Source organism: Solanum dulcamara, chromosome 4, assembly GCF_947179165.1.
Source record: "Solanum dulcamara chromosome 4, daSolDulc1.2, whole genome shotgun sequence".
In the NCBI taxonomy this organism is placed as follows: Eukaryota; Viridiplantae; Streptophyta; class Magnoliopsida; order Solanales; family Solanaceae; genus Solanum; species Solanum dulcamara.
Window position 1 is genome coordinate 56,861,601 of NC_077240.1, and position 72,089 is coordinate 56,933,689.

The 72,089-nt window shown below is 37.0% G+C and overlaps 1 protein-coding gene and 2 long non-coding RNA genes across 3 annotated transcripts; 1 reads left to right on the forward strand and 2 right to left on the reverse strand.

The window, feature by feature from the left end:
• The first annotated feature begins 29,974 nt into the window (after positions 1-29,974).
• On the forward strand, positions 29,975-33,039 carry LOC129884259 (uncharacterized). The gene is made up of 5 exons (XM_055958589.1): positions 29,975-30,154; positions 30,235-30,713; positions 30,783-30,942; positions 31,050-31,109; positions 32,683-33,039. The coding sequence occupies exons 1-5, from the start codon at positions 29,975-29,977 to the stop codon at positions 33,037-33,039; spliced, it is 1,236 nt and encodes a 411-aa protein (XP_055814564.1).
• A 25,959-nt stretch (positions 33,040-58,998) lies between these two features.
• On the reverse strand, positions 58,999-61,026 carry LOC129887448 (uncharacterized). Its single transcript, XR_008766392.1, has 3 exons — positions 60,838-61,026; positions 59,977-60,100; positions 58,999-59,267 (listed from the first exon to the last, which is right to left on the reverse strand). It is a non-coding gene; the product is annotated as an uncharacterized LOC129887448 (long non-coding RNA).
• A 5,387-nt stretch (positions 61,027-66,413) lies between these two features.
• On the reverse strand, positions 66,414-67,492 carry LOC129887449 (uncharacterized). The gene is made up of 2 exons (XR_008766393.1): positions 67,392-67,492; positions 66,414-66,682 (listed from the first exon to the last, which is right to left on the reverse strand). It is a non-coding gene; the product is annotated as an uncharacterized LOC129887449 (long non-coding RNA).
• Positions 67,493-72,089: the final 4,597 nt, after the last annotated feature.

Genomic DNA, 72,089 nt, shown 5'->3' on the forward strand with positions numbered 1-72,089 from the left:
CATGGAATCTATCTTCAGAGACCCTAAGATAACTATCTATGAAGTAGTGTGGGCCTTTATACCATTAATGCACCCCTTGTAATTTGGAAATCTACTATTGAAGGTTGGTGCGAAGGTGGGTCTCAATCTGCTGACCCTGAGTCTGAACCACCTTTGGGAGACGCTCTATGATCTGGTTCAATAGTGCCCTAGTCTGAGGCTTCTCAGCTACCATGCATCTAAGGAAATCATACAGTATAGTCACCATCATCCCAATACTAACCACAATTGAAGGAGGGTAACTCTCATCCTCGAACTGCTCAGATGCCTCACCAATTGGTGGGGCAGAGAGACTCTTTCTTATGACAGATTAGCTAGAGATAGACCTAGTTTGACAGTTATTAAGACAGTTGCTCGGGATGTCTTGAACTTATAGAGTGGGTTCTCGACATCTTTTATCAAGGTAATATTGGTGGACTTAGTGAGAATGGTGTTCTTATTGAAAAATAGACAAAAAAGAACTTTGTAGTAGAAGCATAACCGCTAAATCAAGAAAAGGAAGGGGAGAGTGGCTTTTTCATTAAGTGTTCGGTCCCACACCTCTATCACTATCATCTAACCCACATTAAAAGCATATTGAGACATGATGTAGACCACCAAAGATGCCTGAGATGGGAGAAAGGTGTTATCATTAATAGTTGGTCTCAACCGAGCATGAACAATGGCCTACCATAATTTAGCCACGAAAGTGAAACACGCTTTTATGATTAGCTATCTTGGGTTAGTCATCAAAGCTGACTCGGCCCCGTCAATAATAATAACCTGCGTAATTCATCTAATAATCTCAGTCTGAAATATGGGATTATCCATCCACTCCTCGTTTGTCGCCAAGAGGGGTCGTTGTTCGTATATACCTAATGGATGTAGAGTATACTCAAGACTATGTAGAAACTAGAGAATTATGGCCTCTAAGATGTCCACCTTAGTACCCCTCAACTGTCCTGCATCTAAAGAAGGTAGCTTTAAGGACAAGGACTTCATTTTCTTCCGTGAGGTCTCATTGGTGATGGAATTAAGAATGGTGGTTGCGTAGGCAAAATAGGACTCCTGGGTGATCTTCTCTCAATAATGCTGCTATGGTCTACTCATCCACTAAAAATGATGGCTATCGAACAAGGCCTTTATCTCAGGCACAAAGGATAGGTTGTTAGTAATGACCTGAATCTCTGAAACTATGGCCTATTTGCATTGGCCGCTGGATTATTTGGTCAGAACTCCTGACACTGACCATCACATTCGTAAGAAGTTTATGATAACTCTTTGTTCGATTGAACCAGACTTCTAAGCGGATACATACCTATCAATAATGTCTCCACTCTCAGCTTCTTCCTCACTGCTTCTGCAACTATTTCCCCTATCTCTGGGCTGCTCACCTCACTATTTTGCTCATTTACCAATCCTGTCAGCTCATTTTTAGACTAGGAGTGTGCAGCTTTGGCCTCGGCGGCAACCATTGGTCTAGTAGTGTGTTATGAGTTAGGTGAGACAGTCGTTTTACATCCAACTTCAAAACTACTAGATATCTCTTCTCCCGATCGTGATCTAAGTTTTCTTCGAATTCTTGGAAAAGTGAGTCACGGAGTCAACACTTGGGTTTTGCATTTTAAGGTCCCATGGTACCTAAAAAGGTGACAAATGGTTAGTCTTGAAACAATAAAGTGCAACAAATTTTAAATGGGTACTCAGAATTCCCCACGATTATACAAGTATAGTAATAACCCTTAAGAAATGACGTCGCTCAATCAATCATAGGGTGTTCATAAGCTAAAAAAATATGTTATCTTTTTGTTAAGTGATTATACATGGATTCTCACTAAGGGCCGTTTATAGTACCATGACCCGTGGAAGGTATCGTGAAGGAGAACCAGTAAGGGGTGCAGAAGGCAAGTTGAGTTTTTTTTCCAAGTGCAGGACCATGATCCACTTTACAGTCCTTGAAGTGATTCATGACTAGTGAACCGTTCTGTGGTCCATCACTTGCAAAATTTTCCCTTTTCCCTAATCCAAAGACAACGGGCACTTACCGCAAACCATTAAGTGCAATACGACTTGTAGAGGTGTTGTCGTCCTAGGAAGGATAGTACATGAGTGGTGTATGTTCCTCATGTCCACTTTCAACACCAATCACACACAATATCATCCAAATAAAATAACCTACAAGCAAATACACTCAATTTCAAGAAAACTCACTCCCTTAAACATTTTATTTCCATTCAAATCAAGAATTTCGACCTACACAATATGATAAATGAGTTTTTATGTATAGAACTTCAATCACATTAGGCATAAACTAAGATAATTACCCCTAGTCCATAACACCATAAGAAACTAGTAAAAGTATGAAAAGGACTTATTTGAAATGTAAATTCGATATGAATAGGCTGGGAACTGACATGAGTGGACTTCTTCACACTAATGAACACTTGAAACACTAAGCAAATTGGAAATCCATGGGTCGAAGTTATTTTTCAGAGTGTGGAAGTTGGAAAGAGAGTAGTTCTTAGTGGGAATGCATAAATTACCCATGTGCTTGGTAAAATTTGGGTAAAAATCCATTTAGGAATTATTAATTTGAGGATGGGTTAGAATTGAGTTGGATCTAACTTGTGTGTTAGCTGACCTGGTTACACAGATCATGAATATAGTTTGTTAAGAGCTCCATAGACCGTGGACAGGTCCGTTGAATTAGCCTTAGAGAGAAATGTGAAGAACTTATCCAAGGGTTCATGGATGGCTAAGTGGTCCATTAAGATTTACATAGACCATAAACTCACTTATAAACCTAGAGCATTATATGCTGTTTCCTTCATGCTTATACATCACGGACCATGGTTTACTATGTGCTTCATGTTGTGACCTGTGGTGAAGTGTCGTGGCTCAATTCTTGACTTTTCTTTTTTCTTGGCTACCTGCACTTATAAAACGCAATGTAAACTATAAAAAATCAAATAACCAAATTTAGCCTATATACTACAATTACAATCCTTGGGTTCCCTCTCAAGTAGCGGTTGATTTAACATCACAATATGACACGGGTCACTCCACTACTCAGACTTCATAAATCTTTTCCCCATGGGTTGCTTCCTATGAAGTACCTAATTTAATGTTGCAGCATGACACAAGTTCCTTGACTACTTAGAATTCATTAAGTTGGAGCTTCTCAATAGTTCTGGCTTCTTCATTTGAACCCAAGTATAGTTTCATGTGCTATATATTTACCTTGAACTTGTACCCATCATATGTTTTGATCTCAAGTGCACCATGAGTAACACTCTTGTTACAATGAAAGGGACAGACCACTTGGACTTCAACTTACCCATAAACAATCTCAGCCTAGAGTTGAACAACAATACTAAATCACCAGGATGTAAATCTCACTTCTCAATGTGCTGGTTGTGATATATCTTCATTCTTTTTATACAGAGTTTCTCTCTTATTCCCCTAGATGGAACTCATACATTTCATTAGTCTGTTCCATTCTCATATTCGTAGCTTTGCTCTAACTCAAATTCAGCTTATTTAGTGCCCATAACGCCTTGTGTTCTATCTCCATAAGCAAATGACATGCCTTTTCAAACACTAACTGATATGGTGACATGCCAATGGGTGTTTTGAGAGCTGTCCGATATACCCATAAGGCATCATCAAGCTTCCTTTACCAGTCCATTTTATTGGTATTCAGAAACTTAGCTAAAATCTCTTTGATCTCCCTATTTTGATAACTCAACCTGGTTACTCAACCGAGGGTGATATAGAGTAACTATCTTGTGCAACTTTACATCGTATTTAGATAATAGAGTGTTAAAGATATTGTTACAGAAATGGAATCCCACATCACTGATAATTGATCCCAGAGTGCCAAATCTGAAGAAGTTATGCTTTTTCAGAAACCCTGCTACACTCTTGCTTTCATTATCTGCCAAAGCCACAACTTCTACCAATTTGGAGACGTAGTCGACTGTAACCAGGATATACTTCATGCCATATGAGCTCATGAATGGTCCCATGAAATTGATACCCCATACATCAAAAAGCTTAATCTTCAAATTGGGAGTCATAGACAACTCATGGATCCTTGATATAGGACATTGCCTTAGGTACTTGTCGCAACTCTTTGCTAGATATTATGCATCTTTTGTAAATAGTGGGCCAATAATATATACATTGAAGCACCTTTTGAGCCGTTCAGGCTCTAGTATGATGTCCTCCCACTGGAGAAAAATAACATGCCTCAAGAATATACAACATCTAATCTTCTGGTACACATCACCTGATCATGTTGTTAGCACATATTCTCAACATGTACGGCTCATCCCAAAAATACCTATTCACATCATGTAAGAACTTCTTCCTCTGTTGGAATATTAGGTCCTCGGGCATCATGTCACTAACCAGATAATTTATAAAGTCAGCATTCCAAGGAATAAGATCAAGAGTAGTGGCTAATAACTGCTCACTGGGGAATGAATCATCATTTTCTAGCTCATCCCCATCTCTCTTTCTAGCTTCTAGCCTAGACAAATGATCTGCTACCTGATTTTCATAACCTTTTCTGTCCTTTACTTCAAAGTCAAATTCTTATTGCAAGAGAACCCATCTTATCAACCTTGGTTTTGCATCTTTTTTCCTATTAAATACCTCAAAGCCGTATGGTTAGGTTGCACCATCACGTTTGTACCCAAAAGGTATGCTTTGAACTTCTCGAACGCATACAAAACTACTAGCAACTCTTGTTCAGTGACAATGTAGTTTTTGGGGCTGTATTAAGTGCTTTTCTTGCATAGTAGATAGGGTGAGAGATCTTCTCATACTTTTTACCTAACACAAACCCCAAAGCCACACTACTTGTATCACACATAATCTCAAACGGTACAGACCAGTGAGTAAAAATCATTAGTACTGAAATCAACTTGGCCTTTAAGCACTCAAACGCCTGTATGCATGCTTCACCAAAATAGAATTTCACCTCCTTCACCAACAACTTACACATTGGATGTGCAATTTTGGAGAAGTTCTTAATGAATCTACTGTAGAACCCATCATGGCCTAAGAAACTGTGGATACCCTTCATAGAGATAGGAGGGGGTAGCTTCTCAATAACCTCAACTTTTGACTTGTCTACCTTCAAACCTTTCTCTGAAAACTTGTGGCCTCACGATACCTTCTTTGACCATGAAGTGACATTTTTTCGAATTTAAAACCATGTTCACCTCTTCACATCTCTGTAATGCCCTGCTAAGATTTAACAAATAGTCATAAAAAGTATCTCCTACCACATAAAAGTCCTCCATGAATACCTCTAAAGTGTCCTTCACCATATCTAAGAATATTGACATCATATACCTCTAGAATCTGGCTAGTACATTACATAGTCCAAAAGGCATATGCTTGAATGCAAATATGCCATAAGTACATGTAAAGGTGGTTTTTTCTTTATCCTCTAGTGCCATAGAGATCGGATTGTAACTGGAGTACCCATCTAGGAAACAGTACCAACCTCTACCCACCAGCCTATCTAGCATCTGATCTATGAATGGAATTGGAAAACGATCTTTTAGGGTCTATTTGTTGAGTTTCCTGTAGTCCATACAGACTCTCCATCATGTCACTGCTTTGAGTGTAACTTTCTTATTCTTTTCATTCACAACAACCATCATACAACCCTTTTTAGGGATACACTATACAGGGCTAACCCAGTTGCTGTCAGAAATCAGGTACATAATACCAGCATCAAGTCAGTTTATGATCTCCTACTTTACCACCTATTGTATAGATGGGTTCAATCTTCATTGATGCTCAATTCTAGGAGTGCAATCCTTCTCTAACTAGATCTTATGAGAGCAAATGAAAGATAATATACTAATGATGTCAACAATGGTCTAACCAATTACTTTCTTGCATCGCTTAAGGATATCAACAAGCGCTTGAACCTGATCTCACTACTGGAAAAATGTTATTTTCACCATGAAATACATACCTCAAGTGACATGGTAGTTCTTTCAATTCCAGCACAAATGGCTCTTTAGTGAATGGCTTGGTAGGAGGAGTTGGTCTATTTTCAGGTCATGATCTAGGTTGTTAGGGGTATAAGGGTGTGATCCCAAGCCCTGCAAAGCATTTACAGTCTCATCAAACTCCTCTAAACAATCACCCTTGATGTTCATGATGACGAAGGCTAGTATTTCAATAGTGAACCTCTCCTGAATAGATGCTTGAATCATTACTTCCTTAGGTATGTCGATCAAGGACATCACAATCATGTCTCTAAGTTGCTTCTTGGCTTTACAAACATTGAATTTTACTTCCTTATTATTAAGCCTGAAGGTGAGTTCGCCGCTCTCCGTGTCTACCAATGCTCTACTCATGGAGAAATATAGTCATTCTAGGATAATTGGTACTTCAAAGTCCACCTCGCAGTCTAAAATGACAAAATCAATTAGGAATATGAACCTGTCAACTATCACCGACACATTATATAGGATCCCTACAGGCTTGTTCATTGATCTGTCAGCCATCAACAACCTCATTGTAGTCATTTTGTGGGCTCTAAGCCCAACTGTCTGTAGATTGCAAGTGGCATCAAGTTGATACTCACTTCAAGTCACATAGATCCACGGTAAAATTGAATACACCAATAGTGCATAGGTTAGTAAATGCTCCTGGATCCTCTTTATTTTCAACTAATAACCTTGTAGCAATAGTGCTACAATGGTGTAGGTTGTCAGCGGAATCGAAGGTGACTTTCCTCTTCGTAGTAACCAGGTCTTTCATGAACTTTGCATGACCTGACATTTTCTCCAACTCTTCTACCAACGAAATGTTCATGGATAACCCTTTCAGCATGGCGATGAATTTTAAGAATTTCCCATCCTCAGCCTTCTTTTTCAACCTATGAGGAAATGAAAGAGGTGATTTATAAATTGGTGGCAATGGTTGTGTTAACTCTGATTGGACTGGCTATTTACCTTTTGCATTTTCTATCATCTGTGGTTCTACTATAATCTCCTCAACCTCATAATCATCATCATTAACTAACACTGCCTCAAGTGACCCACTCTTTTCCTACTCGTTTACATTGGATGCAACATCTTTATCCTGCTCAGTACCTATAGGTGATAGTCCCTGAATCATCTTACCACTTCTGGTTGTCATTTCTATTCATTGGCCATCTTTCACTGGGTTTTGTATAGTATCACTAGGAAGTGTGCTATTCTTAGTTTGATTGAATGTCGCAAATAACTGATCTATTTGGTGCTCTAGATGTTTGATAGTAGTGGAGTGTGAATTTACCAGTTGACCCATAGTGGACATATCTACCACTATTTCTTTCACACCTTCATCAATTGAATCTACCTTTTTCAGGACCTCTGCCAACATGTCTTCCATCGTTGAGTTTCAAGAACCAGTTGTTGCTTGGTCTCTTTTTTGAAGGGGCACATATACACCACTGTGGTCATTCTAGAAAGTGTCTTTTCCTTGCCAGTTTTATTTATTATGGGTACCGAATCTTTCATAATAGCCATCCTTTTGAAAGTTTCGACCTTGATTTCCAGATTTGTAATTTCAGAAACCCCCTGGTTGTTCAAATATTTAGCTTCCTTATCAAAATATATCTCTGGTTCGTCATACCTGTTAGCAGCCCTAACTACATTTACCTTCTCAGTACCTCCAGATAGCAAGCACTTAGTTAGTAATTCCATATGGATTTTGATGTGAGCCATATCTTAATCACGTTCTTGTTCTTTCCTTCTTTGCTTAGCCGACATATCAAATATATAGCCCAAGCATCCAACCTCAGGATCTCTGGTGTGCCAAGCCCTGCTAGTCTTTAAAACCTGATCTAAGATTGCTAAATCTTCTGCAAAATTTTTGGACATGAAAGATTCAAAACAAACTTGATCAACTATTGGCCTAGTCACAAAGTTGCATGATCTGTAAAATAGTTCCATCAAATGCTCATCTATGAGATTATGATTTGGGCATATTTTCAGCTTCTAACTTAATCTCTACCGCAAGTCATGTAGAGCTTCATGAGGGAGCTACATGTGTGCATTGAGCTCATCCTTAATCTGAAACTTCCTAGAAGGTGGGAAGAAACATTAAAGAAATGTATCCTTCAGATCTTTCCAATAAGTGATTGAGTCATGTAGGAGCTCATTTAGAAATTTAATTGTTTCCTAGAAAGAGACGATGGAAATAATCGCAAGAAAATTGTTGTTTATATAACCACAAGAATGTCACAAGTTTTCCAAATAGCAATGAAATTAATCAAAAACTAATGCACCTCATCTCCAACCGTTCCATTAAATAGTCCTTCCAAGTTTAAGAGATGAAGAATGGTGCTATTTATAGTGAACTTTATACCTAATGGTAGCGGAGGAAGAACTATCTCCCTAGTGGCCCTAACTATATCTATGACTGGATCATCATCTTCTAAAGCATAATGAAAGGGCCTCTATTGCGCTCTACCTTAGTACATTAGTGGATTATACTGGGGTGCATATTCCATATCAATTTCATCATCCCCAAGATTGTCATTATTACCACGATTTCCTCTGGATTGAGCTTCCGCAAGCTCTATTAACCTTTGCACCTCGCGCTCTTGTGCATTCATCTTTTGAATTGATTTCTGTGGCTCAGGATTGTAAGGGGGTAGTGGTTCACCCTTACTTTGGGTATTTAGCATGCACTAATATGTACCCTATATAAAAAAATAAGAAAAAAAAGTGACATTTCGAAATAAGACTACAAACCCAACCAAATACTAATAGAGTATTTCAAAGTCGTATTCCCCGACAATGACGCTAAAATTTGATAAGCCCAAACTTACACTTCAATTAAGAAGTATAAAGCGGTCACTATCAAATATAAAACGCAATTAGGTTGGGGTCGAACCCATAGGGAATGTGGAGGAATTAAGTCTAATAGAACTTAAACTCAGTTGTAGTTAATATTTCTAAGTAATTACATACATAAAGTAAATGGGAAAATTTTATTGTTTTGACAATTGAAAGTTGGCAGTAACAAAATTAAAACTCAAGGTCGTTAATAATCTGAGATGGTAACTTTTACTGTGTTTCCCATGACATATAACTTAGTAAACGTTAGGTATTGATGATATTATATCAATGTGTTTCATGCAAAATCTAGCAAGTTATGTATACATAAATGCCTCTCGGCCCTATTAAATGTATTTCACTCATTTCCACATGGTCTCAGTGTGTATTTCTAGCAAACCCTTGCTTTTGATATCAGAAAACTATCCTCTCTCAGGCTCAAGTTCTTAGACGAAGGTTTTGCTTCAAATTTTTATTTTAGTTATCTTTTTCTAATCAGTACCCCTCTCTCGAGTATGTAATGAATACATGTGATTTTTAACGCATGCACTAGTTAAAAGGAAAATAAGATGAAGAAAAAAACAATGTTTTGCTAAACACTTAGAAACAATCACTTATATATTTTCCTACATCATTATTATACCATGGTTCCCACAACTCTATTTATAGGGTTTACCTACTCATAATCGTAAGAGATGGATCAAAAAGTAATGTTGAATTCATTAAACAAGACTTATATTTGTAGAAAAGTAAACTCTAATTGCAAGATGAAAAATGAATCAAGAACAAACACGAAATTAGATTGCACATTTGAATGTTTGAATGTGACCAAGGTATACTTCATAATGTTCACAAAGACTCAAAAATCAGAATAAATTGCATAACATCAAAAATAAGACAAATTCAGGTATTTATATAAGTACAAAACCTAACCCTAAACCAACTATGAAAACTAGGTCGGCGCATGTCACGAAGTCTCTTCACGAGCTGCGAAACTTTTCACGTTTCATGTTGTGCAGTTGTGGTCTTCTCATTTGAAAATAAGCTTCCTTCATATCATCTTCACAACAAACTTTCATGGTCTGTCCAAGACATAACGGCCCGTGAACTAGATCATTGAAATCCCTTTTACTCTTCTTTGACTTATGTGCCTTCTTAATGGGCAACATCCACGGCCTGTGGAACTTTAACTGACCCGTGAATAGGCTCGTGAAGTTCTCCTTGACCAATTCCTGAATACATATCAAACTCATTATTTAAGGACCCTCTACACAGCTCGTACAACACTTCACGTCCTGTAAAGGGTGTCATGGGGATTCACTTCACACAATTCCTTCAACACAGTCTCAAGCATCTTTTTTATGAGGCACTTACACGGGCTTTCATTGTTCCATGATCTGTGAAAGCCCTAGTGAACACACACCTGGCAAATTTCACAGTAAAACCTATCAATCAGCCCAAAAATCATGCACGACTCCATTTTCCTACAAACAACAAATATGCACATCATATCTACAAAAATATGCTTGTAATGCATACTAATTCACCATTTTGAGCACTGTGAGATTCGTAATTATACCACACATCACCCACAGCACACTCTTTTTAAGCTAAATTTCACAAGGGAGCTCGGAATGAGCCTAAAAGCCTCGAGATTTGCATGAAGGTCCTTTTAGAAAAAAATCAACGTTCCAGAGTTAACGGAACAATCAAAATTACATTTTCAGGCCTTCTTCTTGAACTCTTTACCTAAGTCAATTGTTCAAGTTTCAAAATGCTCCGAAATATAGAAAATTGCATAGAATCCAAATGAACGACCAGGTGACCAAATTGTTAGTCCCATCAAGTCATAAAGGACGTCTCTTCAGGAATGCTCTAAACAACGAAAAAAATGCCAAAACATGACCTGGAGGGTCATTACACTATTTTATAAATTAATTAGAGTATTAGTAGTCAAATTTAAACCTTCAAAGTATCAATACTAAAAATAATTTGGTATAATAAATATTTTTGTAATATTTTTCAAGGGGATGCAAAATGCAATTTTGAAAAACAAAGAAAAACGAATGAAGTAATTAAAAACTTCCAATCAATAGTGGAAAAAGATGCAAATTATCACATGCAACAAGGAATACAAGAGCGTATAATGAATTGTTCAAATACCAATAACCTCACCATTACAGTAATTTTCATATCTTCTATTTGTCTAATTATTTCCCCTTCTTACTTTGTTTTCAATATATGGATGATATGCCCAAACTTACACCTCAATTAAGAAGTATAAAGTGTCCATTGTCAAATATATAACTCAACTAGAGTTGAGGTCGATCCCACTAGAAATGTAGTGGAAATACGTCTACTAGCACTTATGTTCAGTTGTTCTCAATATTTCCCAAAAGTAAAAATGCATAAAGTAAACTAGGATTTTCATTAATTCAGAAATTAGTATAGTGTTCACACAAAGCAAAACAAACTTAGAGTTGTGAATGATATGTGGAAGGGGCTAGGATTGCGTTCTTCATGACATCATAACTTAATAGGCATATTGTATTAATGATCCTTCTCAATGCGTAGCATGCAAAATCTAGCAAGTTAATTCCACCTAATTGCCTTCCGACCATATTAGAAGAATTCCATTCATTACCTTTTGGTCTTAGAATGTATTACAAATATTCCATACTTTTGACCTCAGAAGTGTCACATCCCGAACGAAGGGAGGTGTAACTGACACTTGATAACATATACAACCGAGTTAGCCACTGAAACATAATAACTTAATCAATTGTAGGCCAAGAAGGTCAGGCAGTATAATATCTAGAATACTAAGCCTGGACTATTAAGTTCATAACTTGAATAACATCTAGTCAAATAGATGAAGCTACACAAGCCAAAAATAATAAAGTACTAGCTGCTCCACGAGGCCGCAATCGAAGACATATATATATATATATATATATATATATATATTTTATTTTATTTTTATCGAAATTTTCATCTTATATATATAAAAGTAAGCTTACAAGTACAAGGAGGGGGATGTGAAAGGCCTTACATTCGAAAATAAAATGGAAGATATCTAATCAGAGGACTCCTCTAAACTAGGAAGATCAAGTATATGAAACTAGTTCTATTCAACTAAGGTACAGAACCTAGCTAAATTGAAGAAAATCAAGTATACCTAATTTCCTTTGCATGGGTCGAGATCGGTCATATCTTCTGTGATGCTTGACTAACGTTTCCGAGAATCCATTCGGGCTTTAAATTCTTGGATCAATATAATAGCTAACATACAAGTTGTTGAAAGTTGTTAAAATTCGGATTTTGCCAAAGAAGAAGAAACAAAGGGGTTCCATAATAATCGGCTATCTTTTACAAGGTCGCTCGACTAACGTCTCTGATTCTCCGTTCGGGCTGAAATTTCTTGGGCTCTACAATTGTTGGAGTTGCTGTATTCCTGCAAAATTTGGAGCATTTTTTATCATGTATACTGTTGTTCCTCTTGAGAGTTACTGTTCTGCTTGTAACATCGGCTGTCTTTTTCAATGTCGCTCGACTAACGTCTCCGGTTATCCGTTCGAGCTGAAATTTCTTGGGATCAACCATCTTTGGGATACTATTATCCTGCAAAATTTGGAGTATTTTGGATGTTGCATGATGCATGTTGTTAAGGGCTGATGGCTGTTGCTGAGGTGGTGTGCTGTTTCTGGCATATGCTTCTCCTTAGTTTGGAGAACTTGTTGCAAGGAACAGCTCATCTTATTTTTGATCTTGGGATCTTGCTGAATCTGTAGAGCTGCATGTATGCAAGTTGTTCAAATTATCACAGCTGGAGTGTGTTGTGAATCTGTACTGAAAAACAAACAAACACATATGGCTCAAGAGGTGCAATTTCAGGTTGGTAGGAGTTGTTGAGAGGTGATCCTGATGAATGCTTTTGGATTGTTGTAACTGCTGTAATCTTGGAAGAGGTTGGAATGTTGTTCCTACTTTACTTTGTAACCTGCACAGAAGCAAAAACAAAAAGCAAAGTCTGGAAACAATTCTGTAACCCCAAAACAAAGAAGCACTTCCCTTGTGGCTCCTCTTGTTGTTACTGATGTAGAAAAATTCCAAGATGTGTAATGTAGTGTATCTGCACAGACCAGCAAACAAAAACAAAAAACAAGAACTTGAATATGTCCCATGTGTGGTGCAAGGAAACCAGCCTGGGCTTCCAATCAAGATTCCTATACACGTTAAACCAAGAAAGAAGAGAAGACAAAATATAAACTACTCTACTCCTTACCTCTAAAGTTAGACTGGTTATTCTAAGAAAATAATAAAGATAGTAATAAGGAAGGGAGATTTTCCCTTGTACAGGAGTTCTAACTGTGAGATCTTCAAAGTATTTATAGCTATGCATAGATAAAACCATGTTGAAGTTTGAGTTAGAACCAAAATGGAATGAGTTAGGGAGGTTTCTTGATTACATGCCAAGCCTATAGGGTTGGAGACTGGAAGCTGCAGAAAGAAACACAGAATATTATGTCCATAATAGCCTCTAAGAGTTTCATAAGCACTAACCGGGACAAGGCACCGACTATACCCAAGAAATACAATAAAAGTAAATATCCTATGAAAGCTCTAGGAAGTGGTGGAGCTTGCCAACTCAAAGCTGAACCCTGAATCCTAGAGGAGGGGTCGACCAGAATCTCTACCTGAACATGTATGCATGAAACAAAAATGCAGTGTCCCTAGGCATCGGTATATCAGTATAAATAAAAATGTACTAGTATGTACGGTAGAAAGTGAAATCATAAATAGTTACTATAAAAAGGGTAATAGAGATATCACCTGGAATTGAAACTCAAATAACCTCCATGGATGACATCATACATCCTAGTAATCAAATATGCATAGTATGCTTATGTAATCATATGTCATGAATACTTATATATGATTCAAATGTATGACATACCCAACCAAATTCTAGCACTAGCGGTCTCTTTCGGTAGCTAACAGGTATAATATTGCCAACTTGTGGCCATCTGTATAATATATATAGAGAGAGTCTTTTGGGAAACTAGGCCCCGTACATTCGATTATAGCTCGGAGTCCATGCATAATATGTCATATATGATATGAACTTTGAACGCACATAGTAGGCCATAACAAGGATTTAGCCAATCTTGGCTCATTTGTACTCTTATTCTCATAATCTCATAACCACTCTCGTATAACATGCAAATATCTCATAGAACCTCATATGCTTTTAGAATAAACCTAAATAATTATATCAATTTTAGAAAGATAACTTAAACTTGAGGGTGTTCTTAAAGAGCTTAAGGTGCTTTACTTAGCTTTTATATATGTTTCCTTAATAGTTTTAAAAGAAAGTACTTAAAAAAACATGTCCTTTAGTAGTTTAAACATACGAGTTACATATGAGAGTTTTGTAAATTGACTTATTATTTTAAAGTTTTTCCGAAAAACACATTAGCAAGGAAGGAGGACTGATTGCAAATTCTTAATGTTTCTCCATAGTATTTTTAGTCATAACACCCAAAGAAGAATAACAATTTATACACATGGACCTCTACTCAAGGGAATCGAAAACATGATACATAGACGCCGAACACCCTATATAACTGAATTAGTAGAATATCAACATAATGGAGTCACGAGAACACTTCAGCTGTGATCCTAATGTCTTTCACATAAGGTCTTTCTAGCAATTGAATAGTAAAATATTGCATTTGATGATTTAGGAGTTTTCTAAAATTCATGCACAAAATAGGGACAACGCGTATCCTTAACATACCTTCCAACCAAAGCCTAAAATGTGTTTGTATGAAACTCGACCAACCTATCATAACGCAATAATTGGTAGAATCAACAAGACTGTGAGAACGAGCCATAGACCAGTGGTAAGGTGTTAATTTTAAGCTCACAACCATCAAACTCCAAAGAATAAAATAAGGCCTATAACAATAATAAATGGCAGCTATAATAATATGCTAACCACATCTCAAAGAAGTTACAAGTTCTTTAGGTACTATTTCTAGGTGTACTTCACGTCCTTTGATCAAACAACATTCTTATATCACTCAGATAAGAACCAAACAAATATCTAGTACCTCAAACACCTTAACACCATTAATATACAGCAATAATAGTCAAACACAATAAGATAAAGGAGCTGCCCAGAATAACAATAACCAAAACAATACTAGAACATAAAATTATGAAGGAGGATCATAGGAAAATAATTTTCTTGACAAAACCTTTGAATACCAAGCTAAATAATCTTCCTCTTTGAAGTAACAACATCCAAAGTCAAAATCAACAAGAAACTACTTCAAGTAATGGGAAACTTCAACTTTTGGTAACTAGAAGCTTAAAATCTCAATTCAACAAATAGATAAGTGTACAAGATCCTTACCTTGCCAATATATATCCATAGCTAATGTCAAATATTCAATAAATACCTTAAAGCTCGCTATAACAACACCCATGAATATATGATACAAAATCGATGGGGCTAACTATACCAAAATAATGAGCTCACTCTATAGAGCAACTTCTATTAAACTTCCGAGTTGAAAGAATCAGTATCCATGGAGAATTTAGGGAGTTTCTTTCTGATTTTTGGTAAATTTTTGTTGATTTTTATGAATAAAAAAGAAGCCAATATAGCTTATATAAAGATAAACTATCATAGAGGCTAGAGGCCCACCTTGATGTGTCTGATTGTGCATTATTACAAAAACGTGAATATCTCTCTATTCTAAAGGCGCATGGACAAACAGTTTAGTGTGTCAGAAACTAGTCTCATAGACATTTGATTTGATATGTCATGGGAATTATTACTCTTTCTATATTAGGAGAAAGGTACTGAGACATTTAACACAAAATTTCACAGAATTCCTCAACAACATTTACAATAACTTTTGCCGACTTTTATTTTGGAAACTTCCTTGAATTCCACAGTTAACATATGAACTTTTTGCAATTAAAATAACTCATCAAATAACCTTTCTAATATTTTAAGAATACTTAGTCTTATTCCAAAAGTATAAGTTAATTCCAACGTTAAAATGGGTCGGGTGTTAGATGAGGCACTTCTTTAACTAGAACTTGTTTAAGGGCATCCTTGACCTATAAATTTAGTATAATACTTTCATATTACCACCCCTTTTCGACCTTATTCTCCTAATGTGATACCATCATGTACACCTCATGCACTCATGCCATGCAACGTATATTATGCTGCAGAAGTACGGGGTCTCACAAGGAGACTATCCCCTTTTGGGCTGAAGTCCTTCAAGGAAGGTTAGTGTCTTTGAATCTCTTTTGTCACTAAGTTTTCCTAAAAACTACTCCTCTCCCGAGAAAGTATTGAATACAAGTGAGTTCTAACGAATGCACTCTTTAAAATCAACCAAAATGAAAACAACAATAATGTATGCTAATACATTGATCGAGATAGCAAGTTGTGGTGTTTAGTTGTTCATGATAACAAGAATAATATCAAGAATTTTTGTAGAAATCATGTGACTGGTAATTATGATAATTAAATAACCCTTCTCAAAGTAATGGATAAACATTGAATCAAGGAGAGAGTAATAATAATAATCACATCGAAATCCTTAATATATCCTTATCATTGCTCCAAGTCAGCATTTCAGTGTGTATAAAAATTAATAAACCGTAACATAAGCTATTTGTAGACATAAAATGAATCCTAAACAAAATAGAAAAACTTAAGTCAACACTTGTTCACGAAAAACTTTGCCATCCGTATAGATCTTCACGGCCTGTATAAGGGCTCGTGAACTATAACTTTGTGTTGTAGTTGGCTTTTGCATTCTCTATCCATGTGCATCTTCACGTGTCATATAGATTGTCACGACCTGTGATGGGTCTCGTATACATTTCTTCACTATTTCCTTTGCATTCTTTCACAGATAGCACTACGGACTGCTTAAGCTTTCACTATCCGTATAGGGTGTCGTGATATCTACCTTAGTCCTTTTTTCATCTTCTTAGTAGCCCTTTCACGGGACAGTGCATATATTGTAAAGACTTTCACGGTCTGTAGAGAGTCTTTTTGATTGCCATAACTTCAATTTTTTCTACTTTTGTTCTCCCAATGCCTTGACTTACTTTTTATGCACAGTTACACAAAAAAACATCACATCAACTTAAACATGCTCGGGAAATTACAATAATTCTTTGTTTTGAGGGTCGATTGTGCCATAAATTCATGGTACTTCAACACCCTCAATTAGAATCATTGTTTTTCCTCAACAATGAAAATTAAATAAAACCAACAAAGCACAAATAGAAAACATCTTTTAAGATATACATCAACCAGCTTTCACATAATCAAACACATTCACAACCCCTCCCTTTTTTCAAACCAGCCAAGCAAACCCAATCCAATAAATTAATTCACAAGGATCCATGAATGACATTCTACTACCCACAATCAAATATACAAATGCAAACAACAATCTTTTAGTCAAATTAGCAACTAGACAATACAAATATAGTGCCCTCACCAAAGATAAGTCCATCTCATGACATATTTATACAACAAAGGGATTGATACAACTGCACTTACACTCCAAAAGAAGTTCAAATAATGCACATATACAGACCATAGACTTGCCCTTATTTTCTACACCTTAACTTTCAAGTAGTTCAGTTAGGATCACTATAGGAATTTTTTGGCTTGTAACATAGGCATGGGCTAGGGTATGGAATTTTTGGGATATAAGTGACTAACCCTCCTTGGAACCTACCTAATTATGTTCGGTCTTTCAACTTTGCCTAATTTTCCTCTTCTTTTTTCTTCCTTTTTAATCTTTACAACTTGGGTCTGGTGCATCTTTTTATTTCACTAAATTTTTTATTTATATACTTATATTTTACTTATGTGTTATATAAGTTCTTGTACTATTCTCTATGATGTTGCAAATATTAGCACCATTCGACGATAAATGTTCCTAAGGGGGAAGTTTAACGTCCCCTCCCATTTGAACGTTGGAATTAACTTGTACTTTTGGAATAATACTAAGACTTCTTAACATATAAGGAAGGGTATTTTCTAAGTTATTTTAATTGTACAAGGTTCCTATGTTAAGTGTGGAAATCAAGGAAGTTGTGAAATAAAAGTCTGTGAAAGGTATTGTAAATGTCGTTAAGGAATTCTTTAAAATTTTGGGTCAACTGTCTCAGCACTTTTCTCATAATATATGAAAATTTAGAATGTTCATGACCTATGAATCAAAGGTCAACGAGTCTAGTTTCCAAAGAACTAAACCGTTTGTCCATACAACTTCAGAATTAAGAGATATTCACATTTTTGTGAGACTACACAAGAAGGCACCTCAAGTGGGTCCCCAAGCTCTAAGCCGGTTATGCTTTATATATATCCATATCCTTTATTTTTTCCATTAACACTAATCAAAAATCCTGAAAAGTCAGAATACATTCCACTAAAGCCTTCATGGGTGTTGATCTTTCCAACTCGAAAGTTTAACGAAAGTTTCTCGACGTTGCGAGCTTATCATTGTGGTATAATTTTCTTTTTGATTTTGGCTCTGTTTGATATTGCTGAAAGGAGGAATATTTTTAAGCTCCCTATTTCAATAATTTTGGTTGAGTAAATTGTCATCTTACAACCCTCCTTCATAAGTCCATGTCTTAGTATCAATTTTTATAGATTTTTGAGTTGCGTGGTGGTGTCTTTGATGTTGTGGCTGTGGGAATCCCCCTTTTCTTAGTTAGTTTGGCTATTATTGTTGTTTATTGATGGTGTCAAGATGCTGGAGGGAATGGGAGGTTGAATTTATTCTTATTGGAGTCGCATTCGATGGTTGTTGGATTGAATGACATGAAGAATGCCTAGTTATGTTGCCTCGGGATCTTGTCGCTCCTTCTAGATGTTGCTGGAATTTATTCATTGGATTTACTTGATGTTTATTGTTGTTATTGGACTTATTTTATGTGTTGGACTTGGCTGGTGATGAGTTTGAAAAAAGCACTTTATCGATTAGTTGTGGCTTGTTCTTGCACCCTTGTTTATTCTCACATTTTAGCACTGTTTTTGGTTGGCCAAGCTTCATAGCGACATATTTTGGGATTTGGTTGGAAGTTATGTTAAGGATATTTTTTTCTCTTCTAGCATGATCTTGATGGCCTAAACTTTTCATGGACTATTTATAGTCGTTATATGACTAGTACCCTTACCCAATTGAGTTGGCCACCACCGTATGATTAATGTCTATCATCGACACTCTACTCCTTGCCTAGTGGCCTAAAAGAGCATGTTATAATTGTGTTTTGATCAATTATGATTACTAGTTATTGTTGTGATGTTTTATCATTTAGCTGCCTCTTATGAGCTTGTTTTGGCCTCAGCAGACACTGACACTGCAGGGTTCTTGATCATACAGATTAATTGTTATACCAAACCTATGGGCCAGTTAAACTGAGCCTATGGGTTGGGTAAACCTAGCTTATCAGACGAGTAGACCATACCTATAGGACGGGTAGGCTATACCTACTAGGCAGTATATTTATTATACCATGAAGCTTCAGAGTTGCATTGATTAATGGCACATGTACATTTAGACAGTTCTGATTGGATTATCGTTGGGATCCAGGTAATGGGCTAATATAGGTATTTAACAATTGTTTACGCTTGTTAGGACTTATAGTGATTGTGTGTTATTTGACCTACTGGGCTTATGGGGGCCAGGTCATGTTATTAATTGTTATGTGTTATGTTGTCTTGTTATATGGAGATAAGGTATTGTACTTGTGCTTCACCCCTGCGCTTTTCATTTAGTACTTATACTTTAGTTTCAGCTTTCTATTTGCCTTACAAGCTTGGTATATTATTCAATACTGATGCCCCTTGCATGGGGGAACTGCATTCATGCCTGCAAGTTTGAGTGACGATCACATAGACCTGCCGAGTAGCATAGCCAAGCTTTAGAGGGTTGGTTGGCTCCTTTTCTTTTAGGGGTCACCATAGTCTTAGAGGTTTGACTTTTTGCTATTTATAGTTTTTGGGTAGGTTGGGGTCCTGTCCCACCAAGTATTTTATTCATAGAGGCTTGCAGACTAGTCAGTTGGGTTATATAGTTACGATGGTGGCCATTTTGGCCTATAATGTTTACTAGCTGCGTCTTGTTAGCCAGTTTGGCCTTGTTGTTGTGTTGGTCATAGTTACCAGTTTAATGGCCTAGTTTACATTATATACATCCTTTTAGTTGTTATATAGAGGTCACTGTGGACTTGACAGCCCGCATAGCGTTTATGCTTTTCTAGATATCATGGCGGCCTTGATGGTCTAATCAGGTCTTATGTTCTACCTCCTTGTTGCTTTATATGAATTCTTGGGAGTAGTTCTTTTCTTTGAAGAGCTGTTGACATGGGCCTTGTCAACCGAGGGCTTATTTTTATGTCGAGATATACTTGCTTGTTTTCTTGATTGTGTATCGCTGCCATCCACCAGTTGCATGTGGTTCAGCAAGGATGGCTTTGGCCTATGTTTTGGCATTAGGATCCATTTGCGCCCCTTGAATGTGGGGCATGACAAACTTGGTATCTTCAACTCTCTTCTCTTTTTGTCCTCTCATTGTTTTGATGTATCACCACACACCACACCTTGAATACCTTTTCTATTCATATTCCATTATATTCATACCCATTACTTTACTTCAATGTCTTCTGGCCACCCTAAACGTAGGCTTTTGGAATGAGTTATGGCGTTGTGCCCTCGGAGGAACCAAGGATACAACGATGTAGTCAAAGCAACTATGGAATGGTAACCGGGGTAGTCAAAGAAATGTTTAAGGCTCAAACAAGGTTCAACGAACTTATTTTTTTCATTTGGTAGACATTTAGGCTATAGTGGACTATCATAGAAAATGGCTTATGATCCTCTCATAACCAAGCTATTTAATAGTTTCAGTGTGACTAACGGGGAAATTTCTAGCTTATACATGGAAAGTAAGAACTATGGAACTTAACTCACTCACTCACTCGTGGCACCTAATTTACATTATCCAATAGTAGTCAACTAATTCATGTCCTAGCAAAATATGAATATGTAAAATGTCATGCAAGGATCGTACAAAGTCAATTTTCACAACACAATAAATAGTGAGTCTTTAATATTTTATTAATCTGATACATCATTTATTTGGGTCCTTCCCATGAATCTCAAGAGAAGTCATACATAAATTAAGAATAAAAAATTCCTTGAGAGAGATGAAACCATTCTTCCTAAGGAATTTTGAAAATGATACCTTTTTAAAAGGTTCATAGTGAAGAGCATACAACTGAAGAAGAAATTGGAAAAGTTTATAAGGTAACTTATATTTAAATTTATAAATGAATTGTTACAATTCAACACTAAAAGAAATAATCGAAATATAGGTGGAAGAATTAAGATTAAGTTATTCCACGGCCCCTAAAGTGGTTTTACCTGCAAGAGGCACCAAAAAATTTAGAACCCCGTGCACACAAGCGAGATATGCTACTCCACAAAATTAGGCGTTCCAAGCTCAAAGGGATGTCGAACCTTCCATCTGAGGTCATCTCAATAAAAAGTGGATTCCTTAACCAAGCACTATTTTAAGCCAATTTCCACAAGAGGGATCAGAATTAGCCTAGAAGCCTCGAGATCTACACAAAAGGTCATTCTACACCAAACTTGATGCTTTCGAGCTAACAAAACCATCTGAATTTCATTTTGAGGTTGTCTTTTTGAACTTTTGATCGAAGTCAACCTTCAAGTTATGAAGCTCCAAAATGTACAAACTTGCATGAAAACCAAATGAAAGACTAGGTGATTGAACTGTCAGTGCCAATAAGTCATAAATGACTTAGGGTTGTTATCAAAATGATCTAAATTATAAACAGAAGACATTTACACTAAAATGACCTCGAGGGTCAATAGAATATCCACTACTAAAAAGGACCTTTGTCAGCAAAAGTAAGAGACTTAAGAAGTACCTGAAGGTTCAAATAGGCTAAGAAACTACTCCTGCATCTCATGATTGGTATCCCAAGTAACCTCTTCAAATAGACGATACCTTTAACGGTTCTTAACTATTGGAATATCTTGCGAACACAGCTACTGCATATCTTTCATTAGAATGGCAACTGGATCCTTACAAAGGACAAATGATTATTCAACTCAACCATTTTACCGGAGCACATGAGACTCATCTAGAATAAACTAGTGTATATAAAAACTTGAAAATCTGGTGAATAGCTTAAAACTCAAGATGAAAGGCTAACTCATAAGTGACATCACCAATAGTCCAAAGGATCCCGAAAGGCCCAATATACCTAAAGATATGCTTGCCTATCCTCCTAAATAACGCCATGCCCTTCATGGGTGACACATGAAGGAATACCCGATCACCAAATACAAATATCAACAGTTGAAGCCTACGACAAAAATAACTCTGGTATCTACCCTAAGCTGTCCTAAGGCTATCCTAAATCACCCGCACATGATCTAAAGGCTCCTAAAATATGTCTTTACCATGCGGTGGTTCTATAGACTCAAACCAACCAACTGGATGGTGAAAATGCCTTCCATATAAGTCCTCAAATGGGGCCATCCAAATACTAGAGTGGTAGCTATTATTATACGTAAACTCTAACAAGGGAAAACTTGTCCCACTTAAATCAAATGTCAAAATTATAGGACCACAACATGTTCTCTATAACCTAAAAAGTTTGTTCTGACTGACTAGCAGCCTGTGGGTGAAATAATATGCTAAGGTCGACACGAGTGCCCAACTCCTCTAGAACAGTTCTCAAAAAGATGGAAATAAATTAGGAGCCTCCATCTGAGATAATAGATACAAGTACACCATGAAACAAACTACCTCCCAAATATAGATATGAGCCAACCTTTCAGTGCTAAACAAAGACTAAATGGGAAGAAAGTGTGCTAATTTAGTGTGCCTACCTCCTAATGTTGATTGGAAAGAGTTACCTTCCAATTAATCCACGATGACCCATATTCTTTCAACACCCTAGAAGTCTGAGGCGAACCCAGAAAAAAGTCCATGGTGATTTAATCATACTTTCACTCTGGTAGGGGTAACTCTAAAACTCACAACAAGGCCTCAAATGTTTAGCCTTCACCTTTTTGCAACACAGGCAATGACAAGCATAGTCCGTTATATTCCTTCTCATAAATATCCACCAATAATTCTGGCTTAGATGACAATACATCTTTATAGTTCCTATATGGATATAATATTTAGGATCTTGGGCATCATGCAAAATCAATTGAATCAAACCTTTAACTCTCGAAACATAGAAATGGCCAACAAATCTAAACATCCTATTCGAATCTAAGGTAGCCTGAATAACATCATCTCCCAATAGTTAATCTTAAAAGGAAACTATGGTCTTATGCTCAAACTGGTGACCATAGATATGATCTAATAGAGACAACTGAACTTTCACATAGGTCAACATCTAGAATTTAAAACATCCTATTGAATCATCCTATTGACTAAAGTCTGAATCAATAAAGACAAAGATCTCTCCATAGTAGACAAGAAAGGTGGACTACCCATACTCACTACCTTCTGGTTTAAGGCATCTGATAATATATTTGTCATGCTAGAATGGTAGAGAATAGAGAGATCGTAGTCCTTCAGGTGCTCAATCCAATGAGGTTGCCTTGAGTTAAGGTCTCGCTAGCTTATAATGTACTGAAGACTCTCGTGATCGGTAAAGTTGCACTCATGCAACTTAAGTTGCATCAAAACAAAACCCAAACTAATGGGGGATGCATACAGTACACTCTGAAGGCCTTTCCCTCAACTAGAAGAGTCAGTATATGAGTTGTGGTAAGAAAATCCTTGAGCTTGTAAATACTCAACTCACACTCCTCAAACCATTCAAAAGAAATATAGAGGCGAGTTAACCAAGTGAAAGGTGTTGCAATAGTAGAGACACCCTCAACAAAGTATTTGTAGTTACCTGTTTATCCGACAAAACTCTGTATCTGTATAACAGAGTTTGCCTATCCAAATAACGAATAGCCTCAATCTTTGTTGGATTCTCCATAATGCCATCCTTGGACACTACGTGCCACAAGAATACTGCAGACTCAAGCCCAAACTCACCTATTTAGAACTTGGCATACATTTTTTGATCTCTCAAAGTCTAGAACACTATCCTCAAATATTTATCATGCTCTCTCTGTCTCTTTTAGTATAAAAATATATCATTAATGAATACTATAATGAAGGAATCAAGGTATGGCCTGAATAAACACATCATCAAATCTATATAGGAAATAGGGGCATTAGTCAATCGAAAAAACATCACTAAAAACTCATAATTACCATAACGAGTCTTGAATGCGGTATTAGGGATGTCTGCTACCCTAAGCCTCAGCTAATAAGACATTATTAAAAACTCATAATGACAGTGATTAGTCCTGAATGCGGTATCAGGGATGTCCGGTACCCTAATCCTTAGATTATGGCAATAGGATCTCAAAACAATCTTAGAAAATATAACAACACCCTGAAGCTAATCAAATAGGTCATTATTTTAAGGCATAGGATAATGATTCTTCATAGTTACCTTGTAAAGTTGCCTATAGTCAATACGCATTCGCATAATCTCATCCTTCTTCTTCATAAATAGAATAGGGGCACCCCAAGGCGATACACTAGGTCGAATGAACACCTTATGTAGGAGGTCTTAAAGATAAACACTTAGCTCCTTCTGCTCTATGGGGGTATAGGATACAACATGATAGAAATTTGATAGGTGTCTAGCTCTAAATCGATGAACAAGTCAATGTTATGATCTGAGAGAAGTCCAGGTAGGTTAGTAGGTAACACATCCATAAACTCTCGAACAATAGGAACTGAATCAATAGAGGGAACCTCCCTACTCACATACCACACATAAGCCAAATAAGATAATCATATGTTAGCTACTAACCTCCGAGCCTGAATAAAAGATATAACTCTAACCGGTGTGAGGCTAAATAAGACCTACCATACCACTAGCAGAACAACAAACATGGGTAAGATAGCAATCTTAAAATAACAATCAAGACTTCATGGTGAGGGGATAATCATTCCACACCTAGAATAATATCAAATTCTAATATATCAAGCAATATAAGTTTAGTTCGAGTATTCGACCTTTGAAAAGTCACTAATCAATATCTAAATACCTGATCCACTACTAAAGACTCACCCATCGGGGTCAAAATACACAATGAAAATGCCAAGGGCTCAAAACTTATATCCAACCAAGGAGAACAATACACAGATACATATGAAAATGTAGAGCCCAAATAAAGTAAATTCTAGGTTGGTTGCAACATAAAAAATCATACATGTTATAATTTGGTATAATGCCTCAGCTTCTTTCCTTGATAGAGCCACATAGAAGTGTCCCTGTATGCCTGTACCTAGAACATCAACTATACCTACTGACTTTACTCATTGGGGACAACCTTGTGCACCCTGGTGACTATCTCGCCAATCCTAATCTTGGTCTGTACCTCTAGTTGGAGGTACTACTACTTCTGGAGTTGGTCGAGCTGCACGTGGATCTGGTGCAATCATTCGATGTAAGGGGAACTCTCTAGAAAAATGACCAAACTCCCTACAATTATAGAAAACCTTTTAATCTACCTACAACATAGGAATGACCACTACTTCCTGAAGTTCCCGATTGTTACCTATCTCAACCCTGACTCGGACTTATACAAGGACACGTGTCATTGTTAATCACCCTATGAAATATGAAGTGAGGCCTAAATAGGACAGCTAGGATGATCCCATAGAAATTGCTAGTGAGGCCTATCATAAGAGTCCCTAGGTTTAGAACAAGACTCGCTATAGCTACCCTTCTGACTAGGCCTCTTGTCGCTTCCCCCATGGGCCTCATGATGGATATGCTCAATTATACAGGTATGGTAAACTACATCCAAAAAGAACAGGCCATTAAAACTATAGATCAGGTCTGAATCTGAAGTTGCAGTCTTAAACCTCTAAAAAAGTATCAAACACTCTCTTTCTTAGTAAGTAATATCATAGTAGAATAGATCATGATACCTTAACTCATACTTAGAAACCATCATGAAGGCCTGCTCCAACCTTGAGAACTAATCATGGAGCCGATATCTAACACTCTGTGGTGTGAATCCATCTAGAAAAAACTCTAAAAAATCTATCAACGGCACTAAAGGAGACCTAGTTGCCTAATCTCTAAGTATGAACACCACCCTAACTTTGTTGGAGAATCAATCTACTAAGAAATAAAGCAAGCGTTTCTTGACTCAATAAATATTAAAGTATGTAGATGCTCACAATAGGTAATGAGAAACTCATAGGCATCCTTCTTAATCATACCACAAAACCTCGGTGGTGATAATCTCATAAACACCTCAAGCATCTTCGGATCCCAAAATGGCATGGCTCCATTTGCAATATCTTGCTAAGCAACAATGGGGGCTAGTTGCGGCTGGACCTCTAGAATCGCTGCTGTAGGCTGACCCTGCAGAGTTAGTGCAACTATATCTGAGGCTTGTTGCTCACCCACTAAGATAATTAAAAGATGAGTAATGGTTGCCTGTAGATTAGGATCCATAACTATTTTGGGTGATGACTAAGCCAATCCCAGCCCCACCAACTGAGGAGGAATAAAATTGGCTTGAGGTTCGCCACTAGCTTCGTAGTCCACTACCTATTCTAGGCTGGTGTTGCATCCCTCATATGACCTCAAGGTTAGACTTTAACCCTAACTAGGTATTTATCTATGGGCCCAAGTGCAGCACCCTCAGCTTTGCAACACTAATGAGAGCAATCTTAAAAGAGTGAAACAAGTGAGATTCCATGAAGCCAATAAGTCACAGGCTATACCAAGGCAATACAAAAGAGAGGAACTTCCTAAGGATGCTCTATGGCCTCCTAAAGATAGATTAGGGATGTCTCATGGTGTGTCATATATTTATGACATTGTTTATGCTTAAAGTGGTGTATTAGTATGCATTGCAAGAATGTTTTTGTAGATATGATGTGAGTTTTGTTTTCTTTACAGGAAAACTAAGTCAAGCACGATTTTAGATTATATGTTGGGATTGAGAAGCTGTTTTGCTGAGTATTGAGGAGAACAAGCCTCACCACAGACCATAGTGACTTTCATGGGCCGTGGTAGTGGGCGTAAAGATGATGAGAGAAGGAAGTTGTGCTGGAGATGATGGCCCATGGAACCCACCACGAACTATAGTGCCTTGCATGGGCCATGATGGGTGTCGTACTACTAATCTTGTGAAGATGCTAGTGCTATAAATTTTGGCCAAGTGTAACTCCACGAAACCCATCATGGGCCGTGGAGTCCACTACGAATCTTGTTGTATGATCATCAAGGTGGAGAAAAGAAGTTGGAGAAATGGCAAAGACGATCAACGTGGAAGTCAGTACAGACTTATTCATCACCATAGGGCATGAGAATTGCACATAAAGTAGTGAAGATCTACATAGTGTTTAAGTTCAAGTTAAATAGTATGGAATAGGACTTGGACCGTTAAGTTCAGTACGGTCTGTAGTGGTCAAGCGTGAAGCATGCCGACTTCAGTTTTCCTAGTAGATTTAGGATTTAGTTTTTTATTTTTATAAATACACGAATTTATTTTATAGGGTTCTGCATTTTATTATTATTATTTTGAGTACTTTGTGAACACATTGAAGCTACACTTAACTACTTTTGGAGATTGATTCTTGAAATATCATTCCAGTTTTCATTCTTGATTTGTGATTCGTGTGATTGATTCAAGGTTGAATTCTTTATCAGAGTAGGTATTAATTCATGAACTCTACATAAATTCTTGTTCTTTTACTTATAAGTATGAGTAACTATGCGCACAACTAGAGTTGTGGGAACCATGTCGACTTAATTAAATAGAAAAAATATAGGATTGATATTCATGATTTTTTTTACATGTATTGTGATTTCTTCAATCAAAGTTCCTTCTTAGTGAGTGCACGCATTAAGAACTTTTCTGTATTTATTGCTTGACCAGGAGGGAGGTGGTGATTCGGAAAAGAATATCACAACAGTAATTCAAAGAGTTTGACTTTGAAAGAAGGGATAAACCTCGCCTAAGTTACTTGACACTGTGAGGAGATAGTACTCTAAGATCTACAATGAGTTTTAGTAAAGCATAAATTCTGAGACCAGGAGGAGATAAATGAGATACGTCTAACAAGGACCAATATGTGAATTAGATGTTACCTAACTCACTAGAAGTTGCATTCAATGCATTGAACAATATCATGAATACGAACTTTCTATTAAGTTATATGTAATAGGGAATACAATCCTAACTAAATTCTCATATCGTTCACAACTTTATTGTTAGTTACTTTGCTATAATATATTTAAGTAATTACTTAGTTAAATAACAAAACCCACTCTCCATTTTACTATATGCATCTTTATTTTAGGGAAATAGTAACTACGACTAAATAATAATACCTAATAGAACTTGTTTCAACTAATTCCCTGTGGGTTCGACCCCTAATCTTAGTTGGATAAAATATACTGCCAACGATTGTCTATATCTCTTTGAGAGGTAAAATTGAGCATTATCAAAATAGCACCGTTGACGGGAATACGACTTTAAAATAGTCTATTAGTTGCTAGTTCATTTTCTAGTTCTATTTCCTAATTTTAATTTTTGTTTCTTATTTTGCTTTTAAAGGGAACAAATAGTGCATGTCAAACAACCGGAGCAAGGGTGAACCACTACATCCCTATGATACTGAGCTACAAAGGTCAATTCAAAAAATGAATGCGCAAGAGTGTGAGGGAAAAAAATAGAGAGCTGGCTGAAAATCTAGTAAGCGATGATGTTAACAATAGGGATGAACTCAATAGAGATTTACGGGGAAGAGATCAGAGACCAGTGAACTTTTCTCTGGTTGATGATGATGCTGATATAGATGGTGCAGGGGCTACTGCAGCTATAGTCCTCCCACCACTACCTCAAGGTGTGAAGATCACTATCACTAGTACTATGCTGCAAATGCTGAACTTGAAGGGAATATTTAGTGGAACCACTAGTGATGATGTCAACCAACACTTGATGAACTTTATCTCCACTAGAAAGTAATCTGAAATACCTAGGGTTAGCCAGTCGTGTGACTGTGCTTATATCCATTGTTTTATTTTGGAGAGGCAATGAAATGGCTGAATAAACTTCCACATGACTCTATCACAACTTGGAGGGAGTTGAGAGAGGCATTTCTGGAAAGGTTTTTCCCACTATCCAAGAACCTAAAAATCAAGGATGAGATTAATTTTCATAAACAACGACCTAATAAAGCAGTGTATGAGACTTGGGAAAGATTTAGGCAAAATCTAAAGAAGTGTCTAAATCACAATTTGACTAACGAGTACTTGAAAGAGATATTCTATATGTCTTGTAACTTTGTGACCAAACTAGTGATAGATGCGGCTTGTGGTTGTTCCTTCATGGCTAGGACATTTTAAGAAGCTACAACAATTCTATATCATCTCAGGAAAAAAAATAGGGCTTAGTATATGCGAGATGCACATTGTGCGTGATTCACGTTTGAGATGTCAGCAGAGTGAAAGAGAAAAGAGTAGGAGCATGATCAAGACATGGCTTACATGAGAACGCAAGTGGATTTATTGCCCATGCTCTTCTTAGGTGGAGGACTAGAGAAGGTGAAAGTTGTGGATACTGAAAGTCGATATGATTAGTTAGACTTCGATTATGAGGAGAAAGACAAGTTTCTAAATAGCTAGGGGGTTTCCCAATATATAACTCTGGGAACCAAGGTCGGAACTTTCAAGGAGAAAACTACTATGACCGAACCAACAATCGTGATCAAGGAGGGTGGAAGAACAAAAATAACTTCAAGAATGATAGAATTGGGGTATATGTTCCACCTATGAATAGAGAGCGATCTTGTAACAATAATGGTAGATCTAAGTAGGAAGAGATGATGGCAAAGGTCCTACAAAAAACTGAGGTAAATGAGTTTGGAGTCAGAGATATGTGAGGCAACATGACTAATATCAGTCAGTTGGTTGATTTACACTCTACCTCTATCAAGAAATTAGTGCATCAGATGAGCCAGTTATCAATAACATTTAATCAAAGGAAGACTATTACTTTGCCTAGTGACGTGGTGAAAAATCCTAGGAAAGATGGGCAATGTATGGCTGTGACAACGAGGAGTGATAAGGTACTTTCTGATATTGTTATTGGAGGTACTAAGCAGACTAAGAATATTGCTTTTGAGATTAATGGGCAGGCCAGGCATAGGAAGATAGAAAAGATTTGTTCGATGATGATGATGAGGCTGATGAGATAGTATTGGAGAAGAAAAGGACTAAAGAGAACATTGGTACAAAGCAAACAGAAGAAGAGGGACCTCGTCCTGTGCCACCTATTCGCAAGACACCGCCTCTATTTCTACATATATTAAAGAAAAGAGACGAGGATGGCAAGTGTCTAAAATTTATTTTAATCCTTAAGGAAATATCAGTCAATATCCCAATGGTGGAGGCGCTAGAGCAAATGCCAGGTTATGCCAAGTTCATAAAGGATTTGTTCACAACGAAGAGGATGATTTATTTTGAGCCAGTAGATAATTTACATCACTATAGCGTTGTTGCTACAAGGTCATTGGTGGAAAAGAAGGAAGATCCTGGCGCATTTATTATACCTTGCACCATTGGTGCTTTTGTTTTTGCATGGGATTTCTGTGATTTGGGAGCCCCTAAATTGACTTCTATGCGGCTGTTGATGGAAAATAGATCTATGAAATCCCCAGTTGAAATTTTGTGTGATGTGTTGGTCTGAGTGGGCAGGTTCATTTTCCCTGCTGATTTTGTTATAAAAGATTGCCAGGTTGATTTTGAGGTTCATATAATCTTGGAGAGACCATTTTTTGCAACTGACAAAGCATTAGTAGATGTAGAGTATGGAGAACTTATATTCAGACTAAACAATGAAGAATTCAAGTTCAATGTATGTGCCTTCATGAAATAGACAAAGGATATGATCGTGATGTCTTTATTCGATATTGAGGTAGAGAGTATTATTGATATGTCCATTGAGAAAATGCTTGTTGTAAGCCTTTAGCAGCTGTAATCATGAATTTCAACGGTGATGGTATTGAGGGGGATGATGACTCTGTAAATGCATTACTAGGTGTAGGTTCACACTCATATGCTCCCAAGAAGCTCGACCTTGACTTAAAGAACATGCCGACTCCACCTCCCAAATAATCCATAGAGGAGCCACTAATACTTGAGCTCAAACAATTGCCAGTCCATTTAAATTATGTATTTCTTAGTGAGCATAACACTTTGCCAATCATTATTATTGCATATTTGAGTGAAAAACATGTTACAACACTAGTAGAGGTATTGTAGAGGTATAAGAAAGCCATTGGTTGGGATATTTCTGATATCATAAGTATTTCTCCTAGCATTTACGCTCACAAAATTCAGTTGGAGGAGGATTGTATTTCCAGTATTGAACACCAGAGGAGATTAAACCCACCAATAGAAGAGGTGGTAAAGAAGGAAATCACTAAGTGGTTGGATGTAGGTGTAGTCTATCTTATATCTGACAGCAACTAGTGAGTCTTGTTCAATATATCCCTAAGTATGAAGGTCTGATAGTTTTCGCGAATGATAAGAATGAGTTGGTCCTACTTAGGCCAGTCACTAAATGGCAAGTCTGCATGGACTATAGAAAGATAAACAAATGGACTTTGAAGAATCATTTTCCAATGCCCTTCATGGACCAAATGACAAATAGGTTGGCAGGCGGAGGTTGGTACTGTTTTCTTGACAGGTACTCTAGCTACAACAAGATTTTCATAGCACTAGAGGACCAGGAGAAGACCACCTTCACATATCTTTATAACACCTTTTCATTCAAGCTTATGTCATTCGTACTATGTAATGCTCCTACCATATTCAAGCATTGCATGATGTCTATATTCGCTGATATGGTGGAGGACACTATTAAGGTATTTATGGACTAGTTTTTAGCGATGGATGATACTTTCTATGACTGTTTGTTGAATCTTAGTTGGGCTTTACAGAGGTGAGAAAAGGCTAACCTAGTCATGAATCGAGAAAAATGTCACTTCAAGGTCAAATAGGGTATTGTACTAGGACATAATATTTCTAAAAAAGGGTTGGAGGTCGACAAGGCCAAGATAGAGGTGATCGAGAAACTGTCTCCTCCTATTTTTATAAAGGGTGTCTGAAGCTTCCTGGGTTACACAGGTTTTTATATGCACTTTATCAAGGATTACACTAAAATTTCACAACCTAAGTGTAGGTTATTGGAAAAGGAGATAAGTTTCTTCTTTGATGAGGCGTGCATGAAAGCATTTGAGTGTTTGAAGGAAAAGTTGATCTAATCCCCAGTGATTGTTGCTCCTGATTGGTGTGCCCTATTTGAGATCATATGTGATGCTAGATGTATTGCTTGGGGGATGTGCTAGGGAAAAAACACAACAAGATCTTTTATCCCATATACTACGCTAGAAAAGCACTAAATGCAGCCTAGAAGAATTACACTGTCTTTGAGTAGGAACTATTGGCAGTAGTGTATGCATTTGAAAAATTTATAGCGTACCTTTTGGGTACCAAGGTGATAGTGCACACCGACCATACAGCCTTGCGATATTTGATGACCAAGAAAGATGTTAATCTAAGGTTAATCATATGGGTCCTGTTGCTCGAACAGTTTGATTTTGAGGTGAAAGACCATAAAGGGAGTGAAAATCAGGTAGTTGACCATTTTTCTAGTCTGGAAGATGAAAGTAGAGGTAAGGATGAGCTTGAAATTGATGATTCCTTCCCGAATGAACAAGTTTTGGCTGCCAATCTTGATCTTATTCCTTCATTTGCTGATTATGCTAACTATCTTGTTAGTGACCCTTTGCCTGAAGACTTTACTTTCCATCAGAAAAAGTTCTTACATGATATTAACAAGTACTTCTGGGATGAACGATACTTATTCAGGATGTGTGTTAACAATGTCATCAAGAGGTGCATCCCAGAAGCAGAGATGTTAAGCATTTTGGAGGCTTGCCACTCCTGACAGGTAGGTGGACAGCATAATGGGAGTCGTACAACAAAAAACATACTGCAATGTGCATACTACTAGCCTACTATCTACAAATATGCACATGACTTAGTAAAGAGTTGTGACCAGTGCCAAAGGCAAAAGAACATAACTAGGTGTCAAGAGCTACCTATGACACCAATCCTAGAAGTAGAGTTGTTTGATGTATGGGGCCATTGGTGAGGTCATATGGGATGAAATTCATTCTTGTGGCATTAATTATGTCTCAAAATGGGTGAAGGTTGTCACCCTACAGATAATGAGAGCAAAAGTGTTGTTGGTTTCTGCGAAGAAAAATGTTTTCCAAATTTGGGACTCCTAGGACTATCATTAGTGATGGGAGCTCCTAATTCTTCAATAAGATCTTTCGAACTCTGCTAGTGAAATATGGTGTGCGAAAACACAAGGTCACTACTCCATACCATCCCCAGTCTAGTGGGTGGGTTGAGGTATCAAATTAAGAAATCCAAAAGATTTTGGCTAAGTATGTAAATGCCAACAGGACTGATTGGGCAAGGAAGCTAGATGATGCTCTATAGGCATATCAGACAGCTTTTAAAACACCCATTGGTATGTCCCCATACCAGTTAGTGTTTGTAAAGGCATGTTATTTGCCTGTGGAAATGGAATATAAGTCATTGCGGGCTTTGAATAAGTTGAACTTGAATTGGAATAAAGCTGTGCATATAAGGCTAGATCAAATAATTGAGATGGATGAGTTTTTCTTGCATGGATATGAGAGTGCTTCTCTTTACAAAGAGAAGATGAAACTATACCATGATAGGCATATTGAGTAGCGCCAATTTAGAAGTGGGGACAAAGTGTTGCTTTTTAATTCAAGGCTGAGGTTGTTTCCAGGCAAGCTAAGATCAAAGTGGTTTGGACCTTTCACCATTACACTCGTATTTGCTCAATATGCAGTTGAACTTGAAGCTCAAGATAGTTATAGTTTCAAAGTGAATGGACAGTGAGTGAAGTAGTAATTGGGATCTTCGGACGAAGTGAAAGTGATTGAAGAACACCAAGTTCATGAAGTCTTTATAGTCAAGGGACCAGTGTCCTGCTGTGACGTTAAATCAAGCGCTGCTTGGGAGACAACCCAAGGATTGTATTAATAATAGATAGGTTAAATTCTGTTATTTGATGTTTTATAGTGTCATGGTGTATTCAGAGAGTACAGGGTCTCAAAGGAGGAGAAAAACATTAAAAAGTGGCCAACGTTCCCCACCACGGGAGCCTATACGGTCTATATAGCGCACCACATCCCATGGTGGTAAGAAGTAGTATACAGATCTTAATGAACTCTAGGATTGCGGGAGGGATTACGGTCCATTTTGAATGTAACAGACCGTGTTTCCTCCCATGAATCCCAGATAAGGTTCCTCATTTTTTTGTTAAGTCCATTAGTACGGTATGGATCACGGTCCATGATGGACTTCACAGACCATTTTACTTTCATTGCAACCCAGGTAAGCCACCTCTATTTTTTCCATCTCTCGTATCACGTAAGGGTAATACGATCTGTAATCCTCCTCACGAGCAACCACCACTGGTCGTGAAGCCTAGTTGTCTAAGTGATATTTAGTCGACCCGATTTTTACCCCAGTTCAAATTAATTAGGGCTTTTGGCTTTATTTTCCATTTACACCAATATTCAGTTCATTACTTCTCTCTCTTACTACACACCATAGTAATGAACAAACCAATAAAATCCCTTATCTTGGAAACCCTTCCACCTACCACGGATTCAAGTTGCAAGGATTGATTTGTGAGTGTTGTCGAGTGCCCTAGTCCCTAGATCTATACAAGTCCACTGTGTGAATCATACATTGATCAATTCAAGTAAGTTACTTGAGATCGGGAGGAGATAGTACTTTGAGATCTGGAGTGAGGTTTAGTAACCTATACATTCTGAGACCGGGAGGAGATGAATGAGATTCATCTCAGAAGGACCGGGGGGTAAATTAGATGTTACCTAACTCTCTAGATTTTGTATGCCATGCATTAAATGATATCATGAAAATGAATTGTCTATTAGATTACATGTCATAGGGAACATAATCCTAGATAAATTCTCATATCATTTTCCCCAATCCTAGCTAAATTCTCATATCGTTCACAATGTCATTGTTAGTTACTTTTCTGTAACATCTTTAAGAGATTACTTAGTTAAACAACAAACACACCTATTTTACTATATGCATCTTTATTTTAGCGAAGTAGCAACTACGACTAATAGTGATATGTAATAGAACTTGTTTCAACCTATTCCCTGTGGGTTCGACCCTAACTCTTAGTTGGGTAAAATATACTGTTAAGAATCATCTATATCTCTTTCAAGAGGTGTAATTGAGCGTTATCATCTCCGCACCAATTCGTAGGACTCTACTAGGAATTACTTATGTATAAGTGAGACCAATAAATAAGGGGCTATTATACCAACTTGTCATGACCCAATTTTTCAAGTCATGATGGCACCTACTATAACCTAAAGTAGGTAAGCCAATCCAGAACTCAGAACTTCAAGTAACGTATTTAAGAGTAGAGACAAAACAGAAGCAACAATTTAAGTACATAGAGAAGGACCAAACCAATATATATATATGTATATATATATATATAAAGATCCCTCTTAGAACCTAAAATTCACAAGTACAGAGCTACTAAAATAACGAGTACAAGTCCTAAAAGTGGACCCAAAATACAAGGATTTTATCAAAAAGCAAAAAACTAGCCAACGAAATATATATGGAGATAGGTAAGTATCCAGAATGCAATGTGCTCACCCTCGCCTTCGAATCCCCTAACTATAGCCTCGATATCAATGCCGGTAGCTAGTGCTTAGACCTACATCACGAAAATAGATGCATAGGATAGTATGAGTACCAAAACAACAAGTACTTAGTTGTCATCCTAGGCTGACTGAGCAAGAACTAAACCAAGAACTTGAGGATAATACCAAAACTGCTATAACCTTCCACAGACTACTACCATGGTAAAGGCATCCAATAATACAATGAAACCACCCAGTCAAAACTCTAATCAGATCCAAGGGGATTTTAGATAGAATCTCCCAGTTAGAATTTTACCTTATCAAAGGGAACTTTAGATAGAATCTCCCAATTAGAACTTTTATCAGATGAGAAGGAGTGAGATATATGAGCTCCCAGTTAGAACTTTAATCAGATCAAAGGGAACATGATCGTCCAATCAGGACTTGAAGTTGATCAAAGGGGCGATACAAACAAGGACTTAATTAGGTAGGAATAGGTGCATATGAGAGCCTCAAAATAGGAGCAATAATAGGGTATATAGGCTCGATCCATAGAAACAAACTCCAATGACATGAAATTCCTTTTCCAACATAATAACAGTCCGATTCGTAGCATACGATCATCTGAGACTCATCACAGACACACTTCAACCGCTACTCCACAAGTCTACATCAAATCACTGATACACCCAAACTAACTATGAACATATTGAGTCGATCGCAAGGGTAGAACCATAATAGAAGGGGGAATGAGCTAAGTTGTTACCTAAATAAGATTACACTATCAGACTCGATTATACTATATTGGTCTACTGGGAGCTAAGTTATACGAAGCAACATCAGAGAGATTCTAAGACCTACTGGCGATTACACAAGTTTATGGTAATCACTAGTTTAAGCCTAGACTAAGGCCAAACATGGTCAACAACAATCATAAGAAACAACCAAAACAAACCACAAGGTAAGGATAATCTCAATTAGCCAAACTAACATGCTCTTAATCCTAAAATACCCGAATAATAGCCTAAAACATGATTTCTAGCTAACTAAGCATGATCTACTAGGTTTCCACCCCAAATTCATAAAATTCACCAAACATTTACATATTCAAGCAAAATATGAGGAACAAGAAGTTGTAGCTACCTTAAATTAGACAACATGCTCTACAAATCATAACTTGGGAGGTTTTTCCTTTCGTATGGTTTCTGAATGTTCCCGCACTATCAAAATTAGGATCGGCATGTTAATATGGTCATTTAGACACTAAAATCACATTAAATGGAGACAAAAAATTATAGTTTAAAATAGAAATGTGGGACTAGTGCCAAAAATTCTAGAATTGACTCTGTCAAAAGGTCCAATTAAACTTCGCAAACTTGTGTCAAAAAATGGAACACAATTTAGGGCTAAAAAAACTCACAAACAACCCTGCAAGAAAAAAACCAAGAAGAACTCCATTAATGGCTATGGAGAGATCTAGAGAGAAAGGGATTACGTCCACAATGGACCTACAATGCCTTCCTATAGGTCCCCACACAATGTTCTAATAATTTCCAGCAACAACAATCAATTCCCACCAATAAACAAGCTCAAGAGGTCTCAATTTGGTTCTCAAAGCTAAGAGAAAAAGACCTTAAAATGTTCTTAAACCAGATGAAAGTGACACAAAAGAAGCCACTTACGTCGCAAAATGACTGGCCTTGAATAGGCAACATCCGCTAATGCAGAGCCTTGGCCGCTAAAATTATACTCGCTCACGCTAGGCCAGGGTCACTATAGAGGTTGGCCCTAGTTGGCATAGACCACTAAAGCAGAGTCATGGCCGCTAAAGAAGCTACCATTTAATTGATTTCATTGATACTAAAATGGCCGCACCAGCATGAGGCACCAGAAAATATAGCTAAGACCTTACGGACTCCATAGAGATGCTCACAATTAGTTTGGAACCCCTTGCACACAAATGAGATATTCTACCCTATGAAATTCAGCATTCCAAATTCAACAATGAGGTCGAAACTTTCAACCGAGGTCGTCTAAAAAAAATGGATTCCATACCAAGCGAACTTTGTAGTCAATTTCCACAAAGAGGCTTGAAATTGGCTAGAAGCCTTGTGATCCGTACGAAGGGTCATTCTAGACCAAAATCAATGTTCTGGAGTGAAAAAATTCATCAGAATTCCATTCTGAAGCCTTTTTCCTAAATTTTTTACTAAAGTCAACCGTTCAAGCTTACAAAGTTCCAAAACACAGAAACTTACATAAAAACCAAATGAACAACCAGGCGACCAAACTTTTTTTTTCAGCAAGTTATAAATGACTTGGGGTCACTATCAAAATGCTCTAAGTAATGAAATGAAGGTATTTACACAAAAATGACCTGAAGGGCCATTACATAATAATAGTTCTCCATCCAAAAAACTAACATATATATAAATGTCAACTGTTAGATGTAAAATTTCTTAAGTACATAAAGATCATGCATAACCAATTGAAACATATAATAAGTAATAGTACAAGTCTATTGTAAGATGTTTAAATTAAGTAATTACATACCATGAATATTTTTTTGTTTTTGTTTGTTAGGTAGTATCTCCTCTTAAGTCTTTACTTGATCATTTCTCGTGTTGCCTGCATTGTATACTTTAGATTTATGTTTCTCTAAAGTACTTGGATGAATCCAATTATATTTTTCATAATGTGATTAGAGTCTCTTTGTATACTGTAAAATAAAGGAAACTTTATGAGCTAACAAAAATAAGTATTTGCAATATCAATATATTTAAACCATTTTTTAATATTGTTTGAAACACCTTATATATGTTTTTAATAGGCCAGAATTTTGTTCTCCCTAGTACTCCTATCTTCAATAGGTAGTAGTTTAATTCTATTTCAGCACTTATGGAGAGTTTTGATCCACTATCGGTGTTCTTGTCCTTCCAAATATGATCGGTATTATCTGGGAGACTATCATTACTTGTGATAATATTATGCTCTAACTAACCTAAAAATCATGCAAAACCAAATGAGAGGTAATGACAAACATAGACGATAATTAATACATTGAATCTATTGATCTAAAACTTTAGGATTCTTTTTGCTCTCCATATCAAAATTATTCAAAAGAATTAATATAATTCAATTGTGAAATGTAAAATTTCTTAGATATGGTTAATGTCATGTTGTTGTTGTTTTTCAAGTGGTTCCTCCTCCGAGAGCCATCCTACTCCTTTTTATTTGTGTTTATATTCTTTAGATCTCTCATTCTGTATTACATCCTTACAACTTTCTTCTTGAATGAAAATAGAAAATTTATTAAATAACCATGATCAATAAAAAAAAAATATAAAAATTCATGTAAGAGGAAAGTAAAATCTTACCTTAATATTAAAAGGTTCATAGGTGAATAACAAAGTAAAATCAAAATATGTTATGTTTGAGAGGAGAAAAAAAAGAAGGAAAAGATAAATGGCTTCGAAGCTATATGGTGGAAAATATAAATAAGGTTCCATTAATCTAATTAGAAAGGAAAATAATTAGATAAACAGAAAATACAAAAAGTACTATAATGGTGATATTAGTGTTATTTTGTTATATCTCGCACTTTTGCGCATTCGGAAAAATTTGATTTGCAAGGAATGAGGTTGTGAATTAGTTTATTTATTTTATTTAGTACCGGTGTGATGTCCATGGGAAAAAAAATTATGTGGAAATACGAAGGAAGACCAAGGGTAAAATTGAGGAATTTGGAAATTATTTTTGTGAACTACAAAAAATAAGACCTATAGTTTTGGGCTCAAACAAAGTAATAATAATAAGAGAAAAGAGGCTCAACCATAAGGAATGGCCCATAGTAAAAAAACAAAAAGATCCAAGCCCATATAATTTAGTCATGTTATAAATGAATAAAAAGGGCTAGTTAGTCATAAGGTCGTAGAAGTTTCAAGACTAAGTAAGAAAGGAGAAAAACAAGAGGAAAAACAAAGAGAGAGAATCGGCCAAGCATAGCCATATTTTGGGTCTTAAAATCTTGTCCTAAAAATTATTTTCTTCTAGTATTCCACTAATTCAAGGGTCCTCTACAACATAGTGTAGTTATTTAGGAGGATAGGGTGCTTTGTTTCTTCTATTTAGCACTTTGATCAAGTGAAGGAATTGTGAGGAAAAGGTAAGAATTAATCCCATTTTAATATGTGGTGAAGGTTTATTTCCATTGTAGAGTTTAGAGATGGGTAGACTTTATGGAAATATGGAAGTTTGTATGGTGGTATAATGCTGTGTATACATGTTCTTATATGGGAAAGATTTATTAAATTTTTCTTATAGTATTCTAGTGGTTGTTATTGTGGAATTTATATTGGAAATGGATGTTGAATGAATTTAGTTGAAGTTGGAAATATGGGGTAGGGTGATGAGATGGAAAGAATTAAGTTTGTGTAGTATGTTAGTTGTTATTGTGATTTTTATAATATAAATGAAGCTTAAATAGTTTAAGTTGGTATTGGAAATGGATTGTAGGGAATTATGTCTTTCTAGTATGAATTTATAATATTATGAAAATAAAGAGGTTAAAGTATGGATTGTTGTTATTGATTGTTGATGTTATTGGCATGATTGTTGACATTGTGGCCAAGTTGAAATCTCGGAGATGCTAAATTTATAGGGGAGGTGCTGCCCAAATTTTTATAGGCAAGTGAAGGTTAAAAATTGAACTCTTAAACGTTCATAACTTACATTTGGTAATTGTGACCATTTGTAGATTTTGAAGAAAACGGGATTTGAGTTTGAGTGAGCGGAAGAAGTGGATAAGGTATGTAAATCTTTGCCCTTTCTTCTTTTGGCATGTCGGTTTGGATACGAGCCTCGGAAATGACTCTACTCTTTGGAATCTACGCCTAAATTTGTCCCTTTTTCGTTCAATAGAATTGAATTAAATATTTATGAATAGTTGGAAAAATTGCCTAAACCTCTAGAACTTGTACAAATACAACCCAACTATCTTAATACTCTCAAAAGTAATGTCATAAAGCTTAAGCACATAATTTGTGTACACCACCTTATTTGACTGAGGTGGGCCCACTATTCTCGAAATTTTCTTTGCTATTCTATTTGACTTAGGTTGAGTAGAATTCAAAATACTAAATGACTATTATTTTAATTATTACATCAAGCTCAATAATATATTTTAAAGTATGGAGATGATTTCAGATAGAATATTTTGATATAAACTAGCGTGACATCAAAAAGGCATGTGCCATGATTATTGTTCAATTTCGTTTATAGAATTTCTCATCAGGATTATGCTATTGAGTCTCTATAATTGTTTTGTATTTTGAATGGCATTTATATTCTTACTACTCTGCTCGTGCCCACTATTATGATATCATTCGCCGAAACTCGGGCCGGCTTTATAATCGTGCGCCCTATATTACGGGTCCCAAAACCTTGCCATAGGGTCGGGTACAATTTATGGTGTCATGATGTGATATGGCATATGAGATGTTCTGATGATAAGACATGTTGTGATGATATGATGTGTTCGGGGTTTGTATGGAGATTTGAAACCTTCCGGAGTATGATGTGTTGTGGTACCAGCGTCAGGGTGGTGACCACATTCCTGAGCCTTATGCATGATTTTTATTTGCATTACGTACATATGTTTTCAATACAGATTTTGATGTCCTGGTTTGGTATGTTCTCCTTGTACCTTTCCTTTTAGTTACGATCTATATTCTTTATGTTTGTGCTTTACATACTCAGTACAAAGTTCGTACTGACCCCTTTTTTGGAGGGCTGGGTTTTATGCCCGCAGGTACAGATGTTCAGGATCCATCAGCGTAGGCTAAATACCTTCTGCTACTACAGAGTGCTCCCTTGACCCAGAGCCCACATTTTGGTATATGTCTTTCTGACGTACCCACTCTTGTATATTTGACCATTTGGGTACGGTGGGGCCTTGTCCTATCATATGTTTTCATTATGTTTTGGTAGAGGCCTGTAGACATCAGTGTGGGTCATGGGTAATGTATGTTTATTTTTTTATGACTTCTATTTTAATACGGTCCCTTCCATTATAATGGCCAAAATAGCCCATATGTTTGTATATATGCTCATATCCGGCGATGCGCATTCCGTCGCCCCTTTTGGCTTGATATCTTATTTTATGCATGTGCGACTTTGGTATGTAAATTCATTTGGGTGTCCAAATAGGGCACCAGTCGCGGCCCGCAAAGCTGGGTCGTGACAAAAGTGGTATCAAAGCCCGGTTTATCCTTAAAGTGTCTACAGGTTTATCGGTGTGTTGTGCACCATATCTATAAATAGAAGGCTACAAGACATTTAGGATGTTATCTTTTTTTCTCATCTTAGATCGTGCGATAGAGCCGTCTATCGGGATAATCTCTCCCTAGCAGACTATTAGGTGTGCGGCCTACCTATAAAGGAAACTTATTTCTGGCCTCCTTTCTTGCAGGTGGGTACAGGCGGTGGTAGAAAATGAAGAGACTAGCTCTAGACAGTATAGGGGGTGCAGAGAAGGCCCCCAGGGTACACATGGGACCCCAGGCTCCAGGACCAAGCAGGCAGAGCCTCAGTTATTCAATTGAGACTGATCCCTTTAAAGACCCTGATTATGTTATAGAGACCCTGATTATGTTATTCAATTAAGATTGATCCCTCTAAAGACCCTGATTATGTTATAGAGATCGATCCCTCGGAAGACCCAATGACAGGTTCCCCGGAGCATCTGGTGACCAGGGAAATGGTTCTGAAAGCCACGCTGGCAGTTTTTATAATAGAGCGTTATGTCAGGATGTCTCCTACTGTAAGTGTTACGGCATATTCGATCCCTCTATCTTGGTCATCGGTGAACTAGGAGTTACCTGGATATCGATGTCTTTTAGATTCCAGCGAGGAAGACGACAAAGGACAGAAAATCAAATAGCATCCAAATAGAGACGGGGAGCATACTTCACCTCCTAGTTCACCAGGTAGAGCTGGGGACTGATCGATCATTGGTATAGGGGAGTGATAAGTATAGTTTTTGCTAGATATATGGGGAAAGTTGTCATTTTTGTTTCGGCCTAATGTAGGAAGCCCTGTGCTGCTGGGATATGAGATATTATAAACATATGTATATATTGTCCTTGTGAGGCATTGTGGATGTGATATGCGATGATATGGATGTATATATACGTTGGCCTTGCACGGCGTTGTTGGTATTTTCTGAATGCAGGTTTGGGATAGTAGGGAATATAGAGAAAACTCTGCCAAAATTTTCAAGAAAATAAAGAATGAACTATAAGTGTATCATACGGCTTAGAAGTTGATACCGAGTACCCCTATTATGATGAACTGAAACTATAGGGGTACCCTCCATGTTGATGGTAAGGGGGACCCATGTTTACTTAGGAAGTGTTATGTTGGAGGAAAACTCCTATTGGAGGACAAGGTATCCAGCAATTGGATTCCACTTTGATAGGTAATGTACAGAACCCTCAACCATAAGTGGTGAACAAGATAAGTTGTTCACGACTCAAGAATGAACCATTGGTGGAGACCTAAGGGATGAATGCGATCATACCAGCACTAACGCACCAGACTCCATCAGAACTCTTAGGTTAAGTGTGCTTGGGTAAGAGTAGTACTAGGATGGATGACTCCCTGGGAAGTGAAAGGGAAAAAGAAACACAAGTATCCGTACCTATTCCCTACATCTACAAGTAATCCTAACCTTTGGAATTTTGATATTGAGTGCTCGATGGAAGTATATGTTATTGCAGTGGAACAGAAAGACTCTCCATATGGTCTGTATAATATTTTGAAGAAGGTTTTATTTAACATTCGAGGACAAATGTTCTAAAGGGGGGGAGGATGTTACATCTCGCACTTTTGCGCATTCGGAAAAAAATGATTTGCAAGGAATGAGTTTATGAATTAGTTTTTTTATTTTATTTAGTGCTGGTGTGATGTCCATGGGAAAATAATTGTGTGGAAATACGGAGAAAGACCAAGGGTAAAATTGAGGAATTTGGAAATTAGTTTTGTGAACTACAAAAAATTAGACATATAGTCTTGGGCTCAAACAAAGTAATAATAATAAAAGAAAAGAGGTCCAACCATAAGGAATGGCCCATAGTCCAAAAAAAAAGATCCAAGCCCATATAATTTAGTCATGTTATAAATGAATAAAAAGGGATAGTTAGTCATAAGGTCCTAGAAGTTTCAAGACTAAGTGAGAAAAGAGAAAAATAAGAGGAAAAACAAAGAGAGAAAATCGGCCAAGCATAGCCAAATTTTGGCTATTGAAATCTTGTCCTAAAAATTATTTTCTTCTAGTATTCCCACTAATTCAAGGGTCCTCTACAATGTGGTGTAGTTATTTCAGAGGATAGGGTGCTTGTTTCATCAATTTAGCACCTTGATCAAGTGAAGGAGTTATGAGAAAAAGATAAGAATTAATCCCATTTTAATATGTGGGGAAGGTTTATTTCTTTTGTAGAGTGTAGAGATGGATAGACTTTATGGAAATATGGAAGTTTGTATTGTGGTATAGTGCTATGTATACATGTTCTTATATGGGCAAGATTTATTAAATTTTTCTTGTAGTATTCTAGTGGTAGTTATTGTAGAATTTATATTGGAAATGGAAGTTGAATGAATTTAGTTGAAGTTTGAAATATGGGGTAGGGTGATGAGATGGAAAGAATTAAGTTTGTGTAGTATGTTAGTTGTTGTTGTGATTTTTATAATATAAATGAAGCTTAAATAGTTTAAGTTTGTATTGAAAATGGATTGTAGGGAATTATGTCATTCTAGTATGAATTTATAATATTATGAAAATAAAGAGGTTAAAGTGTGGATTGTTGTTATTGATTGTTGATGTTATTGGCATAGTTGTTGACATTGTGGCCAAGTTGAAATCTCGGGGATGTTGAATTTATAGGGGAGGTGCTGCCCAAATTTTTGTAGGCAAGTGAAGGTTAAAAATTAAACTCTTAAAGGTTCATAAATTACATTTGGTAATTGTGACCATTTGTAGATTTTGTAGAAAATGAGATTTTAGTTTGAGTGAGCGGAAGAAGCGGATAAGGTATGTAAAGCTTTATCCTTTCTTCTCTTGGCATATTGGTTTGGATACAAGCCTCGGGAATGACTCTACTCTTCGGAATCTATGCCTAAATTTGTCCCTTTTTCGTTCAATAGAATTGAATTAAATATTTATGAATAGTTGGAAAAAATGCCTAAACCTCTAGAACTTGTACAAATACAACCCAACTATCTTAATACTCTCAAAAGTAATGTTATAAAGCTTAACACACATAATTTGTGTACACCACCTCATTCGGTTCAGGTGGGCCCACTATTCTCGAACCTTTTTTTGCTATTCTATTTGACTTAGGTTGAGTAGAATTCAAAATACTAAGCGACTAATATTTTAATTATTCCATCAAGCTCCATAATATATTCTAAAGTATGGAGACGATTTTAGAAAGATTATTTTGATATAAACTAGTGTGACATCAAAAAGGCATGTGCCATGATTATTGTTCAATTTCGTTTATAGGATTTGTCATCAAGATTATGCTATTGAATCTCTATAAGTGTTTTGTATTTCGAATTGCATTTAGATTCTCACTACTCTGCTTGTGCCAACTATTATGATATCGTTCACCGGAACCCAGGCCGGCTTTGTAATCGTGCGCCCTATAATATACTCGGCAGTATGATGTGTTATCGGTCCTGAAATCTTGCCATAGGGCCTGGTACCGTTTATGGGGTCATGATGTGATATGCTATATGAGATGTTCTGATGATAAGACATGTTGTGATGATATGATGTGTTCGGGGTTTGTATGGAGATTTGAAACCTTCCGGAGTATGATGTGTTGTGGTACCAGCGTCAGGGTGGTGACCACATTCCTGAGCCTTATGCATGATTTTTATTTGCATTACGTACATATGTTTTCAATACAGATTTTGATGTCCTGGTTTGGTATGTTCTCCTTGTACCTTTCCTTTTAGTTACGATCTATATTCTTTATGTTTGTGCTTTACATACTCAGTACAAAGTTCGTACTGACCCCTTTTTTGGAGGGCTGGGTTTTATGCCCGCAGGTACAGATGTTCAGGATCCATCAGCATAGGCTACATACCTTCTGCTACTACAGAGTGCTCCCTTGACACAGAGCCTACATTTTGGTATATGTCTTTCCGACATACCCACTCTTTTATATTTGACTATTGGGGTACGGCGGGGCCCTGTGTCATCATATATTTTTTTTATATTTGGTAGAGGCCTATAGACATCACTGTGGGTCATGGTTCATGTATGTTCATTTATTTATGCCTTCTATTTTAATACGGTCCCTTCCGTTATAATGGACAAAAAAGCCCATATGTTTGTATATATGCTCATATCCGGTGATGCGCGTTCCATCGCCTCTTTTTGGCTTGATATGTTATTTTCTTCACGCGCGGCTTTGGTATGTAAGTTCATTTGGGTGTCCAAATAGGGCACCAGTCGCGGCCCGCGGAGCTGGGTCGTGACATATTTGAACAATTCATTATGTTATCTCGTATTCCTTGTTGCATGTGATAATCTGAATCTTTTATATCTTTATTTAGATGTTTTGAATTACTCCCTCGTTCCAATTAATTTTGATCGTTGATCTATTCCCTTGAAAAACCGAGCTAGATACTTGTCACAACCCAAAATTTCTGGTCATGATGGCACCTACTAAACCACAAGTAGGTAAGTTAGGCCTTAGTCCAAAACCAATAATAACAGGCCTAGGGAGTAGAATAAATAAACAGAAGAAAAATTACACAAATTTAAAGGAGAAAAAACAAAATTTAAGAGGTAGTATATATACAATCCTCGAACGAGGACAAAAGTATAAACATCCATCCTAAAATGCAGTGGATACTGGTGCAAGGTTACTAGAAAAGATCGAGTAGGAACTAGACATATACAAACTACCTGAAAATATAAAAGACTAGTAATAAATATACAAAGGGGGAAAAGTCAACCCCGAATGCCAATAAGTTCACCCTCGATCTCTGAAATACTAGTACAACAACATGAGGATCAACAGGGGAAACTAGAATACAGATCTGCATCAAGAAAAAAGATTCAAAGTGTAGTATGAGTACCAAAACAATAGGTACTCATTAGGCATCATTGGCAAGTCGAGCTTGTGATTGCAATAACATAATAATAAATGAGTAAATAAAAAGGTAATACGGCAACAATAAAGGCATAACCATATACGAATCATCATAAATCTAACAAGGTAAACTACAGAACAAATAAAGATACCTAAACCCTAACTGGACCCCCATAATCCCAGAAGGCACAAACAAAGCATCACATTAAAATCATATAATCTATAATCAGACCGAACACCTACAAACCCGATGAGTTCACACAAAAGCTATACTACAAGACACAACTTAGTAATAAACACGAACACCTTCCCATAATTTGACATCGGGTTAACATCAGGTAATTTAGTATCTCTCAGAATATTATGTGACACGCACCAAGCCTACACCCTAGGCGTGGTGGCACTTAAAACCATTGTTGGTACCAAGTAAACCCTTGGCCGAACTGACTTGTGACCGAATGACTAACACACTTGCGGAAACTTTAAAAGACATACATTTAAAACATTTAAACAAACTTAAAAAATCTCAATCTTACTTTATCCAAAAGTATGAAAATAGTTTTGAATATAAATAATAATAATGTTTAAAATATTAGAATATATAAACTAAATTGACTCACTACTTTGTCCATGAAGCCTCCACTAAACTAATATTGATACCGGGACAATACCGAAGGCTACCTGACTACTCCACTCAAAATGACTAATAATTAACTGACCTGAACTAACTAAGTTGGAGCCCTCTAGAACTAAGAAGGTCTCAACAACTGTTGATCAAAAGATCTTACTAGAGTATCTAAGAATGTAAGTACCTAAATCTGCATCATAAACCGGTGCAGCGTTGAATGAAGTTAGTACATAAAATGTATGATATGTAATAAATCTTAATGAAAATACTGAACTGAACTGAATAATCATGCTGAAAGGAATACTAAAAATAACTTGACTGAAAGTAAAATAGTGAAGTGTAATGAAAACCTCAAAGCTTTACAACTGAACTAAGATAATAAATTCAACTCTTTAAAATAATACTCTACGTTTCTTGGGGAGTTTCTCTAACCAACAACCATCACTATGAGTTAATACTCAAAATAGTTCTCTGAAGTCATTATGGACTTTACTCATCTGACTGAAGCTTCTTTCTCAAACTGATAATGCTTTCCTTAAAAGTAATGCTTTTTACAAAAATGAAGTAATTCATTTGAAATAACTCAAGTTCCCTAAAAACTCATTCCCAATATTGAATGCAAAATACTTTAACTCACTCAAACTCTGAAAATTATGCATAATGAATAGTAATACATTATAAATTATAAATTTGAAATAAATTTACTTTAGTTTAAAACAATGCATAAATTATGGGAATATAAAATATTCAATAACTCAAATAGGGTTCATGTGAAAATAAACATGAAAAACAATGAAGAATTAAAATCGAAAGATCAGAATTTATATGAAAAAACTATATACTCAATGATAATACTAAAAATTCCATAGAACGAATCAAAACTCATTTGAGAAATCAAGGAAACATGGGTTAAAACCCTGGGTTAATCGCTCAGTGACTAAATTTAGAAGAAGGAAATGAGGACGAACTTAGTCCAACACTATGGGTAGCCTTACATACCTGAAAGAACTAGGTTCTTGAATAACTTTGAAGAACATGCATGAAACCCTAGTTTTCTTCTATTGATTCTTGCTTTTAAGTCTTGAGGATGTTTTTGAGATTAATGAGTTCAAATAGTAATGCTAAGGACCCTAATTAGATAAAAACCATTGGGATTTAGGCTTAGAAAAGAGGGAAAATACTAAAATAACCCCTCTTAAAATTAACAAAAATTGTCTACGAGGGCCATGTACGTTCCGTAGAAAATTCTACAACCCGTAGAAGCCTTTCCTGGGAAATAGGCTAGGAATCTAGGCTTCAGGATTTCATAGTTTGATCCCAACTACGGCTCGTAGATTCTTGACGCATAGTTGGGCTCACAGAAATTTCTACGAACCGTAGGAAGGATCCCTAGAAGAGACATTGGATCATAATTAAAGACCTTTTTCCACAAGCTCAGTCTACGAGCCATTAAACTTCCTACGACCCATAAGTGTAGCTCATAGGTCCAAAGAGACATTCTAGTAGCTACTAGAATATGCACCTAGATTCTATGACCAGGGTTTACAACTCATAACAAATTCGAAAAGTAGTGGAGGGGTCCGTAGATACCAACCCCCTAACTGATCGCCAGTTCCTATGAGAGGTACTCTACGACCTTAGAATTTCCTATGGATCATAGGAAGGGCCCGTAGATGGCTAGGACAATTTTTACCATGTGGTATTTTGGTCTTTTCCCACCTTTCCCAAACCACAATTGGGATGTTTTGGGACTAAAATATGTCCCTTATCATTACCAATGATGCATTTCCCTCATTGAAACTTAGAATATTTTGAGAGCAAGGATTGGAGAGGAGAAATGCTAGGGTTCAAGTATTTTAACCAAGCTTTTTATGTTTTGCTTAGATAATCATCATTACAGGTATGTAAATTTATTCACAATGTTGGATTAAGTTTGTACTCATGACATATATCTTCATTCAGTCAATATGAGTTTGAGTTTGAGTTTATATTTCATGATATATTGAGTATTGAGTTAGTTATGTAATCTTTCATTGTGTTTGATCTATATTCATTTATATTGAGGTTATTATTATGAGTTCAAGTTCTCGAATGAATGAGTATTTATTCATGAGTTTGGGTCATTGAGTTCTTGCATTATATTAATGACTTGAGTAAATTCTTAGCTTATTGATCATTCGAGGATGAATGATCCCAAAGGAGAAATATTGTAACTCCCCATACTATTTTAACTTAGATCAATCTTGAAAAGCCTTGAAAATATTGGAAAAGTAAACTGTCCAGTGGACCTCGAGTTCTACCTAGGACTTGTAGGAAGTTCTATGAGTCATAAGGATGACTCATAGGTCCCCCAAAGAGTTAGAAAAATTTTAAGTTGAGAAAGCCCTTTCTACAACTGGCTTCCACGTCCTGTAGAAGTTTTCATGGACCGTAGAAAGTTCAATACCTTTTTCAACGAGCTCACTCTATGAGCCATCAAACTTTCTATGAATCATAAATCTATCTTATAAGTCTAATGACACATTCTAGTAGTTACTGGAATGTGCACCCAACATTTTTCCACGAGCGCACACTATGAGCCACCAAAATTTCTACGACTAGTAAGTCTAGCTTGTAGATCCAATGATACATTCCTATAGCTATTGGAATGTGCACCTAGATTCTATTACTAGGGTCTATGACCCGTAACAAAATTGGCGAGCCATAAAGTGCTCTGTAGGCCCCCACATCCTACGAGAGGTATCCTACCGCCCATAGAAGTTCCTACGGACCATGGAAAAGTCCTGTAGAGGGCCAAGGTAGTTTTCAATGAGTGTAATTTAGGTCTTGTCCCACCTTTCCTGTTATACCCCATGCTTTTGCACCTCGGGACATTGTTTTATATGTCTTGAAAGGTGCCACGTGATCTATATTATCTATCCCGTTATCAAATAACTCTAAAGAAGAGAGGATGTGATGCCCTATAATAAGTGAAGGTTGGGAATAGAATTATAGGAATTTAAAAGAAGTTGGAGGCCAAATAACAAGTCGCGTAACTCGACTTACTTGTGTGAGCTACCAACTTGGAGGTCATACATATTTAAGCTACTTGAGTACATGCCGAGCTTACGTAGCAAGGATTACATAGGTTCTTAAAGTGAGACAAGATTACAACCCACGGAAGAGGTGGAAGGAGGCATAGCACCTACTCGGAAACAAGTAGGTGACAAACCTACTAGGGGTAGACCCCCCACCTACCACGTGGAAGAATATGGGTGACTATATGGCATGAGGTGGCACCCTAGGGGGCTGCCACATGTCACCTTAGGGGGTTGCCACGTGTCACCCCTAGGGGGCTGCCACATGTCTGTTCCTAAGGAGGTGTATATGTGTATGTTATGCTAAAGTAAATCTTATTTTCAGCAACATTTCTTAGCCAAATTGAGAGTAAAAACGTGAGAGAAAGTAAAGAGTAGCTACGGGTTGCCCCAATTCAAGATAAGGCTCCGACTTTTAGTCCGTGAATTAATTATTTATGGTATCCCATGGCTTCATGATGGTGTTTAATAGCGTAAAATTACTATTTGGGGAAGCGAAGAAGGGACGCAAACAGCCCGTCAATTTTCAGTATGTTAAGAGAACTTCTGAGGCAAGTTTTAACGAGTTTTAGCAAGGTATGGCTTGGTTGTCTTCTCCCACATTTTGGTAATGGTTTGGAAATTTTATGAAGGTATAAATATGTATTGGAAATATGAAAATATACATGGTATGACTAAAGAATGTTGAAGGTCATGTAGGGGCTGGTTTGACGAAATTTTAACGGGTTAAAGTTTGGCTAGAGTCGTTGTTATTGTGGTGTTGTGTTGGGCATTGTTTTGTAGTGTTGCAGGGATGGAAAATGACTAAAAATGACTGTATATTCTTCTGGTTTCAGCAACATGACACCCCGGTTCGTGTGGTTAAAGGTTTTACGAAATAGAGATTAAAAACCCTATTTTGGTATCATAGTTTTAAGCAGTTGTTTGGAGTTTGTGTTGGGTAATGTTGAAGTGGTTTACTTATATATATGCTGCTGATTGTAGTTGTTATTTGGCTGCTATGGTTTGGGGGTTAAATTGAAAGTTCGGATAGGGCAAGCTATAGAGGAGATGCTACCCGATTTCCGTTAACTCCTTAACTAACTAATAGACTAGTCGAGACTAGTCGAGAAAGGAGAATACGAAATTGATTCCTATGGGTGCTTGGTTTTGGATTTAGAAGATGGAAGGTTGAAGGTTACTAACATTAGTATTACTTTCATGATAAATAGGTCAAAGGAGTACTGAAGCGAGCTTGAATGCGATTAATCCATAATGAGTATGTAAGGCTATCCCTTCTTCTCTTTTGGCATATCTTAGATGTAGGTATTATGTATATGAAATTGGGAGTAATTCCATTCTTAAAACTCTGAGTGTGAGTTAAGACACTTGTTCACTTCCTAGTGATTAGAACTCCTGTAACATGTTGAGTCATTACCTTTCAAGTCTTCCATGTGATGAAAAGTAGTACATGTAAAGCTTGTCTTTTCCCACTTATAGAAAGGCTGGACTATAAGTAATATAGGACATGGATTTGGAGGTAACTTTATTTATAAGTTCTGGGTGTAACTCGTGACTTGTAGTCACTTTGGAACATTAAAAGTCTGAAAGTAGTTAAACTACTATTTTCGAGCCTTCTATATAGTGAATAGTAAGTGGAGATGCCAGCTCTTCTTCCTAAAGGCTCTATAGTGATAAATGTTTTTGATTGCATAAGTTGTGTCTTTGCTTGCATCAGTTATGTGGTATTGTCTTGATGCATGTCTGTGATTCCTGAGGACCCAATTGATATAATTCCTAATGACATCTAAAGGGTACTTTGGATAATTACTTTCCTGGTCTTCAGGTGATGGTTCACTTGACTGTTTCATTGAGTCTCAGAGGGTGACTTAGTTGCATATGGTTTCTCACTACTCTACTCGTGCATGTTGTAACTGTTCTTTCTCCCATACCACGATAGGTCAGGTATTATATCGGGCGCAACTTTACTACTTCTTTCGCCGAGTCTCGGGCCGAGTACGTATAATTCTATGTATAAGGAGACGATTACGTACGTGAGGCATGGTAATATTTTATGATGATATGATTATTCATTGAGTCCCGGGCTGACTGTAATATGATGGTATGTATTGTAATATGATGGTACATGTGTGATGGTATGTGTGGCGAAGTAAAGAAGGAATACTGAGTTCCTCCTTAGAGGGATGGGTACAGTATGTATATATGATTATGGTATGCTATAAACGTACACCACTCCCTTCACTGAGTCCCTCACTAAAGGTTCGGATACCTTATATAGGCATGCATGTGAAAATATAGTTATACAATTGTGACCCTGAGCCCCATAATAGATTGGATGAAATATGATGACATATACAAAAAGATTATGTCGTATACGATGATATGAGGCCGTATGCGATGACATGATGAAGTAATATATATATGATGAAAAGAGATTACACCATGATAATATGATGGTATGTTGTTATGATGAAACGATTATGACCCCGAGTCCACTAGAGGGCCGGGTACAGTGTATGATAATATTTATAACTACATGTCTTAAGATGTAGGCACAATGATTGTTAACTGTCATATTTGTTTCCTGCATCCCTATGTCAGTTGTTATCTCAGTTATATTATGTTATTCTTTATATACTCAGTACATATATCATACTGACCCCCGTTCTCCGGGGGGCTGTGTTTCATGCTCACAGGTACAAATATTCATTTCGTAGATCAGCCAGCTTAGGATTTCCGCTCAGCTATGTTGGAAGTGCTCCACTGTTCTAGAGCCTAACTTTTGGTGCTGGTCATTTGATGTATGCATTTGTTTATTTAGAGGTATGGTGGGGGCCCTGTCCCGCCATATGTTACCATTCGCAACACTTAAAGATTTGTAGACATATGTATGTGGGTTGTTTGTGAATGTATCTCAGTTGTACCTATACGGCATGTTGTAAATGTTTTTATGTTACAATAGCCTTGTCGGCTTGCGTGCCCTTTCATGATATGATATGAATGAAAGAGGCTAGATGTACATGAAAAAGTTTTGACTTATTGGGGTTTTTGGGAGTAGTATCACCTCAGACACGATTCAACTTGACTACAGCTGATAGATACGTATATGGGGGTCCAGGTCGGACCCATGTCGCGGCCCATGGGGTTGGGTCGTGACAGAAGTGGTATTAGAGTAGTTCATTCTTGGAGTGTCTACAGACCGTGTCTAGTAGAGTCTTGTTTATCGGTGTGTTGTGCACCACATCTATAGATAGGAGGCTGTAGGACATTCAAGATGTTACCTTTCTTTCATATCTAAGATTGTGCGATAGAGCCGAGTCATAAGGAATGAAATTCCTCATACAAACTTGTAATTTCAGCAGAAGGACAACATTGATAAAAGAAAGTAACTGACGATATTGAAAGTTACAGAGCACGCAGGTAAGCAAAGGTACGAAGGAGATATGTCAGGTAAGGTGTGGAAATACGATTAACATGTAAAGTTGAAAAGTAGACAGGGAAGTGTAACAGGTACAATTCTAGTGGACATATAAGGTAAGTCCATTTTCATACTAATAATTGTGTGCGCCTTGTGTGGCTGTGATATGATATGATGTGAATATATATGTTGGCCTTGTAAGGCATTGTTGGCATTTTCTGCGTGCAGGTGTTGAGATAGTAAGAAATATAGAGGAAACTCTGCACAAATTTTCCTAGAAATAAAGGAGAATGAGATACGGGATTGTAGTATGCCTTGCCCATAATAAGAATAATATTTGACTAAATACAAGTAGGGCGGACCTTGAGAAATAAGTTAATTGCTGAATTGATAGCAATAGAAACTAGGAGGTCGATATTGGTATGGTAAAATAAAGTTGAAAAAAACCTTGTGATCCTGAGAAGATGATTTAGGGGAGACTAATAGATCTGGATAGAATGATATAGTAAGGCCCTGACTGAATTGATACACAAGGATAAGCTATGATGAGCTATAGTTAAAAGAAGTAACGGTATGATTAAGACAAGAGTACAAGGGAAAAAGAATTGCGATGGATATGAAGTATTAATAAGATAGCTTATGGGATATGAAGGATATGACTAACTAATAAGAGTAAGTAACCCATGTAAGAATTATGAGAAAGGTTAAGAAGCATTATACTAGGGGACTGAATGCGAACAGTATATAATGTGAATATAATGAAGATCATTATGAGAATAAGAAAAGCCTAATAAGGAAGTAACTAAAGAAAGTACTCAAGATAGACGTGATTAATTAAGTACAAGTATCGGATAAAAAAGGAAATGGACAGCTACGAACTGAGGGCATAGTGCGATAAAAAGGTGATAAGACAAGACCACTATTAAACTGAAGTTGATATGGTTTTAAATAAGATTAGAAGTTAGCATCAGGTACACGACAAGGGTGAAAGCTCATGAAGCGTAAAGAAGAATTGACTCCATCATGCAAAATGATAAGATCCTTTGAGGATAGGGGATGTAAATCTATCAAACAACTAATGTGCTACGAATTTATTAAGGGGACAAGTGGTATCCATCGGGATAAGCCTAGTGTTATGACAAAGCTCAAAACACAGGTTATCAAAGTATAAATTCTCTTGAACGGAGAATTTGAAATGATTATAAGAACCAGCTAATTACTGTTTAGGATGAATAAAATGTGACATGAATGCATTGTTACCTTAAGGGTACTACTCGAGTACTAGTGATCAGACTAGATTTGGTACTGCATATCGAGGATTTTAAGTACCTCATGATTGTGTTAAGGTTTGTACATGGGTAATCTCAGGTATAGATGATCTAAAGAAATATATGGATATGATGCAGTATACCAAATATGTTGGAAAAGACTCATATGCATTTGGAAAGTTGAAAATGAACAACCAATGACAAGGGTACACCCTAAAGGGGGGAAGTAGATAAGAGAAATATAAGCGTGAGATGAAACCAACCAATATTATGATATGTTAAGGTAAACACTTAAACTTTAAGTGAGATCCCATGATGGAGCGAGTTAGCAAGATCTAAAAGCCAGCGATGGGTGGATAAAAGCCAAGATGATATCTGAGACAATGCTGATCATTATTAGTAAGGACCTTAAATAGTATGACATCAAGGAATGGGTGCATAAAAAGGGGATAAATACGAGAAGAGAATCACAATGAGAACTTAAAGATATTATAAGAGATAGCTAGGCTACACCTAACTAAAGGTTATGATGTTGGTAACAGAGTTGCTGGCTACTGATATTGTGATATACAAGTAGCAAAAGAGAAAGGATAAGAAATCTCTCCTATGGTAGAATATGAGAGAGCTTAAAAGTAGGTAAAAGGAAACAAAACAAGTATGACAAAATCGACTGCAACTACGTATCAGTATAAGGAAATATACGGAGCAGAATAAACCAAGAGAAAGAAAGACTATGATTAGAATTGAACACACTCTCTACAAATTATACAAGAACAGTTATACAACCTACAACTATTAGTATGCTAAGGATGAGATCGGGTCGTTACTTGGTTAAAACAATAAGATTTCACAAAGTTCCCACATCTATTATCTCGGATAGGGAAATTCAAATTATGGCTAAATTTTAAAGGTTATTCTAGAAGGTATTGGGAACATAGGTGAATGTTGGCACAGCATTTCACCCCAGACTAATAGACAGGCCGAGTGTACTATCCAGACGCTAGAAGGTATATTGAGGGTCTACATTATTGACTACAGGAGTAGTTGGGATGACTATTTGCCACATAGTGAATTTGCTTGGTGAAACACGATTGACAGGCCCAGACATGCCTCAGCAGATTTTGGAATAGACATAAGTCATATGCAGATAATCGAAGTTGACATCTAAGGTTTGAAGTTGAGGATTGAGTGTGCTTGAAAGAGTCACCGATGAAAGGTGTAAAAAAATTAACAAGAAAGGGAAAACTTGGACCGGGATGTATGGGTCCTTATTAGATCATTTGTAGGATAGGAAGAGTTGCCTATGAGTTGGACCTACCATCGGATTTGCAAGTGGTACACCCATTCCCTTATGTGTCAAGTGTTCGCAAAGGTATAGGTGACCCTTCCAGAATAGTTTCTATGGAGGAGATATGCGTAACCAGGAGTTACCCTACGAGGAGCAACCTATCGCCATCATAGATCGGCAGATTAGAAGATTGCGAACTAGAGACATAGCTTCTGTCAAAGTCTTGTGATGAAATAAGAATAAAGAAGAGTTGACCTAGAAACTGAAGAAGCGCTGGAAAAGAAATATCCGTACATGCTCCCTATGTCTACAGGAAATCTAAACTCCTGGGTTAGTTGAGTCGATGAATAAAATATCTATAGATGACAACCATTATGGAGGATTCCTAAAATCCTCGTACGACCTTATGAGACTAATTAACATTCGAGGTTGAAGGTTCTAAATGGGGGAAGGATTTTATACCCCGTGCTTCCGCACCTTGGGACATTGTTTTACATCTCTTGAAAAGTGCCACGGGATCTAGATTATCTATCCCATTATTAAATTTTTCTAAGGAAGAGAGGATGTGATGCCCCATAATAAATAAAGGTTGGGAATAAAATTATAGGAATTTGAAAGAAGTTGGAGGCCAAATAACAAGTTGCGGAACACGACTTACTTGCGTGAGCTACCAATTGGAGGTCTTACAGATTTAAGCTAATTTAGTACATGCCGTTCTTATATAGCAATGATTATATAGGTTCTTAAAGTGAGACGAGATTATGAACTCACGAAAGAGGCGGAAGGATGTGTAGCACCTACTCAAAAACAAGTAGGTGATGAACTTACATGGACTAAGTAGGTGATACACCTACTTGGACCAAGTAGGTGGCACACCTACCTGGGATGGATCCTACCTGCCACGTGGTAGTATATAAGCTGTTGCATGGCGTGAGGTGGCACCCTAGGGGGCTGCCACATGTCACCCGTAGGGGGATGCCACATGTCACCTCTTAAGGAGGTGTATATGTGTATGTTATTCTGAAGTAAATCTTATTTTCAGCAATATTTCTTAGCCAAATTTAGAGCTAAAACGTGAGAGAAAGTAAAGAGTAGCTACGGGTTGCCCCAATTCAAGGTAAGGCTCCGAATTTTGCTCTGTGAATTAATTATTTAAGGTATACCACGGCTACATGACGGTGATTAATAGAGTAAAATTACTATTTGGGTCAGCAAAGAAGGGACGCGAATAGCCCATCAATTTTTAGCATGTTAAGAGAACTTCTGAGGCAAGTTTTAACGAGTTTTAGCAAGGTATGGCTTGGCTCTATTCTCCCACATTTTGGTAACGGTTTGGACATGTTATGAAGGTATAAATACGGATTGGAAACATGAAAATATACATGGTATGACTAAAGAACGTTGTAGGTTATGTAGGGGCTGGTTTGATGCGATTTTAACGGGTTAAAGTTTGGCTAGAGTTGTTGTTATTGTGGTGTTGTGTTGAGCATTGTTTTTTTAGTGTTGAAGGGATGGAACATGACTAAACATGACTGTATATTCTGCTGGTTTCAGCTACATGACACCCCGGTTCATTTGGTTAAAGGTTTTACGAAATAGAGATTAAAAACCCTATTTTGGTATCATAGTTTTAAGCAATTGTTTGGAGTTTGTGTTGGGTAATGTTGAAGTGGTTTACTTATATATACGCTGCTGATTGTAGTTGTTATTTGGCTGCTATGGTTTGGGGGTTAAATTGAAAGTTCGGATAGGGCAAGCTATAGAGGAGATGCTACCCGATTTCCGTTAACTCCTTAACTAACTAATAGACTAGTCGAGACTAGTCGAGAAAGGAGAATACGAAATTGATTCCTATGGGTGCTTGGTTTTGGATTTAGTAGATGGAAGGTCGAAGGTTACTAACATTAGTATTACTTTCATGATAAATAGGTCAAAGGAGTACTGAAGCGACCTTGAATGCGATTAATCCATAACGAGTATGTAAGGCTATCCCTTCTTCTCTTTTGGCATGTCTTAGATGTAGGTATTATGTATATGAAATTGGGAGTAATTCCATTATTAAAACTCTGAGTGTGAGTTAAGACACTTGTTCACTTCCTAGTGATTAGAACTCCTGTAACAAGTTAAGTCATGTAGCATCCCCTTTTAGGAGAATACCACTTACGAAACAAAAACTAATTATTTCTATTATTTTACCCTAAAAAAAACTTATTGAAATAAGATATATGAGTTTTATTTAAAAAAATGATTTCCAATTCAACAATACTGTAGGTCCATAAAATACACAAAACTTCAAATAAGTAATTATCATAAAAATATTATCTTCCTTCGTGCATAATGACAAGTCAAAATATGACCTAGTATATTGCATTACTTGAGTTAAAAGCACACTCTAAAATAACAAAATTAGTCACTTGGTTTAAGTTACAAGCCTTTAAAATTTCATAAATAAGTGCCACACATGTATCATGTACAAGTCCCCAAAATAATATACAAAAACTAGATGTATATGCATATGTGATCTTCAAAAGAGCTCCCAAAAAGTCTACTCCACATGGCCATCTTCATATCCCGCCTCGCATATCACCTACGATAGGAAACAACTATCGCTAAGCATAAAGCTTAGTGGTGTATAACCTTTGGACTTAGAGCCATTAAAAATTCTAAATTTCCCTTTTCATCATAAGCGGTTCAATAAGGTAGCATTAAGTCCAAGTGAACAAGTATATCAAGTATCAAATACAAATCTTAGAGAGTTTCAAAATACCAATACTAATATTCAAAGGCTTAAGTACCAAGAATGCTTATAATTCAATTCAAAAGAGTAGTCAAATAATCAATTTCACCCCATATGTACGTCATGCCTTCACACTAAGCACAATCAATATCAAGACGGACCGAAGCCCCCAAATCAAGAAGTGTCCATATCAAGAAGGGTCGTCACCCAATATCAAGAAGATCAAAGACCATGTTGAAAGTGGCTTTTCACTCGTACTCAAAAATGGACGAAAATCCATCGTCAAGATGAAATATAAATCCAAAGTCAAGATGGGCAAGATCTGAATCGAGAGGCATGCCAATATCGATGACAAGTCACCGTAACAAGAAGGACAATTTCCCAACAAGAATGCAAAATGATCTAGCAATTCATTCAAGTGGGCGATTCAACGAAAGTTTTGCAATACTTGAGATAATAGTCATACCAAAATATAAAACAAGGAGTAAGGAAACAACCCAATAAAATACTTTAAATTTCTGAAAAATAAAATATTTCAAGTTCAAGTTTATACACGAACCTTGGCGTTTTAGCATACAACAAGTTCTACCACCACTCGCGGAGTTCAATTTCTCTATGTCATAGATCAACCAAAATCCACTTCGTCAAACAATTCCTCTTAGCTTGTATAAGAGAATATACACCTTAAATACACAATCAAACATCTACTTAAGTTTAAAAGCTCCAACATATCGAAACTAAACATAAAATCACTGAAAATCAACCCAAAATATCAAAACAGAAATTCTGGGCAGCACTACTGTCTTGTATTGCTGCTCAGTTTCGAAGGGGTAAATGGGATAATTAGGCTTTGTGTCCTCAAAGAAAGTTATAGCTATATGTCTTAGGGTCATATACAACTTTGAATCACCCCTACAGCAATTATGTACAACAAGATATGCTCAAAATACCCACAGCAGTCCATGTAGGACTTTTAGACCAAAATCTGGGCAGCACCTCCCCTGTACTTCATCACCCTTTTTCGAGTCAATAAAAGCAAAACTGGATTTTGGATCCTAAATAAAAGTTATATCCCTATGAAATAGCTTTCCAAAACATCTTGAATCACTCAAAACTAAGTTTTACACAAGGAGTTATACTACAATTACTAACAGCAGTCCCAACCAAAAACGGGTTTGCAACCAAAGTTTATTCCCCCAATTTCGACAACAACAACTTATCAAGAACATCAACAACAATATAAACAATCATTCTACTTCATAACTTAACTAATTCCACCCATTTAATCCAACCAAAACATCCCCTAATCCATAAATTCCAACAAAGCAACAAACAAGTTTATAACACTATTTTCTCCGTTCTAATCCGTTAAATCTCTAAACAAGTTTGATAATAAGGAAAAACAACAACTAAATCTTACCTTGAAGTATAAGTCAACCACCTTAATACACTCCTTCTTCTCTGATTTTTAGCTCAAAATGAAGACAACGCAACGTGCAACGTTTTTCTCTTCATGAGCTTTTGAAATCGGAACTCGAATTTGGGTCAAAAATGGATTTTAATTCACTCTCTCTCTATCTCTCTATATTTCTATGGTGTTCTGGAAATATTTTGGATGGAAGGAAAGAGATAAGGCTGAACTTATCTCTTACATGGAAATAAATATGGGCTGACCCGATTTGGAATCGGGTTGGGCCAAATTTTCTTCCTATCTTGACCCTTCTGCCTTGCAATGTCCATAACCTTTTATTCCGATGTCGTATATAAGCCCATGACCTATGGTTGGAAAGGTATTTCAATTATCTACAACTTTCATTTTATGGGTTTTCCCAAATTTTCAAATTTTGATAGGGTTATGCCCTCCTAAAGTCAGATCATCCAAAATATAACTTAAAAAAAATAAATAAATAATTCTTAAAAATAAATTGGGGTGTTACAACTCTACCCCCCTTAAGAAATTTCGTCCCGAAATTTACCTGATAGTCTCCTCAAAACAACTGTGGATGTTGGAGTCGCATATCCTCTTCTCTCTCCCAGGTAGCTTCCTTGCCAGAATGATTTCTCCAAAGGACCTTTACTAAAGGGATTTTCTTATTTCTAAGCTTTTTTGTATCATGCTCCAAGATTTTGATAGGTTCCTCTTCGTATGTCAAGTCAGGATTGACCTCAATGGATTCAACAGGAAGAACATGAGATGGATCTGAGCGATATCTTCTAAGCATAGAAACATGGAAGACATTGTGGATCCTATCTAACTCCGGTGGAAGTGCTAGTTTATATGCAACTGGACCAACTCTCTCAAGTACTTCATATGGTCCAACAAATCGAGGACTAAGTTTCCCTTTTTGGCCAAATCTCATAATTCTCTTCCATGGAGAAACCTTTAAAAATACCTTGTCTCCTGCTTGATATTCAATTTCACGCCTCTTAAGATCAGCATAAGACTTTTGTCTATCTGAAGCAATTTTTAGACGATCCTTGATTATTTTTACCTTATCCTCAGTTTGTTGCACAATCTCAGGACCAACCAGTTTTCGTTCACCAACTTCACTCCAGCAAAGAGGAGTTCTACACTTTCTCCCATATAAGGCTTCATAGGGTGGCATGCCAATGCTTGATTGGTAGCTATTGTTATAAGCAAATTCTACCAAGGCTAGGTGTCTGTCCCAACTACCTTCAAATTCCATAATGCAAGCTCGAAGCATATCTTCTAAGATTTGAATCACCCTCTCGGATTGGCCATCTGTCTGAGGATGGAAAGATGTACTAAAGTTCAACCTAGTGCCCAAAGCTTCTTGCAAGCTAGTCCAGAATCTAGATGTAAACCTCGGGTCTCGGTCAGATACAATAGAAACAGGAACTCCATGTAGCCTCACAATTTCATTAACGTACAATTCTGCTAAACGTTCAAGTGGGTAGTCCATTCTGATGGCCAAGAAATGAGCACTTTTAGTGAGCCTATCAACTATAACCCAAATTGCATCATGATTTCTTTGGGTACGTGGAAGCCCAGAAACAAAGTCCATGGTTATTCTTTCCCATTTCCACTCAGGTATTGATAGGGGTTGTAATAATCCTGCTGGGACTTGATGCTCGGCCTTTATCTTTTGACAAGTTAAGCATTTGGAAATATATTCCGCAATGTCCTTCTTCATACCATTCCACCAGTAGTGTTCTTTGATGGTTTGGTACATTTTAGTACCTCCAGGATGCATTGCATATGGTGACGTATGTGCTTCATTCAAAATCTCTTTCCTCAAGTTGTCATCCTTCGGAACACATAACCTATTATGATAAAATAGAGCACCATTCTCCCCTAAAGTAAAATCAAGCTTTCCTCCAGTTTGAACTTCTTTGATCAATTTTACAAGCTTCTCATCTAACTGTTGTGCTTCTTTCACCTGTTCAAGTAGAATTGGCTTGACTTGCAATCTAGCAACAATAGAGCCATCAGAATTAAATGCAAGACAAGCATTCATGGCTCGTAAGTCAAGAAATGAAGTCAGAGGATTAATAGATAAACTAGCAAAGGCTTTACGACTTAGAGCATCTGCAACTACATTGGCTTTACCAGGATGATAGTCAATGGTACAGTCGTAATCTTTAATGAGTTCAAGCCATCTACGTTGCCTCAAATTCAACTCTTTCTGTGTACCCAAGTACTTCAAACTCTTGTGATCAGTAAATATGTGACACTTTTCGCCATATAAGTAATGCCTCCAAATTTTCAAGGCAAACACTATGGCAGCGAGCTCAAGGTCATGAGTAGGATAGTTCAATTAATGTGGTTTCAATTTTCGGGAAGCATATGCAACCACTTTCCCTTCTTGCATCAGTACACAACCCAAACCATGATGAGAAGCATCACTATATATCACATATTCTTTACCTTCAGTTGGTAGAGTAAGTATAGGAGCTTGAGTCAATAAGGATTTGAGATTTTCAAAACTTTCCTGGCATTTGTCATCCCATACAAACTTGACATCCTTCCTTAAAAGTTTAGTCAAAGGGGAGGCGATAATGGAGAAGCCTTTGACAAACCTCCTATAGTATCCCGCTAAACCCAAGAAACTCCTTACTTCAGTTGGACTTTTAGGTGGTTTCCATTCAACAATAGCTTGAATCTTACCAGGATCCACTTTCACACCTGCGGCCGACACAATATGTCCCAGAAAGGCCACTTCACCGAGCCAAAATTCACATTTAGAAAGCTTAGCATAAAGCTTCTTCTCTTGCAGAATTTGCAAAACAATTCGAAGATGTTTATCATGCTCTTCTTCATTCTTGGAATATATTAAAATATCATCTATAAATACCACCACAAATTGATCAAGATAAGGCCTAAATACTCGATTCATCAAATCCATGAATATTGCAGGCGCATTAGTTAATCCAAAGGGCATCACTAAAAATTCATAGTGACCATATCGAGTTCTAAAAGCAGTTTTAGGAACATCTTCCTTTCTAACACGCAGTTGGTGATACCCAGACCTTAAATCGATCTTGGAGAATAAATTAGCACCCTTCAGTTGGTCAAACAAATCATCAATTCTTGGTAATGGATATCTGTTCTTGATTGTTATTTTATTCAATTGTCTATAGTCAATACAAAGTCTAAAAGTACCATCTTTCTTTTTCACAAATAGCACAGGGGCTCCCCAAGGAGAAACACTTGGACGAATGAAACCTTTCTCTAGAAGTTCTTGCAATTGAGTTTTCAATTCCTTTAATTCTGCTGGTGCCATCCTATAAGGAGTGATAGAAATAGGAGTAGATCCAGGAATAAGCTCAATCGGAAATTCAACTTCTCTTTCTGGTGGTAACCCAGGAAGATTTTCTGGAAACACTTCAGGAAAGTCACACACAGTAGGTATATCTTTAAGAATAGGACTCTCCACACGTGTATCAATTATGTGAGCAAGATACATACTACAACCCTGACGAATCATCCTTTTTACTAAGGCCGCAGAAATAATATTAGAGGACAATGACCTTTCACCCTGCACAATAATGTGTGAAAATGCAGGGTCCTTAAAAGTCACATGCTTGGAACTACAATCCACTACTGCATGATATTTATAAAGCCAATCCATACCGATAATAATATCAAAATCATGGAAAGGCATTTCAATCAAATCAGCAGGAAGGACCAGGTTTTGAATCATGAAGGGACAACCTCGATAGATTTGATTACAAACAACCTGTTGACCCAAAGGACTTTGGACAAGCACACCATAATCGAGTCTCACAGGCTTCACATTTTCAGGAAAATCCAATGATGAACAAACATACGAATGTGTAGAACCAGGATCAAATAATGTAACGACACATAAGTCAAATAAGTGAAATTTACCAACAACCACATCTGCTCCATCTTGTTCATCTCTCTGTCTCATCGCATAAGCTCGTGCTGTAGCTCTTGATCCACTCGCTTGATTGGATCCACCTGCACCTGTTGCTTGTGTGTTTCTAGATCTTGCACCTCTATTCCCTTGAGATTGAGTGGTAATAGGTTTCTGAACAGAGACTTCCGTATGCGGAGAAGAAATGGGATTAGGATTAGGACAATCCCTCACTTTATGATCGAAGCTCCCACAATTAAAACAAGCACCAGAAGCTCTTCTACAAGTACCAAAGTGATTTTTCCCACATTGTGCACAAGTGGGTATACGAGTCTTGCCTTGACCATAGCTTAGAGTGCTGGCAGTAGAGTAATTTGATCTATTCTGCTTATGTTGGGCTATCTTGCGAAAAGTATTAGCTGTGGAACTGTCAAATTTCCCTCTTTTTGATGGACCTCCTGAATCTGCATAAGCTTTCCTGAACTTGTGTTCATTTCTACCAGTTTGTTCCTTGTCGATCCTTTCCCAAGTAAGAGCAGCTGAAACTAATTTACAAAAATTTTCATGTTGTAGGACCGCTACAGATTTTCTGATAGAATCATTTAAACCGTCTTCGAACCGCCTGCACTTATCTTTTTCATCATTAATAATACCCCCAGCATAGCGGGACAGCCTGAGAAATTGCTGCTGATATTCAGCGATAGACATGCTCCCTTGCTCTAAATTTAGGAACTCTTTTTTCTTTGCATCGTGATAAGCAGGTGGGACATACTTCTTATGAAATTCCTTCACAAAATCATCCCAAGTAAGAACAGGAGGTTTTGCCCTGGCATTTGGTACACTTATCCACCAATCATAAGCATCTTTTTGTAACAGTGAGACAACATACTTAAATTTGGAAGTGTCTGAACACTCTAACTGCTCGAATACTCTTTCAATTCGTTCTAACCACTGCTCGGCATCGGTAGGGTCAACAGTTCCTTCAAACTCAACTCCCCCCATTTTTCTCATTTTCTCATAGTTCATTTCATCAGGGTCAGGCATTCTTCTAGCCATGTGATGAAAGAAATCAGCCATTTGTTGAAAAGGAGGATCAGCAGCAGGAGCACCATGACTCATTTGGGGGTGTGGCTCAACTCTTGTCCCCCGATTATTTCCCGCTTCAGATCCACTTGTGCTAAGAGGATTAGGATCAGAAAAATGTTCTCCAACCCCTTCTTGTAGGTGAGGTTGGGCATTAGAGTTATTTTCCCCCTCACGAGCGGCTTCCATAAGTCTATTAGAAGTAGAAGATGCCACGAATTGACTCCTACATAAGGGAAGATCACATTGCATTAGGGACATGCACATGATGCATATGCACTATATACAAGAAAAAAAAATATACGGGACAAAAGAAAATAGTCTGCCAACAAATCATAACAAAAGTCCTAGAATTATAAACCTATGCTCTGATACCAACTCTTGTAGCATCCCCTTTTAGGAGAATACCACTTACGAAACAAAAACTAATTATTTCTATTATTTTACCCTAAAAAAAAAACTTATTGAAATAAGATATATGAGTTTTATTTAAAAAAATAATTTCCAATTCAACAATACTGTAGGTCCATAAAATACACAAAACTTCAAATAAGTAATTATCATAAAAATATTATCTTCCTTCGTGCATAATGACAAGTCAAAATATGACCTAGTATATTGCATTACTTGAGTTAAAAGCACACTCTAAAATAACAAAATTAGTCACTTGGTTTAAGTTACAAGCCTTTAAAATTTCATAAATAAGTGCCACACATGTATCATGTACAAGTCCCCAAAATAATATACAAAAACTAGATGTATATGCATATGTGATCTTCAAAAGAGCTCCCAAAAAGTCTACTCCACATGGCCATCTTCATATCCCGCCTCGCATATCACCTACGATAGGAAACAACTATCGCTAAGCATAAAGCTTAGTGGTGTATAACCTTTGGACTTAGAGCCATTAAAAATTCTAAATTTCCCTTTTCATCATAAGCGGTTCAATAAGGTAGCATTAAGTCCAAGTGAACAAGTATATCAAGTATCAAATACAAATCTTAGAGAGTTTCAAAATACCAATACTAATATTCAAAGGCTTAAGTACCAAGAATGCTTATAATTCAATTCAAAAGAGTAGTCAAATAATCAATTTCACCCCATATGTACGTCATGCCTTCACACTAAGCACAATCAATATCAAGACGGACCGAAGCCCCCAAATCAAGAAGTGTCCATATCAAGAAGGGTCGTCACCCAATATCAAGAAGATCAAAGACCATGTTGAAAGTGGCTTTTCACTCGTACTCAAAAATGGATGAAAATCCATCGTCAAGACGAAATATAAATCCAAAGTCAAGATGGGCAAGATCTGAATCGAGAGGCATGCCAATATCGATGACAAGTCACCGTAACAAGAAGGACAATTTCCCAACAAGAATGCAAAATGATCTAGCAATTCGTACAAGTGGGCGATTCAACGAAAGTTTTGCAATACTTGAGATAATAGTCATACCAAAATATAAAACAAGGAGTAAGGAAACAACCCAATAAAATACTTTAAATTTCTGAAAAATAAAATATTTCAAGTTCAAGTTTATACACGAACCTTGGCGTTTTAGCATACAACAAGTTCTACCACCACTCGCGGAGTTCAATTTCTCTATGTCATAGATCAACCAAAATCCACTTCGTCAAACAATTCCTCTAAGCTTGTATAAGAGAATATACACCTTAAATACACAATCAAACATCTACTTAAGTTTAAAAGCTCCAACATATCGAAACTAAACATAAAATCACTGAAAATCAACCCAAAATATCAAAACAGAAATTCTGGGCAGCACTACTGTCTTGTATTGCTTCTCAGTTTCGAAGGGGTAAATGGGATAATTAGGCTTTGTGTCCTCAAAGAAAGTTATAGCTATATGTCTTAGGGTCATATACAACTTTTAATCACCCCTACATCAATTATGTACAACAAGATATGCTCAAAATACCCACAGCAGTCCATGTAGGACTTTTAGACCAAAATCTGGGCAGCACCTCCCCTGTACTTCATCACCCTTTTTCGAGTCAATAAAAGCAAAACTGGATTTTGGATCCTAAATAAAAGTTATATCCCTATGAAATAGATTTCCAAAACATCTTGAATCACTCAAAACTAAGTTTTACACAAGGAGTTATACTACAATTACTAACAGCAGTCCCAACCAAAAACGGGTTTGCAACCAAAGTTTATTCCCCCAATTTCGACAACAACAACTTATCAAGAACATCAACAACAATATAAACAATCATTCTACTTCATAACTTAACTAATTCCACCCATTTAATCCAACCAAAACATCCCCTAATCCATAAATTCCAACAAAGCAACAAACAAGTTTATAACACTATTTTCTCCGTTCTAATCCGTTAAATCTCTAAACAAGTTTGATAATAAGGAAAAACAACAACTAAATCTTACCTTGAAGTATAAGTCAACCACCTTAATACACTCCTTCTTCTCTGATTTTTAGCTCAAAATGAAGACAACGCAACGTGCAACGTTTTTCTCTTCATGAGCTTTTGAAATCGGAACTCGAATTTGGGTCAAAAATGGATTTTAATTCACTCTCTCTCTATCTCTCTATATTTCTATGGTGTTCTGGAAATATTTTGGATGGAAGGAAAGAGATAAGGCTGAACTTATCTCTTACATGGAAATAAATATGGGCTGACCCGATTTGGAATCGGGTTGGGCCAAATTTTCTTCCTATCTTGACCCTTCTGCCTTGCAATGTCCATAACTTTTTATTCCGATGTCGTATATAAGCCCATGACCTATGGTTGGAAAGGTATTTCAATTATCTACAACTTTCATTTTATGGGTTTTCCCAAATTTCAAATTTTGATAGGGTTATGCCCTCCTAAAGTCAGATCATCCAAAATATAACTTAAAAAAAATAAATAAATAATTCTTAAAAATAAATTGGGGTGTTACAAGTCATTACCTTTCAAGTCTTCCATGTGATGAAAAGTAGTACATGTAAAGCTTGTCTTTTCCCACTTCTAGAAAGGCAGGACTATAAGTAATATAGGACATGGATTTGGAGGTAACTCCATTTATAAGTTCTGGGTGTAACTCGTGACTTGTAGTCACTTTGGAACATTAAAAGTCTGAAAGTAATTAAACTACTATTCTCGAGCCTTGTATATAGTGAATAGTAAGTGGAGATGCCAGCTCCTCTTCCTAAAGGCTCTACAGTGATAAATCTTTTTAATTGCATAAGTTGTGTCTTTGCTTGAATGAGCTATGTGGTATTGTCTTGATGCATGCCTGTGATTCTTGATGGCCCAATTGATGTAATTCCTTATGACATCTAAAGGGTACTTTGGATAATTACTTTCCTGGTCTTCAGGTAATGGTTCACTTGACTGTTTCATTGAACCTCACACATGGTTCAACTTGACTACAGCTGATAGATATGTATATGGGCGTCTCGGTCGGGCCCCAGTCATGGCCCACGGGGTTGGGTCATGACATTTTCCCAGCCAAAATTCTGAAGTTTTGGAACTAAAATATGTCCCTTATTAGTACCGAATGATGCTTTTCCCTCATTGACACTAGAAATACTTTGAGAGCAAGGATTGGAGACGAGAAAAGCTAGGGTTCAAGTGTTTCAACCAAGTTCTTCTAGTTTTACTTAGATAATTGTCATTCCAGGTATGTAAGGCTAATCAAAAAATTATACTAATATCATCCTCATGCCCTAAATATTCATTCAACAAATATGATTTTGAGTTTGAATTTCTATTTTGTGTATATTGAGTTTTGAGTTAGTTATGTAATCCTTTGTTTAGTTGAGTTGTGAAGAGTTGAGTCAATTTGAGTAAAGTCCAATGAGACTAATCAGATATAATTTTGAGTATTTTCAATCACCTAAGTTCATGATCATAAGAATACATTTTTGGAATGGTATTAAGCACCTATTTGGGGAAGAATCTAATAAACTTGAACCCTATAAACTACATAGCCAGCGTAGGATAGGATTCTACCGTTGGTTCGAGCGACTTCTCACTTCAGTCCCTAATACAGACATTTATTATATCCATGATATGAGTTGCGTCCATACCTTGGCAAGGTATTGGACTATTATGGAAATGCCAAAAATTCGTTGTATCATCACGATGCTCATAGTGATAGTTTTCGGTTAGTGAAACTCCCCAAAGAGTAAATATTATTGTCAAAATGAGTTGCATTCATTTACTTATGTGTCACGACCTAATTTCTCAGGTTATGATGGCGCCTACTTACAACCCACCAGTATGCAAGCTGACCCATATCTCGAAACTGTAATTAATGAGATGTCAGGGTAGAATACCAACCATACTACTAAAATAAACATGAAACAACAAGAACATAACTGAACGGCGGAAGCTAGTGAAATATATACAAATAAAAAGATCCCTCCCAAAACCTGGAAGTCACGTGTACAAAACTACTACAAAAAGAGTACAAGTCCTAAAAATGGACCACAGAAACAAGACTGTCTCGAAGTCCAAAAGACAGATAATATATATATATATAAAGGGAGACGGGTAAATCCATAATGTCATGTGCTCACCCTCATCTCTGGTCACGACTGCAATAAGCCCAATCTATCTGCGATGGTAGGTTGTTCTCGATTCAACGTCACGAAAGGAGATGCAGAGTATAGTATGATTACCAAGACAACATGTACCCAGTAGGCATCATAGGACGACTGAATAGGAAAGGTAATAAGAATATGAAAAATAGGAATAAGCCTAACTAGGAGTCAGAGTAAGCATCTAAAGTGAAAAGGGTACTATCTAGGAGACTACAGCTAACTAAACCCAACTGGGCCCCATAAGCCCAGCAAGGACACTCGTGCGCAAGTTTAAATAAAAACCCGGATGATCTCCCATAAGCCCGTTGGGTACACAGAATAGCTAGAACTACCAAGCCTAAGAACTAAGAATCTGCAATGTTAGGAACCAAAGAACCATGTCATTTAAGAACCAAGAATCTCCAAGAACTGCTGAATCAGGAATGCTCTAAGGGTCGAGGTTGGGACTGAAACCCAGATGTTCGGCCAAATATTCAATCTGGCCGAGGTCGGGACTGAGTAACTGGATGCTCTCCATAATACATCAATAAGTTCGAGGCCAAGGCTAGATACCCAGATGCTTGCCGTAATACATCGGTACGATCGAGGCTAGGGCTGCATACCTGGATGCTCTCCATACTAGCAAGTCGGCAAAGGCTAAGATTGAGTACCCGTATACTCCCTGAATAATCAATGTGGTTGAGTCTACGGCTAGGTACCCGAATACTCACTGTAACATATTGGTACGATCGAGGCTAGGGCTGGGTACCCGGATGCTTGCAGACAATTTATCCCATGGTGCCGAGTATTTCCTTTCCCAACTAGATGCTAATAGTTCCAAGAATCTCCTTCCCAATGAGTCAACTAATAAGCACCAAATCTTGAACCAGAGCCAAAACAGAATGATCATAAGGTCTAGTAACTCCGAATCATCTCAAAAGTCATAATCATCCCGAGTTATGGATAAGGCTATTCATAAGAGCAAAGTTATCGCCTAGCAAGGACAAACTATCAGGCACTAGCCTGCTACATCGTTCTACAAGGATCTAAGCCCGCCAGAGCGATGTCGGGACAACGAATGCAAGTTTACAACCTATGCTAAGGAAACATACTCCACAATATCAACAACATAGTCATCCAACTCCTCTTAAAATATTAACAAATATTAGAAATAGTCATATACTTTCAGTTGAAGGGGAGCTTTGGAGTAACTGGTAAAGTTGCTGCCATGTGACCAGTTGGTCACGGGTTTAAGCCTTGGAAATGCCTCTGGCAGAAATGCAAGGTAAGGCTGCGTACAATAGACCCTTGTGGTCGGGCCCTTCCCAGACCCTGCGCATAGCAGGAGCTTTAGTGCATTGGGCTGCCCTTTAGTCACATACTTTCAATTACTCGAAAAAACTAGTAAAAGCCTAAGATATGATTTCTAACACCTAACATATAAAAAAAGCTACTCAACCCAAATTCCAACAATCTCAACACGCTTTCGCACATTCCATCTCAATTTAAGAAAAAGAAATCTTAGCCTACCTATAGGCTAAACACGTGCGCTCCAAATCACTATGTCAGAGTTTTCCCTTTCGAACAACCTCGGAACACTTTCATGCTATTAAGAACAGAATCACAACGTCGTTATGGTCGTTTTGACACTAATTTTATAATTTTTGCAGACGGGCCAATTTCGAGGTCTAAAA

What these genes read in the sequence shown, in the direction of transcription:
- LOC129884259 (XM_055958589.1), top strand. Translation starts at nt 29,975, where the DNA reads ATGACTAATATCAGTCAGTTGGTTGATTTACACTCTACCTCTATCAAG. An exon ending in AAATTGACTTCTATGCGGCT is followed by an intron (nt 30,714 to 30,782) that starts GTTGATGGAAAA and finishes CTGAGTGGGCAG; the next exon opens with GTTCATTTTCCCTGCTGATT. An exon ending in TTGAGGGGGATGATGACTCT is followed by an intron (nt 31,110 to 32,682) that starts GTAAATGCATTA and finishes TTGCTCGAACAG; the next exon opens with TTTGATTTTGAGGTGAAAGA.